Consider the following 60948-nt stretch of genomic DNA (forward strand, 5'->3'; position numbering starts at 1 on the left):
GGCGAGAGTGCGACGATTTCTCGAGTGGGTCCGCGCGTACTTACATACGCTTACGCTCGAGTAAGAAGAAGAAGAACCCGAGCCAAGAGAGGGAGTGACCCGAACCGCAGCAATGTTTGCGGGACAGTTTGGAATCGGCGCGATTTCTTGAGCCCGTTTTCGAAAAATATGTCCCATTGTCACTTTTTTTCGGACATTGTTTATCCACACCATCTTCACGTGTGTGCTCGGCTGTTGGGAAAGTTCAATTATGGGCAGAGACCGCGTGGTTCAAGTTCCGCATGCGTTAGTTGTATTTTTGATGGACAGTTACAGGTTGGCTGGAGCAACGGTGAAACTGTGGTTCCAAAACTGCTTGTGGTGTACGAGAAAATTAACTCTGCCGTCACGTACAATGTTAACACCGATGTATGGTTAAAAAAACTAATCACCAATCCGATGTACAAAGGATTCGACGATTGTATACCGTGCGTTCGAACAGATTTTTTGTTGTTAAATTATTTTTGGCGCCACCGAGTTATTGGAATTTTCTAAGGAGCTTAACAAAGGAGATACTGCAACTTCAGGACTTTGTACGTTAACGTAACATTTTTTTGCTTATTCAATCAATTTTAAATGTTCAATATCACAGCGGATAAAAGTGTTTCGTGTCGTTAAACTTATATGCGTATTCCAAAGTCTGTGTTTACAATTTTGTCACGAAAAAAGTTTTTAATTTAATCATCTGAAAAATTAAGATGGCATTGAGCGTTGAGATAGGTACTATTAACAGTCAATAGTTTTTTTTTTTTTTTTTTTTTTTTTTCAAAGCACCAGTACCCACTGTCTCATAAATTTATTCATAATTTTATGCTAATGATGCTCATATATGCAACGTACTATCCAACTTTGGCTGTTCCGACGATTATATATTATCTAGTATTTTTTTACGTTAAATAAAAGAAAAAAAAAATCATTCTGTAAAACAAAAGTAATGCACTTTTGGCTTTTCCTACCGTTACGTTGTTGAATAGACAGTTGTATGTACCGTGCAAAAGAGATCTAATGATTTCCCGTGATCGACGCACGTAAATTATGACGTCACAGGAGATCGTGACTCGAAACCCGAAAGCCAGACCTTGAGTTTCTTCGATCAACTGGTCGAGATGAGTAGTATTTTTTTTTCCCTTGCGTCTATACGCATACACGCGCAGGTGCGCACAAACACAGTTTAAAGATTTTATTTTACCGCCGAGCTGAAACTATTCCCAAGCGGTGCTCGAATTCAAAATGTATAGTTAATATGCAGCCAAAATCGTATACCTTTGACGTTATTGAATTCCAATGATGGTTACCCCGAGTTTACGCGATTGAACGCTTGCGTCACTCTGTGCAAGGTGAACTTAAATATTTCGGTCTAATGTTGAAACATTAGCTGTACCAATCATTGATATCTTCTATTTTGTATGAAGATGCTTAAATCGAGAAACAAACAATTTTACACAATCATCCAGGAGTTGTTTTTTTATTCAAAGATATTGGCTTAGCGCTATTAAATAAAAATAGTAATGGGTCTTGTTAAGATATAGATTCATTTATTAAAAATCAATCACATCTTTATCGATAAGGCGACAAGTGCAAGGCACATTTTTGCGTAAACATGTAATACACAAAAATGTAAACAAAATTTTCAAATTTGTCTTGAATAAAGAAAAGGTTTCGGAATACAGAAATCAGGGTTAATTTTACTTACGAGGAAGTACAGTTCTCACGCGCGTTAAACTTGAAAAAAAAAAAAAAAAAAGTAGCTGTTAAATGTGATTTATTAATTAATTCTAGATGACTACTTAAGAACTCGAGCTATGATGAAAATGTAAATGTATATCTGATGGCCATTGAATCGTTACAAACGACAGCTCTTAGAAAACAGTAAATCTTCAAGTATGGAGAAAACGTATACTCATCAAAAAAAGGGACCATGACCGAAAAGGCTAAAAAATAATGTTTGTTCATAGACTGAACTGAACAGTAGTACCAATAACGTTTGTCCGCTGGATCACTATAAAAGAATCGTTAGCTACGTAATGCGGTAGGTATATTATTTTTGCCGTAATCAGAATTGGTTTTAAATTATATATACAGCTATACGTGTCAGTGCTTGCAAGAAGACGTATTTTGAAGGCTCAGTTTGGCTGAACATACTATACCAGAGAGGAGATGTCCACAATGAAGTAAGTATCCGAGGCTCGATTGAATATTTGGAGAAAAAAGAGAATTTTTGATTTTCTCGAGTTCATTGGCTCCACGAATACGAACTTTTGAGTGAGAAAAAAAAAAAAAGAACGTACCTTCCTCAGCACGGCTTGCTCATTGGGTATTTTATGTGATTTACGAACTACGAAAGGCCGAAGCATACATGTAAGTACGACGAAATCTCAATCTCCGTCGATAGGATGGCTCGAGAGGCCAACAGTCCTACTTCAACCTGCTCGCGAACTGTACAAGGTATTTCAAAACGAGGCTTGTCCAGCTGTAGCACCACACGCGTCGCTATCGAAGGTCTTAATCAGCTTGTAAGTGCAAATGTCTGAGCTATTTAAAACTCAATTGTATATTTGTATAATCATTCGGTGACAAGCACTGGTGATCAGCAGTAATCGGTAATGATGGGAAAAACGTGACAAAGCGAGTGATTAGCACCGGTAAGCAAAGGTAGACGATAAACGAGTGAACTTATGATGATTGGTGATTGATGGCGATAAAGTCATTAATGAGTCACGTATATATACTACGTTCCCTCCAAATATTTGGAATTTTACGATACAGCAGTTAGCGACGCAATGATTATTTTTAATGTACAAAACGCTTATGATGACGAAGGTTTCGTTATGTGCGGAGTTCAAGGACACCGAAGAGCTCATTAGAAATACGGTGAATTCCAATAGGCTGTTTACGCATTACAAAACGCTTTGGGATGGAACGCGGATGAATATAAGAAAATTCATCCGAAACTCGAAGACAAGTGCGTTACTAAGTCGTCGTCTGAGAGTATATACATGGGTTTTCGCGTAGTCGATAATCCTAAACGCATGGACTACACCGGGTTGACCAAGTACAGGTTTCAACATATATTGTTTGCAATGGATTTTCGCAGCAAAAGTTATTATTATTATTATTATTGTCTTTCAGACGTAATCGGCATCGAAAAACTCCGATCTCCTTGAAAACAGCGAGCTTCCAGTGGCCAATGGGCATAAATCTCTGTTGGATCCATGCAAATGTGTTGGCAGGTGTTTAAACATGTATAGAGTCCAAACCTCACTCGGTCTCTATAACGACAAGCAACAAAAAGTGGTCTTGGTTGAAAAAAAAAAAAGCCCTGCGAAAAACAGATGAACCAAAGGGGAAGGAGGATATGAGTCGTTGGTGGAGACGAGATGATTGAGCGAAAAGGGGCATGAGGTGTATACAGGTAGGAGCGAGCGACAAATCGGCGGGGCCGGTTCTATTCGGGCATATTCGAGGACCGCGAATCGCTCTCTCGCCGTGGGAGCGAAGGTACGGCGGTGTGTGTACGTACGGTAATGGGCAGTCGGTTGTAATAGGCGAGCGCGAGCACACGCGCTTCTTTGCCGAAGAAAAGCGCGCTTTGGGTTTTTGAGGCGAGTCCGATGTCGAGCGAGCATCGGATTGTTGCCCTCGAGCCTATGTTGTTGATATCGGGGTGTGGCTCCGGGGGACTAATAGTGTCGCGAGTTGTCGACTTGTCCAGTTTGTGAAGCTGTTTTTTTTTTTGTTTTTTTTTTTTTTTGTTTTCTGTGCGCGTCAAAGACACATCGAGTTTCAAGCCATCGAGGACCGCTTTTGTCGTCCAGGTAAATTGGTGCTTTGTTCTCACTTTTACAGTGTTGTTGTCTTTCGCTCGCATTCTCAGCTGTTTCGTCCAAGATTTACGGCCGTTTACACATTCACTTTTACTTTTGGGTGTTTTTGTTGCAAACCATGATTTTTTTTTTTAAAGTATTTTCGTTACAAAGTAGTTTTTTTTTTTTTTTTTTTTTTTTTTTTCATGCAATTATTTGTAGTAAAATAATAATTAATTATGATTCTGAACAAATGCATGGATTAATTAAATAATTGCAGTATAGCAGTGTAACTATTTAAAAAATTGAAAATTTTAACACATATAAGTACACAATTCCGAAAATGGTCAATATTAATTAATTTATTTTAAATTCAAATGTTATAATAATACTTTTTTAATTCTATCAAATAATTTTTCGAAAAAATTATTTACAGCTTTTAATTGTTTTATCGAATATTAGGCTGCAAATTTTTTAATTTTTAAAATTATCAACACAATAAACTGTAATATTTTAGTTTTAAATTTATTAGTTATAATGTCTCATTTCAATGTTAAAAAAAAAAAAAATATGTATATAATTCTAAAAAATGCAAAAGTGTTGTAATATTTGATGAAACAAAAGTAGAATTACGCACAATTCATCGTCTCGTCACTGAGTTGTGTATTCTTCAGAGAGTAAATAAAAATTATGCTGGACCAATAAATGTTTTAGCGACTGCACGCGTATGACCAAAAGGCGCCGCAGCCACGCGCGATTTGGAAACGTCCATGATATTTGCTTTTTAATTTCACTTGGTTTCAAAAATAAATAACTTTTTTTTTATCATTTACAACTACTTTTATTGATTCCTCGGTTTTTCTAAAAACTTTCTTTTTTATTAGCAATTCCTCGCTAATTCATTTATTACTCATCAACTGCACCTCCAATAAATTTTAAATTTATAAATTAAAAAATTCAACGATCGAGTGCTAAGTAACGAGCCATCCATCAGCGATGAATACTAGCATTAAAATAAAAAATAAAAAATAATATATCCAATGCGAATCCCAAACGAAAATCGAAAAATCGGGCGAATCAGCCTTTTCCCCATATTTCCACAGAAACGTAGCTGACCCTAGCCAAAGATGCCCTCGTTTCCAGGAGCGATAGCTCTGCTTCTCCTCGGGATACTGCAGATCGGCCATACCGGTCAACCGGTCGACGTATTACGAGGCGGCCTCGCCACCAGCGGCATCATCCAGGAGGAGGAAATCCTTCGCGCGCTCAACCCGAACAAAAGCGCGCCAGGTAATTTCACCTTCGTCGAGCTGATCGACAGCGTCGCCCAGCGCTACGACTCGCTCTTTACCGATACCTCGAGAATCGGCGCTGGCCAGTCCAGCAATCCCTACTATGGTGAGTGCAACGCAACACATTAATTATAAATGAAAAAATCGCAAGTTTTTCACGCATTGGTCTTGTTTATTCATTGTTATTGCGTGTGTATGCACAAGCAAAGATCGGTTGGATTGCGATTTTGCGCGCATGTGGTAAAAGTGAGCCGCAAAGGAGGACACGCGTATATACTCACTTGTACTTTCGAGCTGTGACATAACAATGATCCGAGAGCCAACGAAATTCTAACGGAGTGATTTCGCGCGCCCGAAAAATAGATCGGCAAGAGCGAATGGTGGCAGCTCGTAAAGAACCGTAAAGCGGCGTTGGCGGCATACCGGATGCTTATTAAAAGCCGCGAGTCCGTCGAGCTCTTTTCCTTCCTCCGAACTTTTGTTTCGGTTATGTATCTTTTTGCTCATTGATACTCTGCGCGCAGCATATATAGTACTTTCCTTTTCTATATGTATATAATATATATATTTTTTTTTTACTCTTTCAAGTATAGTTAATTTTGATACTCCAACGTCGTATACGTTTAAAGCTTGTGTCTGCTTGATTGATCAATCTAAAAGCCATTTTGGATCGGCAAACAGGTGTATCAGATTTACTGCGTGTTGATTCATGGCGATTTAAGAAAATAAAACAACCATCTAGAGAATTTTACAAGCATTTGCTCATATTATGAGTATTCTATTGGCCTTCGGCAAGGCTATTCTTTTCAAACACTTTGCTTTAAAATATATTTAAAAGTTTTGAGTATTCTTTGCGCTGGAAACTTTTTTTTTTTTTTCATTACTCGTTATAAAATACTAGTGAACAAAATATTTTGCAGAAAAAATACTGCTTTGCGCTTAGAAAAAAGTTTATTTTAAAGTATTTGTGCCCAATTTAAATGTCCAGTTGTATTGCAATTAGAAATCAGCATCCATTAGAGTCAAATCACCTGGAACCGAACGCATTTATTGAAAGTGATTGTATATAGCAATAAAAAAAATTGATCTGTTGCAAGTGACCAGCTTTAATTTCAAAAACGGAAAAAGACGCGAAAAGTTTACAGTCAATTGAATAGCACACGCGCGCCAAATCTAGCATCTTCTTTGGCTTCGAGATCGAGGCTTGCGTGATCATTTACATCGATCGCCAATATTGGTTATCCCATTAACGTGACTCTTTTGTTGGAAATTTTTGCGCCTACTTGACTTGTTTTTCTATCTATGTCCATATCTATATAAACTCCGGAAATCGTAATGGCGATTGGAAATAACTATACGATGACTGGGTTTGTGTCTTTACGCGATTTCCTGGTATTTTTCCTGGCACTTTTTTTCGGTACAGTGTTAAATTTTACGCAATCGTTTTTTTACATATTCTCGTATTACTTTTTTTTTTTTAATAATGAGAGGGTTGATTTATTTGTGACTATCGACTAATCAAAGGATTGCGAAACGCCTCCTGACTCGCTGATCTTTTATTTTAATAAAATCAAGTGTGAAATGTATCTACATGACTAATCGCTTAGCGCATCGCAGTTAAGACAACAAACTTACATCCGCAAAGAATTTAAAATAATTAACTGGTTACCGCATCAAGGATAAAAGGTTTCCTGCAATTTATGTTAGACTGGGAATTTTTTTTTCATAGATTTTGTGGTAACAAATTATAAAAAATATTCAATTCAATATGTCTTTTTCTCGAAGTATGCAATAAACAGTTACCTTTTTATAGATTGCATAAAAAATAAAGGCTACAGTATATTTTTACCACAAAAAACAAACAAAAGGAAGATGAAGCATTGTTTCTCACGTAGATAAATGTATGGGTACGCTTATTTTTTTAAATACTCGGCGTTGAAATTCTTTTGGAGTAAAAAATTTTTAGTACCGAAACAAGGATTTAGTACTTAAGAAAAGTGTTTCAACATTACATTCGTACAAATTCTCCTTTTAAAGTACATACCACTATTATTGCCGGAAAATTTGTTTTTAATACTGCATCAAAAATAGTGATGAAAAACGTTTGATTATATAATAAAAAAAAATTTTGTTTTAAAATATTTGATGATGAATAAAATAATTGAGCCCAAGTTTACGTATATGGATTATTAATGTGTTAAACTTGACAAAAATTTTTTAAATTTTATTTTATTTTTATGACCCATCAGTCGTAGAAATCTCGAAAACTACCAAAAAAATCACACAGTAGTAGAGCCTGCGAATTTCAATCACCTCTGCAATCTAAAGATGAAAAATCTGTTTTAGTCATTACTTTGCAATAAATCAAATTAAGCATAAAAATTATCATTGATATACCTACTCATTTGTACATTCAGCAACTACATCCCCCTCTTACTCGAGAAATAATCAATCAACGCAACACGACTCCCCGTGACGCTCCTTGATACGCAGCGTGCAATCAAATCTCCGTAATAAAGACAAATTTACTCGTGTGTAAACGAGATTTTCACCTCCAACCGAAACCGTAGTGCTCTAAATGGAAAGTGCGACACATTAGGGCGGTACAGATATAAATAAGTGATGCATAGAGAAACGAAAAAAAAAAATAAAATAAAATAAAATAAAAAAAAGGATTGAAAGGGGATGACATTAATTTCCACGGGGGTATGTTATTAATCTTGCGTCCGGCTGAAGACGAATGGGTTGCGATGCAGCGCGGGTTATCGGGCGATCATCAATAGAGAAACTATTTTGCGACGGAGAAGCAGGAGCCTCCGTGACGGATGAAGGGGCCAGCGCTCTTTGACCTGTTTTTATCGATGGTCGAGCTCCGAAGTTGTTGGAATGATTGTATATAAAAGGCTGCATTCGTTGCGAACGATCGTAGAAGCTTATGGTTCTGTCAACGTATTAAAATTATTTTGGTACATAAAGCACCAAGGTATGATAATACTTTATTGTGTAAGTGAATTGTGCGCTTAAGTAAGGTGGAAGCATTAAAAAAATTTTTGGCAATTCCAAAAAGTGATGGATTTTTTTTTTTAAATTTAAAATGTCCTTTGGGTCATTATTGGGTTAGTAAGTCATCAACGATTGTCGAAACTTTTAAATTTCATGTAGTAAATCCCATTTTTTATTCTGATAGAGTACTTTGACAAAAAAAAAAAGATATAACGCTAGCGTGATATTTATCTATTCCTAAAATTTTTTAGTTGAAAAAAGTTTTCATTCTTTTCTTTACAATTTTGATTAACTTCTATCTAACTAAAATATTGTTCTTTTATTATGAGTCTGTTATTAAAAAAAAAAAAAAATCAAATTTCATTCTTATACCACAATGTACAATCATACTCAATGTAATGTAATCGCAAACTCAAAAAGCCTTTTTAAAAACAAGTATAATATAATATAAAATTATGAAAATACTTTTAGTAAAAGATAATACCTACGAGCGTATACGTTTATTTTTCCAAAAAAGAAGTATGACCTTTTGAAGTACGTCGACGTGGAATAAATCTTAAAAAGCATAGTTTCTCCTCGACAAAGGAGAAACGAACACAATAGCAGATTCTACGTTTGTTGCGCGTCTTGACATCATCTTTTATCCTTGCAAAAATATTCTCGGAAGACAGAGATGATACGCATATCTCAAGTTTCACGATAAAACTTTCAGCAATGCAAAAAAAATATGTGTATATTTTTTAGTTGTGCACTATAAAAATAATAAAGACAACTAGGGCTTTCCTTTGAACTTGTACAGTGAAATATTTTTATTTACTGGTGATGGATACAGTTTTTTCACACAGAAAAATTTTTTCATTACTCATTTGTCAATTTAGTTGAAAAGTGGTGGATATTTTTTCATTAATAACTAGAGTAAGTCTGTAAGTGCATGTTAGATAGTCATTTTTTTCATTCGGTAAGATTTTTAGAATTTTTAAAAATTCAATCTAACTTGTGTAACTAGTAATTATATTACATATACAATATATATTAATGTTATATATTTACTACAAATTAAAAAATTGTTTTACTTTCAACTACCATATCGTATAAAACTATCATTTTATTACATAGACTGATGTGGAATATTCACTTTTAAAACGCGTCCGTAATTGATGTTTTTGACTACAAAAAATTTGCAATTAAATAATAATATTATTCATGAATTAAAAATAATTCATGTTACTAGTTTTTTTTAAACTTAAAAATCAAACTTATCGATATCATCATACTTCAATTTTATGTAACTGTAAGTTTAGTTTTCTTAGTGACACAATTGATTACTTTTCTTAATCTACGTGAAAGTTACGTGAGCTTATAATAAACAAAAAAAGGGCGACAATGAGGAAGGTGAAAAGTCGCCTATTTAAAAGAATCGATCGATCGATATGCAGGCTTTGTCTTCCCTTTAAGCTGCAGTACAAACATTCCATGAGAAAAAACAGATTGGCATTGCAAACATTATTAGCATTGGGTAAGCACTCAAAAGCAAACATTTTATCCATTTTTGCAGAACAAGCAATACTCATCCTTGAAATCCGAAAACAAGCATAAGTGGTATTTAGAAAAAAATGGAATACTTATGCGTTGAAGGCGTTCGTTATCATTGTCCAAACATGAAAGCAAAGCCGTACTTTCTCAAAAGAACCTTTTAGAGAGTAAAAATATCGAAAGGCCATGTGTGTGACTCAAGAAAATAATTTTTTTTTTTTTTCGTAAAAACTAGTCATTTGGTTGTCATGTTCAAAAAAGCAGGCCTTTTTGGTGAGAATTTTGAATTTTCAAGTGTGTAACGTAAAGAAAAAAATGGTTATGTTGAATAAAATCAAAGACTGAGTACCTATTTGGTGTAAATCTAATTTTGTCTAATTGCCTAAGGTAAGGGTAAACGCGCCAAATCACCTTGAATCGTGCAAATGTCATTACCGAACGTGTTCGTAAGAACATCCATTAGCACAAGGCCTCATCAATCTTTATATACTCACCAAACCTTACAGATTTCTTGGTGGAATTTTGAAACTATTCGCCGTGACAATTCATTGATCTCGGCTTAAATCCGCAAAATATCGAAAAAATTTTAATTGGCTGAATTATTGTTCAATAAGCAATAGATAGTACTGAAAGTAGAAATTATGGAAAATACAATTTAAATAAATAAAGCAATTATTATAATGATACCGAATTTAAATAAAATTCGAAAAATAAATTGCATGATACGAGAGTAACCTAATGACAGAAGGGTCAACAGATTTTGGAGCACGTTTACATAAAAGTATTTCGTCGATTTTTTTGAATAATCGATTGATCGTATAAATTTAACGATTATTTGATTGTCATTTTTTTTTTTTCCTAGACATCCATAGCGAAAAGATTGATCGCGAGGCACGAAATCTTTTTCAAATCGTGCCACCTTTCGATCCGGCTGCAGGTCCAGTCAGCGCCGAATGTAAACTGCAGGCCGAGACTTACCGCAAGGAACTCAACAAGTTCACTCTGTGGGCCCTTAAAAGTGAGTAATTTTTTTTTTTTTTTCTTTGTTGTTGAACAGAATGATTTGAATTTAACAAAAAAGAGATGTCACAAGTGACGAAGCATTGATAAAAAAATAATATTCTTGTTCAAAAGATTTTTTTTTTTTTCTTTTTTAGTAACGATTTCCAGGTGAAGTTGAAAAAATATTCATTAAAACAACGATTGGCTCACGATTTTTCATTTCTAATTATGAATGGTGTATCCCAAAATACCGTCGCGCTGGAATTTCGCGCGGAAATGCATCGACGCGCTTTTGGGGCCTATACGTTGTGCAAAGGGAAAACGGCGAGGCCGCCTTCAATATTAATGATCCGCGCGGATGCATCATCGTGAAGAAAATTTTTTTTTCTTACACGCCATATCATGTACATACCAGTTTCTAACGACACTTGCGCAATCCTTCGAGCGGCTATGTGTGTGTGAATTTTCGGGAGATCGTTGTCGCACGCGCCACTCCCCAAAATGTGGCTTTGCGTATGCGTCGCGTCCTCTCGGCCGGCAGCACGTGCCCGTCGCCGACGCCGGCACATGGAATTATTCATTCCCGATTTCTCCTGTATATTGACGATTTTTTTTTTTTTTTTTTTTTTTCGATATTCTCGTGATTCTTTTTTTTTTTTTTTTTTCGGGAGACCGGTGACGAACGATCGATCGATCGGCTATTGACACATTGCGTGATTCTCTCTCTCTCTCTATTGTAAGGACACACTTTGCTGTTGCGAAACGCGTTTTATTGCGCGCATCTAAATTTCTATCGACTCGGCTGTAAAATATATGTATACCTACACGTTGTTTCATCGACACAAATTAATTTCTCATTTGAATATATATACACGCGTTGCATCACGAACGTAAAAAAGAAAAAAAAAAAAATGCATTACGACTGTCGGTGGCGTTTTATCACAATTCACACGTGTCTCCTCGAGGACGCATAAATCAAGCATTTTTTTCAAACTGGCCAATAAAAACAAATTACCCTTTTCTTTCCTCCCGAAAAAAAGTTCTGAATAGTTTTTACACGTGACAATAAAAAACAAGAGCGTTTTTTGCTACCAAAAATGAGCCGATTTTAATAATAGTAATAATAACTTCCAGTGTACGATGCAACGGCGAAGGTACCATCGGGTCTTTTGAACGGCAACGTCAACCAACTGGGCGACTTCGATGAGTGCCTGGGAGCCGAGGGTACCGACGGCATCCGCGGTCAGTACTGCCTTGCCTACCTGCAGCTGGACGTCGATCAGTCGCGTACCGATCTCAGGCACCTGCATCGATTGCTGCACTCGCACTACGCCTTTCGCAGCAACATTAGCGACGTGAGTCTTTGCTATTTTCTTCTTTTTGTGTTTCTATAATCACAATCCGCCCAAGCTTTGAAAATAATATGTACGAATCGGCTGATACTCAGGTTTGCTCGAACAGTTTGATGACTTTTTTTTTTTTTCGTTCTCAAAGAGCCTTCACTGAGTAAAATTTAATTTCTGATACAATCAACCCCCTTCGATGTACGTAAAACTTTTTGCGTCGCATAAATTCATTTCTCTTGTAAGTTTAGTTTGTTCGTACGCCGATCAACCCTTTTCTAATCGGCATCCTCGGATGTCCTCTTAGAGCTTCACATAATAAAATAAACAAAAACAGTAGTCGAACCGATCAAGGATCGTAAGAGCCTCTGGATACAAAAAAAAAAAAAAAAAAAAAAAGTATAATATTTATGAGTCAGGTACTCGCGAGCGTCATTAGCGTTTGATGCACAGCGCAATAGATGAACAATGTACGCGGTGTACATCCGATCGGTCGATTACCAATTAAAATCGCCCCGAAGAATGAGTGCGAGAGAGGGAATGATACAAGAGCTTTCGGTCGAGAACAATCCGAGCGAGCGAATCTCAAATGCAGGGTAAGTAGCAGCGTTAGCAAAGAAAAAGAAACGGCGGCGGACGAAGGTCGCGCGTCGACGTACACTTATAAACTTACGCGCGGGGATGCGCGCGGAATCGGTAATCGGTTGTGTTGGAAACAGGTACACGCGATACCGATCGTAGATCGGGATGAGAGGAGGACGCGTAAGCCGGGGAATTTTGCGAATAAATTGAGATGAACAAAGGAAGGTCTGAAAAGCTGGTGGATTTTTAGCCGAGAAAGGACCGTACAGTCGTGGTTTTGGCGATCGAGGAGGGATTTTACAACCGATTAGAGGAGATTGGATGCGGTTGCGATATGGTACGGGGCGTTTGAAAATGAAATCCGTGTGTACGATTGTTTGAGGATTTTAAATGGCAAATTGAGCGCCACTCGTTTCCGGGAAACGGTAATCGAGGTGCAAATCCGATCGAGCATTAGCATCCACGATCGACAAAAGAATCGGCGCTTACGTACAAATGAGCGAATTTCCAAATCCGGGTCATTCGGTTGCGAGAAACGAGACGCGTTAATTCGTCCTAACGAGGAATGGATAATCAGCTCTCGACTTTCACTACAAACACACGAATTTCACGCTGAACGAAGATTTTAAAAAAGACACGGGTGTACGTGGCCAAAATTTCGAAGCTGTACTCTTTTGCAAACGATCGATCGCCTTTGAAACTGAAACCTGCTTGCATCCGTGTTCATCATACATATGTTGTGAAAGAAATTAAATGTATACAAAGGCTGTAAAATCAATGTTTCATCCCCAATGCAAAGGGATAGAAAATTTTCGATTCGTGACAAGAGAAAAATAATGCGAAGATACAGTCGAAAATAGAAATACGTCAGAGCAGACGAAGCTTATGATTAAACAGGATTGAAACCCATTGGTCGGAATGTAGCTAGTTTTAACTGATGAACGTCATCAAAGATAATGAAAAAGCTAGTGGAGAATAAAAACCATACAATTGTAATCGAAAAGTGTAATCTTACCGATCGAATTAGCATTGTATGACGGTATTGCAATAGATCGCTCCAATTGCAAGCATCAAGGCTAACGGTCATCTGGTGTTCCCATTAACCACTTTTTCCCTACAAACGTATTTCCCAATCCACCGGCGCGGGAGCCCCCTTGGCAGTTCCCACGAATCGTCGATCCCATTGTTACCGCGAGCCATGCGTACACTTGTCAAACCATACCGAAGACCAAAAGGAGGAACGAGAGAAAATCGGAAATGATGAAAAAAAAAAAAAAAAGTCTCACTGACGCAGCTCTATTGAAATCCTCAGCATGCGATTATGTTCCAATGACACTAATACGAGGCCGAAATTCTTCGCAGCCGGGGCATCGGGTGCCGCGTTTCGGCACAATTAATTGGGCCGTGTGCGCGCCCTCGGCCTGCACTCCCCGAGACGTCGAGGTGTCCCTCAGGCATGTGCTGGCCGAGCACACCGAGGAGACCGGCCTCAAATTCACGGTCAAGGTCAACGCGGACATGTGCCAAGTACGGAGGACCGGTTCCCTGCCACTCGAGACCATCGTCGTTGGGTGAGTCTATGCGATTCTTTTTTTTTTTTTTTTTTTTTTTTTTTTTTTTTTTTTTTTTTTTTTTTTTTTTTTAACGACTGACCATCGTCCTACATCCAATCCATGCATTAGTTTGGATTCTTGAGCTTTCACGGGACGTTTTATGGTGTTCAAGTTTTGTCTTGACTCTTTCGTCACAGTGTCCAGGTACATCGGTAGAGCGCCTGATAATTATCTTCTAAATGAACGGGCTATCGGTAAAATTTGAAATTTTTTGTTGTTTTTTTCATCGATCGTCCTTGAGCGTGTATAATTCCAAAGAATTGTTCCCCGAATATGTATAAACAACGCGAACCGGCTCGTTGTCTACTTGGCGGTTCAGCCGCGGCATCGACACACACGAGATGAGAAAAACGATCGTATTATGAAAAAAGCGCTTTTTTGTGACGTTAAAACCGCATCGGGTGAGAATATACATCATTCGAATTTCAAGTATATCCCAAATCGGGTTTTCAGCGACACCTTTCGTGTGTGTGTGGGGAGGGGGGGAAGGAAAAAAAGAAAAAGTATATGTTCTTTACACACTATATAAGCGACTTTATGGTGATTTTACATATATAAATATGTGTACGGCGTACATGGCGGCAAAGCCATCGGAAACCGTTACTTCGTAACGGAACCGTCCAACATCAAAGGTACATACAATTAACCATGGAAGTAGAAAAAATCGATGGAAAACTCGAATTCTATACCCAACGTTTCGCAATCCAACGACGATGAACCAAAAAAAAAACATTTCTCGCACAGGCTGTTCTTCGTGGGTATAGCAGCGCTATCGGTAATCTCGGGGTTGTGCGACCACTACGGAGTGCCGATCGGCCAAGCCGCGCTGGCCTTTTCCCTGAAGCGCAACGTTTTGAAGCTCGTGTCGCTCGACAGGGGCGAAAGTGACATCGCCACCTTGCACGGCATACGCGCCCTCAACGCGTTCATGCTCGTGCTGGCTCACAAGAGCTTGGCGATATTTTTCAATCCCTACGTCAACCGTACCGATATGACCGAGGTACGTATTCGGTGGAGTTTGGGGACTTTGCGGGGCGCTCCGAGTCGGTCGTTATTTGTCGGGTCTACTTTAATTTCCAGTACATCGGCAAGCCGTGGACGGTGATCGGCCGAGCTGCCAGTCTGTATACCGATCCCTTCATCATGCTCTCGGGACTACTCACTGCTTACTCGTTCGTTGGAAAGCTCAACAGGACCGGCAAGTTGGACGTGACCAACGAGTATCTCAGCAGACTGTTCAGGTAAAGTGTGTACATATATATGCACATCGCGCTGCACGTTTGATATATATATATACCTTGTCCTTCAACAGGATAGTGCCGACACTGGGGGCTCTCGTTTTGTTTTGCACCTTCGTGATGCCGTACATCGGCTCCGGGCCCCAGTGGAACCTCGTGGTCACGCATCACGCGGACATCTGCAAAAAAACGTGGTGGCGAAACTTTTTGTTCATCCACAACTACTTTGGATTTGAGAAAATGGTAACGAGCCTTTTCTCCTCTCCTTATTTATTTTTTTTTTTTTTCATCCATCAATTTATTTTTCAGTGCCTCACGCATACGCACCACGTGGGCATCGACACGCAGCTGTTTTTCCTGTCGCCGCTGCTGGTGCTCGCGATCTACAAGAGGCCCAAGATCGGTATCCCCCTGCTGGCTATCCTCGCCGTTGCCTCGACCGCGCTCAGGTTCTACGTCACCTATCATTACCGCCTCAACAATTACATATTCTTCGGCACTTCGTGAGTAACTAAAACGTCGCGTTGTTATCTTTATACAATAGTTTAGCAGCAAAAACAATAAAAAAAATTGTGCTTTTGTTCCGTACAGGATACGCCAGCTTTTCGACACCGCCAACTTGTCGTACATTTTGCCGAGTCACAGGCTGACGGTGTACATAATAGGTGTCCTTGCGGGCTACGTGTTGAGAAAGTGGCCGAAAAATGAAAAAATCAACGATGTGAGTATCATTTAGTCTGTGATCGGTATCGAATGGGCATGACGAAAATTCTCTTTTTTGTTGGTGCAGAAAATACTGAAGGTGGGATGGTTCCTTTGTATAATGATGTCGATCGGTGCCTTCTTTGGACCCGCTCGTATGGGCTCGATGGATTACGTGTACAATCCGGTGCACGCGGCGACGTACAACGCTTTCGCGCCGATCGGCTGGTGCGGCATTTTCGTTTGGGTGACATTTCTGGCGCACACCGGCAACACCGACGGTAACGACATTATTTTCTCTTTTTCCTTGATTCACTCAACTCCGCATCGGAATGACAGTTCAAAATTCGGGGTCACAGGCTGGCTGAGCAAGGCGTTTGCCTGGCGGGGATTCCTCGTCACGACGAGACTGAGCTACGCCGTTTACCTCACGCAGTTTCCCGTGTTTTTCTTCAACGTCGGGGCAACTAGGTGCGCCGAACACATCGGCTTCCTCACGACGATGGTGCGCGACTTTTGACCTTTTTTTGGCGATTTTCTCGGTTGGAGAAATTAAATTAATTTTTCGTTTTTTCTTTTCCCCAGTTCAACGTGAAGGAGTTCATTTGGATCATACTGACAGCGGTCGTCCTGACGCTCCTGTTCGAGACGCCCTTCCAAAATCTCAGGAACTACTATTTGAAGCGACAGCGAGCCTTGGTTTCGCAAAGCACGACGACGACGAGACGGACTGTGGAGGGGAAAAAAATCGACTAGGGTGTAACGATGACTGAAATGGCGACGGTGTGATCGAACTACTTTTACATACGTTAATGTTGTGAAATCATGTTTCAATGCAAGACTGCCTGGTATACGGTGGTTCGTGAAGTTTAAAGGGACTGTGGAGATGATCAATGTATTTTCAATTTAGGTCTGCGTGCGCTTTTGGATCACGACAGTCGGTCATGTAAATAAATTCGAACCATTGCGAGGTTTTTGGTAAAAATTGAGTATATTTTTTATAAGCTGAGAAACGCAAGGTTGAAACACATTTTCTTAACTGAGCATTGATTTTTGCTCCTCAATCGTGACAAACAAAGTTAAAATAGAATTTGATGTGATTGCACGTGATTATTGCACCGTCTTCTATATTTTTACCAAAAGTGAAAGCTCGACAATTGCGGTTGCTTGCCCTCGTATACAATGTATACGAAAGTCATAAGCATATTTATAAATTTTAAAGGGTCAGTAAGCTATAGGTATCTTAAATTTTTACTGTAAATAATTGTATTTCTTATCAATTTACATTTTTATAAACACATTGTATGAAAATCTCACAATGCTGTCAAGATTCCCCCCCCCCTACCCCAAGTACATTATATTTATCTTATTAAGTTATATTATTAAGTATTTTAAGTATGTTAAGAAATAAAGTTAGTTACGAGAAAGAACAAAAAAGAAAAAGTTAGTGTTGCAATTTTTTTATCATTTTTATTTTCCAATAATAAACGTTACAGGGTCATGACAAGAATCAAACAAACACTCACTATTTACTTTTTTTTTTTTCGCTTATATCACATAGACGAGGAAGAATTGCAGCTCTCGAATCTTTGCAAAGACGTGTTCTTTATTGTACAGTTGTGTTAACTTTGCAAAGACAAACAACAAATGTTTACTTAAAACATATTATATAATATTCATCAGATACTCTCTGACTACACTGTTTTTACAAAATGGTAATCCTCAATTTAATTATACATAAAATATTCCAATTTTTTATGTCTATCATTTATTTGTTACATCTACTATCTGAATATAATTTGAGATCAATGAACTGTTAAATTAATCAAGATAAAGAAAAACAAAAAAAAATCATATGAAGTTTAGTTCAAAATGATGTTGTGACAGAAAAAACTCAAGTTTATTTTTACAACAGTATTGTAAATAAAAAAAATTCAAATACACATTTTACATGTTATTTTAGTTGGGTTGCTTGTAAAAGCTTCTACTAGAAAGTATGGAAATTACATTTATGACTAACATCTGAATCCAAGGCTCGATCTGTTAAACGTTCTTTAATGTATATATATTACGTAGACACTTATTATACAAAACTTTTTTCACTGATGACAATCTATTGTTTTTATAAGCGTTTAATACACCAATAACGTCAAAGCCAGTGGTGCATAAGGAGCAAAGAATAATATGGCTTTGACATCTACTTTTAAATGCATTCCAGTGAACTTTTTTTCCAGATTTTATTTAAAATCGGCCATCAATCAATGGCCTTCTGTCAGTTTCGAATCATTTATTTTGACCGACATTTCAAGTCTAACATATATTATATATAAGAGCAACGCTATTAGACAAATACATATGCCTGTTATGCTGCATATGATACGCTAATATTTTTATACTTAAATGAAAGAGTATCGAGCATAAAAGAGTCATTGTTATTTATAGTGATTTCAGTAAAGAATAAAGGTAACGAAAAAAAACTTGTTTTTTTTTCTTTTCTTTTTTTTTTTTTTTTATATGAAAAACAGAAAGTTTAAGGTAACTTTACGCGATAAGAACAAATGTTTAGAAATATACCAAAAAAAAGGGTAGTAAAAAAATTATTAATTTACGAAAAATCACGATTAGTCAAAACAGCTGGTGCAATTAATGACCAAATGTACAGTCCTATACATGTCCATGCCGAAATGGCTTTAACCCACATTGAGGCAGTGTTAGCATTGATAGACTTCCATGTGGTGTCCTCATTTGGCCTGCAGAAAAAAGTTTAATAAAAATTCGAAAGAATAAATCTAATTAATAAATGAAAATAGCCCTCCATTCATTTTAATTTTAAAAATGAAGTGTAACAAGTCACGAACCACGTATTATCTTCTACTGTTAACCGTTTCAATTCTGAAGCTCTCTTAACGAAAAATAAATATTCTTTGAATTAAACCTAAACTTAGTCTTGTAGAATGATTTTGTCTATGCAATACAATTTTTTTTTCAACTCACATATAATCTACCTTGAAATCAATACTCCGATATCTTCCCATTTTTTAAGAAATCAAATAAAAAATATAGCAAATGGTAGCAACAAAAAAATTAAGTACTTACTGGTACCAATTGGTGAGCGTCATCATGACATACATAGTGGCAAGAGCAAACATGAAGTGGAAGAAACTCCAGTTGTAGGCGAGTGATTCTTCTTCATTATCCCAGACTTTGGAGCCGCCGTCTTCAACGTCACCACTACGGCCTTCTACTGAAACATAATCTAAGTATGTTCGGCAAAAAGAAAACTACACATCCAAAAAAGGGGATGCAGTGAAATGAACATCGCCCTCCAGTGGGAAGAAATTTTTTCGTGAGGGCGATCACGTAGCAAAAGTATGCTTAGAAACGAAAACAAAATCAACAGAAGCAGGCACACACTAAACTCTAAGCGTAAAATGATTAAAATGACTTGGCTGTTTACTTAAGTAATTAGGATTAACTAAACTAATGGCATATGCAATAGTTCTTTAGCTAACAAATCTAATGTTAATGTGATGATGCGATCAATAATAAGGTACGAAAAAAAATAAAGGAACAAAATAGGGGACAACAATTTGTGGAGATTTTTCATCAAGTAGGTGTAATGTGTGCCTACCTTCGTTGTAGATAAGAGACTGGTCATTTATGTTGCGCACTGTACGAAAAAAGCAGTGTCCATTAGTGTTAGAAAAATTATTAGAACGGTATGTAAAAACTGACAGGAAATAATGATGCATTCCAAAATTGTGCAATTGGATAAATATGCTATGTTTCAAGATAATAAACATTTGGAGTATTACAATATTTACTACTTTAGGGAGGAACGCATTAAAAAGATGTTATGTAAAACAAATATCACATATTATGTATACATTTCCTTCTGAAGAGCTTATGACATTAAAAAATGCAAAATCTTCATGTTTTTATGTTTCAACACTATTAATTATTAGGTAGAGAATTCGGTATCAAACTGAAGAACCAAAAAAACGACTTACAAACAAAAAGTATATCTGTTTAGGTTTGATCAAATAAAATGTTTAAGCATGCAATTTGAAAAATGTTTAAAGGAGTAATTATTTACCAGCTCCGTTGTCTTTGACAAGTACTTGTTCCGTCATTGTGATTCTATTTGACTTTGAGGCAGTACGGAGGGAGCTGTATAAAACGCAACTGAACCAAATAATTAGACCAATGATACTCTCTTTATCAAAGACGGCTTCATTCTTTGAATCAGGGACAGTGGTATCAGACGCATTTGACCAGGGCCCAGAGACACATTCTTTGTCTGCATTGATTTTTAAAGATGAATTATTAACATGTTTTTGATATAGGGATTTCAATGAAAACTGAAGTCATATTTACGTGGACTGTTTGAGATGGAACTCCATGTCAGGTAAATAATGTAAAGAGTCAAAACAGAAGATTGCAGCAAGCCACTGCGAGGTTGATGTTCTTGAATTTTTGGTAAAATTGACACTGAACTCATGAGAATGCACAAAAGGAAATTGAAGATGATAAAGAACTTGTTTAATCCACAATCACCAGACTGATAAGAGTATAAAAAATAAATATTCATTATTATGACTGTATTTGCGCAGACTATGTGTAAGAAAAACATTAATGTACTTACTGCTGTGAAGTAAGTATACAAAAGAACCACTCCAATAATGGACAAGATGTAATTGAAGAAAGTAGCACCAAGCAGAGCTGCATACCATCCTCTAGATTCTGTTTCTTCGTAATTTTCAACCCATGAATCAGCCCAATTGTGAGCAAAGTCAATGATGAGTATAAGCTGAATCAGTATGAACAAAAAGCCACCAATCATCCCAAAGTACATCCAGACTGAACCAAACGATCCACCTGGGATGAAGAAGGCTCCAATGATCCCAACAAAGAGTATAAGGTACTTGATGGCCCAAAAACTGTAATTATAAAATGCGTGATAAAATTTGTGTGTTTTGATGTATACAATACGCACTATAAGTAAAAAACTTACCCATTTTGTATACCAGCTCTTGCATCCTTTGAAGATTTCACACCTATCATAATAGCAGACATAAGGAAAAAGAAAGCTGCTGTGGCAAAGCATATTCTGTATACAGCCAAATATCCTGCAGCAGCATCACACTCCAATGTAACTTGAGACGGTATCAAAGCATTTGCAGTGCTATTTGTACAAAATGGTAGCTGAAAATGTTTGTTTCAATCAATTGTGCAATCAATAAACGTTATGATTTAATCAATATTTATTAAGATTGTAAAATAATGAAATTATTCTCTTACCTTTTTGAATAGATCTTTAAGACCAGGCGCCAATGCGATGCAGGCAAGAATCGTGCTCATCATCAGCATCAGGGCATATGCTATACGAGTGCTCGTACTGTTGCGACATGAGGGGCATTGAGTACAGCAAAAACTGCATGCTGCACTGCCACAAAGGCATGCAGTCTAAAAATAAAACATGTCAATTTATTAATGCTTTTGTTAGAAATTCAGAAATAATAACTTTTACATTTCAATTTATATTCATACGAGAGAAATTTATGACTCACAAAGGTGCATGTAAGTTACTGATACATAGTAAATCGTAATTTCAAAGCTTAACAAATTTCATATAAAAGAAATTGTTACAAAAGAATGTACATGTGACGAGAATTTTCTTTTTAACTAACTTTTGTGTATTGAAGTCAAAAATAAAGGGATATGGATGTATAAGCAACTAAAAGTAATCAATACTCGTAAGTCAATCACCTACGTACGAGAACAAAGAAGTAAAAGTCGCAAAAGTGCGAATCGCGACAGTTGGCAACTCTCGTGCAATATAAATAAATTAATTGTTACAAATGTGCGAATTGTAATATTAACGGTTATTTATTTGCATATGTTGAAAACAAATAAATTGGATATCGACAATTCCGAGCAATAGAAGCAACAAAGGAACGATTTGTCTGTAAAAAAAGTATCTAAAAAGAAACGAGTCATCCATGGCAGTGTAATCTTTAGCTCGAGTAAATCCACTTAGACGTAAACAATTAGCTTTCTCGATGGATATATGATATCTGAATCTGACATGTCAGACATTTTCTCTCGAAGGAGACGTAGGCGACCCGATTGTAAATATAACCCCAGATTCGTTAAAATCAACAAGACACAAGACATCTAACTCACCTGTGCCGTCGAGCAAATCAAACCCATGGCGATGCTTCGACGCTCAGCTGTACTTGGTTATTTTCAATATCGTCTTGTACACAAGTATTACTTATCGAGCGACAATAATTATCCACTTGGAAAACAAACGTATAAAATTCCGCACCTCTGTGGGTGTATTCCGCAAATGCTGCCAGCAGTTAAGTTACGTAGGTCGTGGTAACGCCGCATGGTCGGGCAGCGCTAGCGTCAACCTGTACTAACTGTCGGTGGGTTCCGCATGTCAACAAACTCCGAAATATCAGATGGCATGGGCCATCCGCAACTCTTGAAATAGATACAAAATAATTAATTAACGATGTTTGTGCTACTTGCGGCAAGTTTGCAGTGTATGTTTTATACGAATATTGACCTCCTATATATTTATACTTTCGAGTAATAGATAAATTGTAAACTTGCCGCAAACAGCACAGAAAATGTTGAATTTTCATTGTGTATCTGTCAAATAAGTTGCGGCTGGTTTATAATTGATGAAATGGCTCTACTATAAATAGTTATAATCATTAGGATCAGCGCCATCTAGCGGTCGTGATTTTTTTGGCCAAAAATTGCTTCTGAAATTCTGAAGGAGAGCTTTAGGCAGCTTAGCCCTAGAGCCATTTAGTCACTTATAAACCAGCCGCAACTATTGAAATAGATACAAAATAAATAATTAACGATGTTTGTGCTGTTTGCGGCAAGTTTACAATTTATCTATTACCCGAAAGTGTAAATATAAGGGAGGTCGATATTGGTGTAAAACATACACTGCAAACTTGCCGCAAGTAGCTCAAACATCGTTAATTATTTATTTTGTATCTATTTCAAAAGTTGCGGCTGGTTTATAAGTGATTAAACGGCTCTAAGGCTAAGCTGCCTAAAGCTCTCCATCAGAATTTCAGAAGCAATTTTTGGCCAAAAAAATCACTACCGCTAGATGGCGCTGATCCAAATGATTATTACTATACTTATACTAGAGCCATTTAATTATTTATAAACCAGCCGCAACTAATTTCATAAATACAAAATAAAAAGTGAACATTGTTTGCACTATTGGCGGCAAGTTTACAATTTATCTTTCACCCGAAAGTATAAATATATAGGAAGTCAATATTCGTGAAAAAAATGCATTGTAAACTTGCCGCAAACAGCACAAACATCGTTAATTATTTATTTTGTATCTATTTCAATAGTTGCGGCTGGTTTATAATTAATCAAATGGCTCTACTACAAGTAGTAATAATCATTTGGATCAGCGCCATCTAGCGGTAGTGATTTTTTTGGCCAAAAATTGCTTCTGAAATTCTGAAAGAGAGCTTTAGGCAGCTTAGCCCTAGAGCCAATTTATTACTTATAAACCAGCCGCAACTCTTGAAATAGATACAAAATAAATAATTAACGATGTTTGTGCTACTTGCGGCAAGTTTGCAGTGTATGTTTTATACGAATATTGACCTCCTATATATTTATACTTTCGAGTAATAGATAAATTGTAAACTTGCCGCAAACAGCACAGAAAATGTTGAATTTTCATTGTGTATCTGTCAAATAAGTTGCGGCTGGTTTATAATTGATTAAATGGCTCTACTATAAATAGTTATAATCATTAGGATCAGCGCCATCTAGCGGTCGTGATTTTTTTGGCCAAAAATTGCTTCTGAAATTCTGAAGGAGAGCTTTAGGCAGCTTAGCCCTAGAGCCATTTAGTCACTTATAAACCAGCCGCAACTATTGAAATAGATACAAAATAAATAATTAACGATGTTTGTGCTACTTGCGGCAAGTTTGCAGTGTATGTTTTATACGAATATTGACCTCCTATATATTTATACTTTCGAGTAATAGTTAAATTGTAAACTTGCCGCAAACAGCACAGAAAATGTTGAATTTTCATTTTGTATCTGTCAAATAAGTTGCGGCTGGTTTATAATTGACAACATGGCTCTATGGCCTAAAATATCTAAAGCTTTCCTTCAGAATTTTAGGGCCACTTTTTAGTTTAGAAATCTGAAACGCTAAAACCAGCCGCAACTAGTTGTGTAGATAGAAAATAAAAAGTTGACATTGGCTGTGCTGTTTACGGCAAGTTAACAAATAATCTTTTTCCTGAAAATCGACCTCCTATAAGAATATTAATACTTTTGTATGAATAATAATTTATCAATTGCATTGTAAAATTACGTGTGAAATGAAGAGTTAAAAGTAAAGTTTGAAATTATGTCATTGTTTACTGTCATTGAACATTTCGCATGTGTGCAATAAATTGATACAGGATTATACAGATACCTATTATTTTGATGGGTGAGAAAGACGGATATTTGGTTTTGTTAGCATATTCCAGCGGTAATAATGCATATTTGGAATCTATGTTATATATTTATACAGCTTAAAATGTTTAAATATTAATCATGTGTGCCTATATTTACCAACTTATTTGTATAAATTGAACTTTATACAAAAACTCATGATACAATCATTGATTGTCTCAATCATTATTCTAAACGTTAGTGAAAAAGGCGGTTAAGGACGTATACTTAGCCTGTATTCCGCAAATGCTGCCAGCAGTTAAGTTACGTAGGTCGTGGTAACGCCGCATGGTCGGGTAGCGCTAGCGTCAACCTGTACTAACTGTCGGTGGGTTCCGCATGTCAACAAACTCCGAAATATCAGATGGCATGGGAGCGAAAACAGTAAAAAATATCAAAGTTTGTTGACATATGCGGAACCCTGCACCGACAGTTAGTACAGGTTGACGCTAGCGCTGCCCGACCATGCGGCGTTACCACGACCTACGTAACTTAACGGCTGGCAGCATTTGCGGAATACACCCTGTAGCTCCGCAGTTATCAGCGACTGCGTGAACTAAAAATGATTGGATTGGACTGCAGCAGTGTGACTGCACTGCACAGTTTAGAGTCTCGCGGGGGAGAGAGAGAGGATCGAGATATACGTCATATACATATGTGATCACTGACGTCAGAAAAATGAGTCATAGTGACGGTAAATTTTGTTTCACAACTGGTTAGCGCAATCTAGCGGTTTTTCTTGACTACAAAAAATAATTATGTATTTTTCTTCAATGACGCGTTGTCAATGTAATTTTACACATATTTACTTTAACTTTACACTTTTGTACATATAAGATACACATAATCGATAAATAAAAGTACTTACTGATCTACGTACAACTAAAAAAAGTGTGACACGTAGTATTTTGGACAATCACAATGTCTAGATAATACTTGTGACTTTGAAACTTTTACCACGTTTTACATTTTTATTTGGTAAAGTCAAGAATTTTCCTAATTAGAAATGCAGAATGTGACGCGGTATTGACCTACATTTATATGCTGTTTTTTAAATATACTTATAAAGTTTCGACAAAAGTTAAACGATTTTTCATCACCGATACGAGTATATCTATATCTCTATTGATATGCGCATTGACGTGTGCAATGGAAAATAATATTTTTCGCCATCTATTATTTTTAACAACTTGAATAAATTTACAGATAAATGGGTATGGGGTAATATAGTCTTTACAGATTTCAACTTTAAATCTTTTTGTTGTGCATTAATATTAGTGAGCCGATTCTTGGTACGCGAAGTATGAATGAACTTCAGGGAAAATTGTCTCTTATTCATGAATAAATTAATCAATTTCGTCAATTTCACTGGTTTTGCAGTCAAACGCATCGCGTTCACTGACCAAAGTAGTGGTGGGATTATCTTCACTTATTCATATTGAAAAAAAAGTAGGTATTACGTTGTTCGTTTCGTAAGTAATCTATTACATGTACAAAAATAATGATAAAATACTATTAACCATAAATTTGCAAAAGATGTAGCGTGAAAATTCCACCACTATTTTACTTTTACATGTGTAAAGTACGCGAGTTCAATTTATCGTAAAGGAACAGTAAATTATTTTTAAAAATCCATCGTTACCATCACCGATGCGACACCTTCTATATTCGCATAGTACCAGAAAAAAAGTAATAAACAAAGTAAGAAATTAAAAGTGGGAAAGGGAAGACGATCTTATGTATACATTATTGCACGTCTGCGTCTATACGCGATATTATATACGTCGAAATCTCCGAAAAACGGGAGATTGAGTAAATTATTAACATGGATGTATAACGAAATAAAAAGTATTTGCGCAATACACGCGGCAGATTGTCTTGGGCTTCGTCCGACCAATTTGGTTCCCTCTCCGAGACATTATTTTTGTTTTTATTTTTTTTTTTTATACTACCGGAGTAAAGATACACTGTAGGAAGAAGAGAAAAAAAAAACTATTTTATATTATGAAATAACGGTTTTATCAGGTTGAATTTCAACTTGGCGTGAGATTATTTGCGCCATGGAATTGCGACACGTGGTAGCAAATAAAAAATGATGGACATAGGAGGTTTTGCTTGTAAATTTCCAATGTTATACTCAGTGATTGGTAAAATTAATCTCAAGTAGCGCGCCCCTTTTTTTTTCTTCGAATATTAAAATGTTGCAAAGCTCCCACTAAAGCTCATTCGAAACACCTTCAATGGCTTCTTGTACATTGCCAACTCGTTAGTCTCGCGTTGAGTGGGTAATAAATAATCTTCAAGCAAAACCGAGTGATTTTTCGTGCCAACGTATTTCTTGTGCAGTCGTAACTTTTTCCAGAATGAAAATCCATAATTATACCTAAAAGGTGTGCTGTTGATCGGTAAGTAATTTACATACACGAAACCCCGTCACCGATTTAAAAATCGTTCCGATAACTGACACTTATATTTTTCGTAGATTTCAACGTATGCGATTAACGATCCCACCCATTCGTCGCTATATATATGCCCGGCGCGCAGCCAAGTACATATAGCAGCTGAGCAGGGCAGTCGTTCCGGAACATCATCAGCTGACGCACAAGCTCACCGATCCCCCTACACTGTACTTACTCACATACTCAGTATAAGTGAAAAATCGAAAAGGTGCGATAGTCGCGTGGCTCGCGTACAACTATTAGGGGAAAATCTTGGGCTGTGGTCTTTTTTGCGAGTCGAAGCTTTTTTCAAGCTCCCTCGGCTGCGTTGGCTATATGCGGACCACGGAAAAATAGGAACATATCTAATACATATATATATGCCTCTGTGCGTGCATGGACTCTTGTATATATATACACGCACACGCGCGCGCGCCTTTTGAGTGATTTTGTAGTCCCTCGAGTATAAGTGTAGCCAAAATAAGTACAGACACCGGTCAAGCTGTTTGATTGGTAAGTATTTTTGCTGTCCTTCTGAATTGCTTGTGCGTAAAAACACGTACACTCGACTCCATCGATTTATTAGATTCGTCTATTGGATTGATATTAAATATAGGTGTGAACATCACGGATACATTATATTGCACTTAAAAGCTCGTTAAGCTCAACCACTGGTATTTTTACGTCGTCAATACAAAAAAACTCGAGCTTTATTTTTGTGGCATATCGAATTAAGTATTTTTTTTATTTTAATTATGTACACTTGATGATCGCGATATCAAGGTCTCCACATACCTACTGTAAGGCGCATTCCTTTTTAGCGCCGTCACAGAATCATTTGTATTATTACGAAGTATGCGAAATTACAACTCTTTTTTTCTTTTTCTTTTTTTTTTTTTCTCCACTTTCTATTTTTACTTCATCGCGAAACACCAACAACGAATACCGGCTTTATCGTAAAATGCATGGGTATATAATTATGTATATACCCGCTCGTAAAGTGCGAAGATAAAAATTCGTCATTCCACGTGTTTTGTACACATTTGCATAGGTGTGTACCACGTATGCGTATATCCTGCAACAATAATAATTTTCGCCAAGCTTGCGCATCTCGATGTTGTAACATATATTATATATGCCTCGCATGATACAACGCAAGGTTCCTATATGGGGAATACATTACACATAAGTATAAGTACAGGATGACGTCACGGTGAAAACTAACATAAAGCATATGTGTGTGGTGGAAACATAGCATACGCTAGAGAACAACAGTGTACTTATACCTTTTTAATCTCGTTCTCTTGTCGCGTCATTGGTGTATTTTTACTCATTGTCTTATTACTACTGTTATTTCTTACCTATCGGTATGGTGAGCTTAAAAAAAAAGATGCTTTAACACATAATTCGGAGGCTTGTGTCATTCTCAAATAGATCAGAGAGTAATTTCAAACTATTTATCACAAGTGCACCCTCGTATGGAAATTTCGATTAATTTAACGCGCTTTCGATTAATTTAATTTCGATTAATAGCTTCCTTCATGTAGATAAATTGTTTACATCATTTTTCAAATATTACGAAATATATTTATGTATACACTGGTTTAAGGCTTCCAGTTGCGTTAAATTATTTATTTATTGTTTTTTTTTTTCATCTTTTTAATCTTGCATTAATGTGTATGAAAAAATGAAAGTCAATACTTTAATTCAAGCTGTTGGATAGTCTGTCTCGATTCTGCATAATATATATATATATAAATGTATATACTTTTCTTTACACTGCACAGTATATTTAATTTACGCTTTTAAATATTATAATACACGTACGTTTGTCATTAGTGAATATTCGTGTCACGCCTAGTAATATACATGATTAATATTTAACGTAAAATAAAGAATGATACATAACATTTTTAAGAACTTTCAGAAAGTGGGTGATTTTCATAACTAACATGTTTATCATACGTGTAGGTGATGGTGCAACGGAACTTCCGAAATTTTAAACTTTTGGGCCTGTTTTCAAAAAATTCAATTTTCAATCAAAAAGAAAGCTTTAATAACATGACAAAATGCAGTATACTAAAAAAGGCAATTCCAAAGTCCGACAGAAGAATATAACATTGATATTGACTTTCCAACATACAGGAGGGTCTTGCCATTTACACCACGAAAAGTGACATTTTTAAAAATTCAATGCATTTCACCTGAAGCAATACAATTCTTCGATTTCACCTCGGAATAAGTAGATACATACTTGGAAGAAAAGAAAACAATTTAAAACACGTGAAATAATTAATGTGGCGTTTCAAAACGGCTCAAACGTGGAGTAACTATCAGTTCTCACGAAGTGACCCATATACGCGCGCTATATTCCAGAAATCTCCTAGTTTTGACCCCACGGGCATGATGATGCGTATGCAATATGCCATTGCTTCATCAATTGTACCGCAAGCGCCTTCCTCGCCGGTGACCGGCAGACAAGTCTTCCTCGTCATCGGCTCCTACTCCTTCGGGGAAGTGGGATAATCATTAATTTTGACATAAGCTAAAGTTAAACATGATGCGTGTAACTTCACCAGCATACGCTTACGTGTCTCTACTCCCTATGTATATTATACATACTCGTTGCCATACCTTCGGTACAAAGTACACGCATTTCTTATCGCGTTTTGAAAGAGTATATACATGTCTCTAGCCATCGACTAACGATTTCTCTCATATCACGGCCCCGCCAGTAACGACTGGTTATTCCCAATTTCTAATGTCATTCGAACAAAGAAATTTGTTTTTTGTTATCCACGCTCCATTAATTCGATTTTAATTGGGACAATTTTTCAAACGACAAACCCGTTGTTTCTCAATTGGAATCACTTAGTTTGTAAACCGTCTTCTCCAAGCGAGTATACTTATAAGTTAGTTTGAAAAGAAAAAAAGGTGTGACTTACCGATACATTCGTTGGAAAAGGAATTTCATTTGCAGGAGTGATTGCACCCGGAAAATAGAGGCAACATGGGTGATTCCAACACCGAGGCTGCAGGTGCAAAGGCAAAAGCCTGGCCTGCCGGCGCGTGCATGATGTCACTGGCTTCGGGACTCGTGGAAACCGATCCCAGTGCCGGGGAAAAGATCGAGGCGCCGAAAACTTGGCCGTACATGACTTACGGCTCGATAGCCAAGTCGGTCGCCCTGAAACTAGCCACAGTCAGCCTCATATGGGGCATGGGCTACATGAACTGGAGTTTGGCTTGGCTGGTGGCCCCGATCGCGTACGTCGTGCTCAAGGGTGAAAGGAAAAAGGATGGGGAGTTGAAGAGACTGACGGCCCAAGCTACCGCGTTGTCGAAAGAAAAACTCATCATCGAAAGTAGAATCGACGAGTTGCCCACTTGGGTCTACTTTCCGGATTACGATAGAGCCGAGTGGCTGAACCAAGTGAGTACTTGTATGTATACCGATCGTCCGATCATTTGCCGATTTTTTTTTTTTTTTTTTTCCTCCCCAGATGCTTTACAAAATGTGGCCGAGTGTCAACCACTACGCCCGGGATCTGTGCAAAACTGTTATCCAGCAGAAAATCACCGAATGTCTGGCCGATTACGAGGTCAAGTTCCCCGGAATGGGGAAAGAATTTTGCTTCGACCGGATTGTCTTGGGTAGAATTGTGAGTCGATTGGCTACGCATGCACAAGTGTGCGAGCGATTACTCATAAGTAACGTACAGTTTGGAGCTTTCTGAACTTTAAATCCATGCCCCATACGTATAGCTTACGATGAAATTACCGATAATTGAGGTTTCCTCTCGAGAAATCGGTAAAAAAAAAAAAATCCATGCTTCAAGTAGATTATTTTATGGGGAATCGCTCGTACGCGCAATGAAATATTTTGAAAAATCCATGGAAATTGGTTAACGCTCGTTTCTTGCAGCCCCCAAAAATCAATGGTGTCAAAGCTTACGACAAGAATACGTCCAGAAACGAAGTGGTGCTTGATATGGATGTGATGTAAGTGTTTTTGAATGTTAAAGAAAAATTAACCGATTCGATTCTCACGTGTATTTGCTTGCCAACTGTTTAGGTACGCTGGAGATTGCGATGTTACATTTACGATGGGTACCTACAAGGCAGGAATTAAAGATTTTCAGGTATTTCAATACTGAACTTTCGTATGATACGCACAGATTTTCAATACAAAGACTTTTATTTGACATTAGTTGAGAGGTATGCTGCGCGTGACCTTAAAACCACTTATACCAGTCGTGCCAATCGTGGGAGGCGTGCAGGTGTTCTTTTTGAACTGCCCAACAGTAGATTTTAATCTGGTCGGCATTGCCGATGTGCTCGATCTCCCCGGATTCAGGTATTATATAGCATGTATATGGTTTGTTGTGTGAAAATAACGTAAAATTCGTGTAATGTGATTAATTTTGATAAATTAATTTGTAGCGATGTGCTGAGAAAAATAATTTGCCAACAAATAGCCGCACTCGCCGTTCTGCCGAATAAATTTAGTGTGCCATTAGCTGCCGAAGTCTCTGCCGAATCACTGAAAACCCCGGAACCAGAGGTAAGAGGATGTATTTTTGTAGTGAAAAAATCCATTTGTCACGTTGGATATTTTATTGAAACGTATACGTCGCGTTGGTTCTCGATTTCAGGGTGTCCTGAGAATTCACGTTGTACAAGCGAAGCATCTCATGAAAAAAGACATTGGTATGCTGGGTAAGGGAAAATCCGATCCCTATGCCGTGGTCACGGTGGGGGCTCAAGAATTCAGAACCAAAACCATAGACAATTCCGTAGATCCCAAATGGGACTTTTGGTGCGAGGTATGTTTTTTATCATCATCCAAATGACCCCAGCAAGTTTTTCTGCATGTGCTTTTTTTTTTTTTTTTTCTTGATGAGGTTCAATTTTTGAACTATTCTTCGTACCGATTTGATTTTAAAAATGTGGTAAGATTTATTATCCGTGCAATCGAAGGTTACCGGCTTGATTATACAAAAATAATCACACACAGGAAATCAAAATATATGACAGGGAACAATACACTTTCAAACTGTTTTTAAATTTCATTTTGGTTTTTTCATACGACTTTTCATCTTAATAAAAATCACTGAGGTATAATCATCGTACGATTTGACAAAGCGTTCTATTGTTTTCGGAAAAAATTCTCATAAATCACCCTAAAACTTGGTATGTATGAATGTACCGTGTTGTTGTTACTTGTGTTGTGCGTTGATACAGTGTGTCGTCTCGTCGGCCATCGCTCAACAGCTTGCGGTCGATGTCTGGGACTTTGACGATACTAAGCAAAATGAAAGCCTTGGCAGGTATGATATACTATCATCGCTTCGTTCAACATCTTCATTCATAACTCAGAGTACACTCGTAATTTTTCTTTTTTTTTTTTTTTTTCCTTAAAACCATACAGTCAGTAAACAAAAATTACACTTTTTATTATTATTTTTTTTATTTTTTTAATGTACAGTTATATTTGAAACACGTTATTCTTATCACAAAACATACAATCGTACATATATCCAACAAAATATCAAACATTGTATATTGTTTGTACATTTTACAATCGATTTTTACTGTTTGCTTAGCATGCCTGTGATCTGTTAACAGTATTTTACATGAATCTTCTAGCATATTGGTTGCTGCTTTTTGGTGTACAGTTTTTTTTTTTTTTTTTTTTACCAATTAAGATTGTTTTGACTGATAAAATTTTTTCCAGTACGTGAGAAAAATGAGGATTTACATTTTCATCATGTAAATTCTGCATTCAAGACTCGAAACTAGATAAATTGGTTGTAACTTGTTTATTTATTTTTTTCTCTCACTATACTACCACGTAGACTCTGATATGTAGCGTCATTAAGCAAGAAGTCGAGTTAACTATTTGGGATTGGGATCCGAACGTTCCCGGGGTGCACGTTGACGACTTTCTCGGAAGGTAGTAACAATTAACATAAGACAATAGCTGTGTGTGACTCTTGGCATGCGTTTGGCAAAGTTTCATTATTTTACATTACATATTTGAGGCATGTTGATTATAAAAAATTTACACGTATACCAATGTTGTTCACTAATAACGTTGTTGCGATTTTGGTGCGTGCTCACATTGAATAATCTTTTTCTAACAACCGGCGTGATAATCATCATTTTCAATGTAAGTTAATACTATATCTCATACATTTTTTCTTTGTCATATACATGTATACACTCGGTATTAATTTTCCTAACTTACGTACTTTATGTGGAAGGTGAAGTCATCCCATGAAAAGTAAAAAAGTAACAAAGAAAATCTAAATTGGTCTCGCTACCGTTGTATTTTCAACCCATCTTTTTTATCCTCTCGAATGATGGAGGTTTTCTTTGTTACCTGAACTATATCCTTTTATCATTGTAATCTTCACAATGTCATTAACACTGCTGTTTTATTGTTTTTATTTTTCGTTGGAAATGTATTGTAACACTCGAAATTGTTATTCAAAACCTTGACTTGAATTGTGTTTTTAACTTGAAACGGAAAAAAAAAAAAAACAGGATTCCAAAGAATGTACGTAACCCACGATGTAACAACGTAACAATATATATATATATACCCGCAAGTGATATTTACTTGGTTGCAAATAATACAAATAATGTGAATGAAAACTCGATCCACGCTCGTGGCGAGCACTAACTAAAAAAAGCCTGTTAATATGTGTGTGGTGGCAGTGCGTAATGGAAACAAACTCGGATCCCGGCAACATGTTAGAAGCCCATCTTTTTGACCAAGACGCCACCGGATCCGACGACTCCCTTGGCAGGTACACAATCCTCATAAAATTACGTTTACTCGATCCAAGTTACAATATGACATATCCATCATTATATACTCTTCTACGATTACTTTGATGACTATTGGACCATTAATCAACTTTGTTATCCAATAATTATAGATTTTTCTAGCAGTACGAGCATATATTGTGTATAGCCTGACAAAATTAGTGACGCATTCAACCGGAATGTTTATATCTGTCTGCATGGCAGTGATTAACGCATGAAATAATATTTTTATCTTGCAGAGTTCAACCAATTTTTTTTTTTTTTTTTTTTTTTTTTTTTCGTATGATATTATAGTTTGTGTAGTAATAGTACACGTATTTTCACAATAACGTAGCTACAGCTTTTTCTTTTGCATAATAGACATAAATACCTTGTGTTGAGCTTACATTGAAATTAGTTGAATTGCTTGTATTACTGTAGCGTAGCTTCCGGTATCGGTGCATCGTAAAACTGTATACCATATAATTATGTATTACTTGCGAATCGCTAAAATTGTAATAAGTTGGTTAAAGGCTTTTAAAGTTTCTTTCAATATACTTTCGGCATGCAGCTTTGATATTAAAAGCAGACTCACGCGCACATCATTACCATCAGCTGAAATTTCTCTAATTTGTGAAAATGCTAATGTTAAATTTTTCCCAATCAAGGGCAACTATCGAAGTTAGCCGTGTTAAGAGGAAGGGAACAATCGACAAGGTAAGTTGAATTTTCTACGATTGGAGGGTTTTTTTTTTTTTTTTTCTTTTCTCAAACTCACTCGTTTTTGCCTTTTTTCCAGTGGATATCGTTGGAATTGGCGAAACACGGAATGGTTCATCTTCACCTTGTCTGGCTTCAACTATCCAAAAGCGCCAATGATCTAAAAGCCGTAAGTTCTATCGGCTCTACATATTTTGCATTCCAGCTTTTGTAAAAGTAATTGTATTACAAGCAAAGTTAAATTGTCTCAGGCTCTAAAAGAAACCCAAGAATTGCGCGTAACTTCGATGAGCACTGCCGTGCTGATTCTCTACGTCGACTCTGCCAAAAACTTACCCGTAAGATGATCACCCAAAGCGTAACTTTTAATTGCCAAGTGATTAAAAATATTGGCTCGTATAAAAAAAAATGATTATTTTTCCGTACAAGTGTTTGAAAGGTAACAAACAACCCGATGTCTACTTGGAGGCCAGCGTCGGCGGCAAGGTAGAGAGAACGGGCACGATCTTCAGATCTAGCAATCCCGTGTGGGAGCAAGGCTTCACTATGCTCGTAGGTAACCCCGAGACCGGAATTTTGCACGTCAAGGTAATTTTAAAGTCCCCTTGGCCAGAAAAGTGACTACGAATACCTTTCACAATAAAACCACCCAACACCTGCGAGATTTTTACCGAAGCGGTTTTTCGTAGTCAATTTTCCTGGGAATTTTTCCTCGCATCGTTTATGTCTTGAATTTGTTGCTATCGCGCAGATCGTCGACTTTAAATCCGCAACCCAAATTGGAACGTTCAACTACAATCTGTCGAATCTCTTGGCAATGGCTGACTTGGAAATGAAACTGCAACCGTTTGACTTGCAAAAAAGCGGCTCCGAGAGCAAAGTCTCCCTGTCGATGAAACTAAGGGTGCGTGTAAAAACACATTTGTTTCCTCCCTTTAAGCCGATGCTGACTAAAATATGTTATTGACGCGTTCAGGTCTTAAAGTACGAAGAGCCGGAATTTACGTCTGACAATGAAGAGGACGAGGACATTCAGAGTCTCAATAAGAAGATCGAGCGGCAAGAATCGAGTGTGTCCAGCATTGGTAAGACCTTGTGCATACCCCTATTCCCTCTGGTTTTACACGCCATTGTCACCATATTTCCCAAAGACCCGCATTATTGACGTGACCCGTTTTTCAGTATCGGACGTTTCCCTAAAACGCCAAGCATCGAAAGACTCAATGCGGAGTAACGTGAGCAACGTTACCAACCCCAAGTTAATAGCCGAGCATGATGATGCCGAGGAGCAAAAAAACGGCACCGTGGCTCCCACGTCCGCGATTCCTCAATATTCGTCAATCCGCGAGGACTCGCCAGGACTCATTCGCAGAAACCCGAGCGTGACATCCTACTCGGGCAGCAGTAAGCTCGGCCGCATCCAACTGACCCTAAAATACAGCGTTCAAAGACAGAAGCTCATCGTTGTCGTACACAAAGTGGCGTGAGTACATATACTTACTTGTTTTGGTATTTTAATAATGATGATAATAATAATAATAATAATAATAATCGCTCGCGCGTCGCAGTAATCTCCCACTGCCGGCGAATGACTCGTCAAACATCCCCGATCCGTACGTCAAGCTCTACCTACTTCCCGACAAGCACAAGGAGACCAAACGCAAGACCGCAGTTATGAAGGACAACTGCAACCCGATCTTTGACGAGGAGTTTGAGTACTTGGTCTCGCAGGGCGACGTCAATTCTCGTGTCCTCGAGCTCGCGGTGTGCACGCAAAAAGGCTGGCTGTCGACCGGCAGCAATTGCATGGGCCAGGTGCTCATCAAATTGTCCGAGATCGACTTCAGCCAGTCCCTTACCAGCTGGTACGACCTACAACCCGAGTCCAAAGACTAGAAGAGGCTGAAACTCAAGAGGAGATACTATCGGCGATTGTTTGGTTCGTGCCTGCCCAGGTGACAGAGGCCCTTGGATTGGGGCTGATGTGGCTTACTCGAGGGTATGATTGTATAGGCAAGAATCACCGGGTGGTGTACATTGCAACCAAACTCTCGACTGTTTTTACACGAGTATATTCTTTTCTTTTTTTTTCATTATACTATGGTTATGATGTAACAGAGTTTTCTATGCGTATCTCTATGTACGTTTTTTTTGTACGCCAACTTTGGTCAAAGTGTATTGTGAGCGATTTTTTATTCGATACTGCCATCTAAAGATAATTTACTTAAACAAAAGTGAAATTCTTTTTTTCTTTTTTTTTTAACGCTGCAGTGATTCAGTATTCGCAGCTTTACATTTCTGTACAGCGGTCTAATCATGTGTTAAACCGTTTTTTAAGATTTTCTTTCTTTTTTCTCGGTCGCTTGGTCCTCTGTTGTCATTTGAAAAAAAAATTCTTACATTGATTGAGATTTTCTTGTTAAAATTCATGGCTGCTAAATTAATGTTACATACAAAGTGATATAGTTCATATGTACAGCCTGAGCTGTGTGATAATAATAACAATAATAATCCCCAATGCCATACGAAAAATGTTAGCCAAGCAAAGTCGTCACAATTATTTTTTTTTTTTAGTACAACATACTTTTGAATCACACTTTATCCGTATGTTAATCTTTACACATTAGAAACCTTTAAACTCGCTTATTTTTATTTTAATATCTAGATGTTAACTTCTTTCAATTTTCATTATTACTAATATTATTATAATCTTATGGTCCACTGGACGTTCAACCATCATATTTTAACATAAGAAAAAAAAAATTAATCACAGATGTCAAAGTCTCACGGACAGACGCATAATCCCTAAAATGTGTGATAACGTATAAAGGCAAAGGTTGTACTTTTTTTGAAAGCCTTGTTGAATACACGAGAAAATAATCAATAATCAATATTTCACTGGTGCAAAATATTAAATTTGATTTTTTTTCTTTTTTTTTGTAAAGTAAATCTTGAATATTATTTCTTTTAATATTTAAATCAAATAAGCAAAAAATTTTTTTCTAATATGATATCGTTTAAAAATGAATTTTGAACAATCGAAAACAAAATTGTTATAAAAAATCAATATATTTTAGAATAACTCAAATAAGAAAAAAAGAGAAAAAAAATTACCTTAACAAATTTCTCATTTGCGCCATTGAACGCTGATGATTTTAAGTGAATTTTAAAATAAATCATAAACTTTATTGTATTTCATAGTATGTAAGTGAAAATAAATATTACCAATTAAAAAAACGCTGAGCGTTTTATACAAAATATATATAATATAGCACAAGCCATAATAATACAGCTATGAAATATATTTACAAAATATTAAAAATATATACATCAACTGTTATCGTTGAAGTTAGTCATTGAATATGATAATGAATAAAAAAAAGAGTTCGTTTTAGCAGTTATCTACAGAGAGAAGTGTTAATTTTCTCTAAAATACCTCAATGATTTTACATAAAATAATGTGCTATGCAACTACATAGGGTGTAAGTTTTTTCCCTAGACTAATGCTATTTGACGAGACTAACAGAAGTGCATTATTACATTTATACAAAATTTTTGCTACATTATGTCTACGTACAAAAATAAAGGCTAAGTGAAAATAAAAAATAAAAAAAAATTACTTCAGGAAAAATACACACGAAGACTCATTTTTTGCATCCCTTTTTCCAATCTCCCAAATGTATGGTTATCGATCATACACGCTACTCCTTGGTTATACTCATCGCCAAGGAAACCCCGATAAATAGATACTCTTTTGGAATCCGGAACTCACATCGCGTAACACTCCGTCGTCCATTTTTATCGACAAGTGCTTGACGGATTTGTTTTAAAATTTAATGTCACGGTGGTGGAGGTTTCACTTTCAAAGATGAACCAAGTCCAGCAGTTGCCTTGTCTCCCGGGATATAACTTCAATACCAATGTGAGTTTATAGTTACCTTAATTGGTTGATCATCAAACAAATTTCATCCAAATACATAATTTTGCGACTCGGTAAAGTCAACAACGTACGATACTTTTGCGTCTGGATAAAGGCGTTTATTCCATTTATTGTGGTTAATCGTCAGCAATACGATATATACATACATCATTGTCCTCCCGTTTGATCAACAATGAGCCATCGGGCATCTGTGTACTATGAAAGTAAAAATATTATTCTGACGATGAAAAAAAAAAAAAAAATCGTTACTTTCTCCCGCGTTGAAAGCGGCTCAAATAAAAATCTGCTGACATTGAAGGTGGGCCGTACGCGGTTCAACAGGTCGATGGAATTCGACAAGTTGCACGATGGCGTGTACTACCTGGCCGACAAGTCCAAGAGATCGCCCCACGACCGCTACCCGGCTTTGTACGCCTGGGGGGAGCTGCCCCCGAGACCCCCTTGGCTATCCCTCGACGGTCAGGTTTGTGTTTGATTCAAAAAGTCACGACTAACTTGTAACATCCATGCGATGTATACTTGGTGATTCGTAAAGCTAGTGTGTTTTAACAATGCATCGCCAAACCCCAAATAAATTCAGGACTAAAAAAAAAAGAGAAAAAAAGTAATCCATTCGAGTAGCTATTCCCTTTTCTTTCGAGTCACGTATATGTATGTGTGTATGATGTAAGGACTTTACGAGCAATTACTTACCCTCATGTTTCAAACTTGGTGAGCAGCGGCTCATGTTCAATGCCTACTTCCAAGAGAGCATCCACGAGGGCCGTTTCCCATACAGGATTCGCCTAGTCAACATAAGCTTCTTTCTCGAGGACGGAACGATGAAAGTTTCCGAGCCGTCCGTGGACAATAGCGGCCTCGAGCAAGGTACGTGTGTGCATACGTATATATATGTTTGCTCTTGTGTCGTCCCCTGCCATTACGCGCGATATCAGCTGCCACTTCACCGAGAGTCGAGATTTCCTCGTATCGTATGTAAAAAAAAAAAAAAAAAAAAATATTAATAAAATAAACTGTATGATCTTCTATGCGTGCTGGTAGGTGTCCTGGTGCGCCGCCAAAGGATTCCACTGCCGGATCCGGTGAAGTACCGTTACTTTGACATCCTCGACCTTAACGTTGGCAGGGAGCCCCGGATCTTCGGCCGCGTGTACAAGATCTACAACTGCGACAAGTTCACCCGGCACTTTTTGAACCGAATGGGAATCCCCGTGCCGGATCCCCTCGAGCCGCCCGCCAACCCCAAACACAAAAGAGTGCGATCAACTTTCAGCCGAAACCTCGGAGCTATTCACATAGACGTTTTTTGCTTATTTTATTGTGAACGTTCATATTGAAAAGGGGGTTCCACTGTTCCGCTAAACTCAAAGTGAGTGAACAGACTGAACAGACCTATGCTGTGTTCTCTGTCAGTCAACATAGTTGCGACCATAGGCTTTGTTGCCTGATGGAAAAAGAGGTATAGGTCTGTTCAGTCTGTTCACTCACTTTGAGTTTAGCGGAACAGTGGAACCTGTGGAACCCCCTTTTCAATATGAACGTTCACAATGAAATAAGCAAAAAATGTCTATGTGAATAGCTCCCTAAACTTATTACATCCTCGACTGTGAATTTTCGTCTCTTGTTTTTTTTTTTTTTTTTTTTTTTTTTCATCCAGGCCGGGCCGGTTTTGCGGCAGAGGAACAAAGAGGAGTGCAATTTGGGCAACTTTTTTAAATACGACGGCATGGTGCTCCGGTTCTTTGGCACTTGGGACGATTCCGACGTGCCCTACGGCTACGTCCACAATCTGGAGGTGCTCTACTACCTGGTGGACGGTAGCATGGAGGTCATCGAGAGACTGCCCAATTCCGGCAGCCCGGCCAAGAGATCCTTGATCGTCAAACGATTGAAACTACCCAAAGTAATGCCCAAGCGTTTTTCTTTAAAAAAAAAATTGTACCCTATGTGTTGTTTGTACATCTCGCAAAACGAGTTCCTCAAAGTTTGAGCAATTGTTGGTAAACAGGATCGGCTGTTACTTGTCCTCATACAGATCGGCAAATCGTGGTCTTTTTAGTTTTTCGCGGAAATAGAGCCGATCGGGAGCAGCGATCCTCTGACGCTGCTAAACGTCCTCGGGGAGAACGTCGAGCGCAGTTACTACGTGACCGACAAGTCGTACAATGACGGCCGATCGGCTGGTGGGCGCTACTACAGGGACTGCGATCTCGCGATCGGCGCCCAACTGAACGTTTTCGGGCGCAAGGTCGTACTCGCCGACATGGACGATTTTACAAAGGAGTACTACAGGTGAGCGTAAATTTAGGGAAACAAAAAAATGTGACGTTATGCTTAACATTTGTAACCGGTTCAAGGACAAAGTACGGCCTGGACGATTTCACGCCGTTGAAAGCCGACGATCAGCAAAGCGACCGAGCCGAGCATAGGTTCCAGGTGCCGCCGTACAATGGCTTCGGCTCGTACGAGGATTCCTTGGTCAACTGCTTCTCGATGGTGCCCAAGCGACCGAAAATGCTTACCGATCGATTCTTTCGCTACGAAAAGTAAGGACGAAAAATCGGTAAGGGACGACGATGTGTTTTTTTCTAACGTTGCTCCCTCCTAACGTTCCAGCCAAAAAAACGATAACCGCGTCCTGAGGTTCGCGGCGAAAATGATATCCGACGTACCCGCGAACGCTGACCGGTGCTTCGTCGTCAACGTCCGGCTGTTCGACAACACCGTGTCGATCCCCGAGATCGTCTGCGAGAAAAAAGGTTGGGCCATCGAATCGACAAAATTGAAAAAACAAAATGCCATCGCTCGTTTCAACTCTCGGTTCGCCAGGTCGAAACAAGAGTATGTTCCAGCAGTACGCGCGAGCCCGGCTGCCAGGACAGAACGTGTTCGCGAGCGAGGAGCCGCGGTACTACGAGCCCCAGCACTTTTACGTCGGTGCCACGGTCACCCTCTACGGCTTCAAATTCCAACTCGTTGGCGCGGACGAGTACACCTTCAACTACATGGAGCGTCACCACACAGAGGTATATATACGTATACTATTGGGTGACGCCTCGTCTTTACGTATATGTATTTTTATAGTTTCCCATGTCCAACGTTCGAGCGATAATGGGGAAGCTCCGGGAGGCCCTGAGACCCGTGTACCGGGAGTTTGTCGGCGCGTACTCGCCCCCCGAGTCAGACGGCTCACCGGTGATCTTGACTCTGTCTCGTCTCAGGTAAACCACGTGCTTGTACGTGGGATCACGATGGAGGTGCTTGTACTTTGTGCTCGTTTGTTCATTTTCCAGGGAAGCGTTGGTGGAGCACTTGGGAGACAACGTGACCGAGCACGAAGTTTTGGCCCTTGCGCGCCGCTACGCGCTATGCGAGCGCAGGGAAACTTATCCGCGGGAGTACGTGAGGTACGTGGGTTTTTTTTTCTTAACCTACGGCGATAATCTTCACTCGGGAGGGGGTAGAAAAAAAAAGACGAATTTTTTTGATCGCAGAGCACTGGTGCACACGGAATTGAATCGTCACGTGTGGCAAGAGTTGGATAGGCTCGAGGAGGACATCCGAGACCGGGACAGGGAGAAAAAGGGCCACCTCGGCAAGGACGAACTTTACACGATACTGCGCGCCAACCGAGTACCTCTCGAGCTCGAACTGATCGATCTCATGCTGGATCGGTAAGTCTACAGGGTGTAAAAATTCCATCAGAGTTGTTGGTAATATATATTGGTTTTTTTTTATCGTTTACTTTGTGAAACCATGTATAGGCTTGGGAAAAACGAGCAAGGACACGTCGACTGCTCGGATCTTATTTGTTTTCTCAACGTGAGGATCAATCCCACGCCACCGACACTGCCGATCAACTTGAAGGTTGGTATATCGTGGGGTGAATTTGTTTTTCGATCGCCCGTGATCGTAACATTATTTTGCCAACAGGGTATCCGCTGGACGGCTGCGGAAGAGCCCAAGGATTGCAACAAAATCGACTGGTGCTCATTTTTAAGGGACCTCGGCTTGGAGGAGAGACTTTCCGTAGAAAAACCGAGCGACGCATAAAATATCGGTACAAAACCCTGAGCTCGGAAAATTTGAGAGCAACGCAAAAACATGTACATCACTCCGATTCTCCTGTTTTAGCTTATGGGGATAGAGAAATTAAATTTTGCACATGGATATATATACATACGGTAATTTTTTTTGTGGTTGCGTTTTGATGCGTTTATTACGGTACAATGACATTCGAATACAATGCGTCGTTGACATTGAAAGTTCGAGCTGTTCTCGCTCCCTACGTGTATTTACATGGCGATTGCTCTTTCTCGTTTTGTCTCTGCAACGCCTACGGTCGTAGGTGTGGACAAATAATATTCAAAGTTATACAAGGCTATCGATATAGTACGAGAAAAGTACATTTACGTAGATACACATTCATATGTCGGTACATGCGATAAATAATAGAAACCGATCATTCGACAAACGCGAGACGAAAAACAATTTACCCCGGGGTATATGATTTACGACGAGTTATCACTCGGATACCGCGAAAGGTGCACCTCGTATTTTCTTTTGTCAGATACGTGCGATGGAAAAAAAAAAAAAAAAAAAAATTATACATCTCGACTTCACTTGGCTCGCTAATAAGAATATTCATGTCGCATACATATGTATACATGTTGTGCGAGAGCAAACCGCGTAAATCCATTATTGGTATCGTATAATCCCGTGACGCGAAAATTCAACCATTAAACCGATACGGTGTACGTATCTCGTCGAGACGTTTAAAAAGCTTTTTAAAGCGACCCACGTGGACAATTAACGCGTTCGTTGTCACATTTCCAAGGGATTTTCACCTCGCGCTTGATTCTTTTTTTTTTTTTTTTTTTTTTTTTTTGTAACTTGTATCGATATAAACACACACCCACACACGTATACACATATAGTTCACGGACACCTACTTGGGAGAAAAAAACACACACACAAGATCCGAAGTAAGTAAATAAGTATACAATATATTACGTAGTAGTCATGTGCAACAACGACAGATAACAATTGGCTGTATATGATTATAATGCGCTATATATGAGATATACATGCTCTTACGATATCGGAGCATTAGCGTGACTATATATATATTACGTATGCACTGAATCATCTATTTAATGTATGTATGTAATATTCTAGACACGATTTACATTCATATAAATTTTTCGTACTGCTCTCCGTGCTATTGTTACCTCATTATTATATATATATTACTCCTCTCTACTCCTCGTCCATTAGACTGTATAACTATAGATAAGTATATGTATATGTTGTAAAATTAAGTCGAACGAATTGGAATTTTTTTTTTTTTTTCTTCAAGTATACCGTAGCTTTTCACGCATCGAGATGGTACATACTTTGTTGTATCACATTTAGAAACAACGAGATAATGGAATATGGCACAAAGAAAGCAATACAAGATACGTAACTTAAATTGACTATCCGTACGATATATTACGCACGTTGGGTGAAAAGTGTCAGTGTACTTCGCAAACCTCTCCATTTGTCGCTAACTCCGTGTTTAACGTCGTAATAATAAATTAATGCCTCAACTGTACATAGACGTATGAAGCGACGCAAAAAAAAAAAAAAAAAAAAAAAACTGTCATACACACAATCACCACAAGACCGAATAAAAAATTCTCATAGATCTCGATAAGTATAAAAAAGAACCTCTTTCGACGTGTGCCACAAGAAAATGGGAAAAAAAAAGAAATGCACCCACAAGGGGTCATTCCGGTTCTTTTCAATTGCACTCGTGGGTGACGATGACGTTCCGGCAGGTCTTGCACTTGACGTAGCAGCAATTGTGATACTTGCACTCGCATCTCTCGAGTATCTCCTCGGCCCTGGTCACGTGGCCCCTGCCGCAGCACAGATACTCGCACCCGTCGTAGCCAGCGCTGCTCCCGTTGCATTGCCTGTCGACCGCATACCAATTATAAATATTCTGTTTTTTTTTTTTTTTTTTTTTTTTAGTCCGCGCCTTGTGCAAATACGACACAAATCATTCGCACCACGCGGTCTCCCCATCGTGACTGGGCATGGACCCGCATCCAATCATTATTTCGATCCGGGAGTTGATTTTTGCTTTTCGACGGCGAATCGATAATATTTGCACAGCGAGATCGGAAAATCACAAGGAGGCTCGGCTGGATACACGTCGAGGCGACGGCTCAAAAAGGGAGTGACTTTTTCGGCTTATTGAAAAAACATTATATACCCTCGCGTTTGCATTCCAAAAGTCGAAAGTTGATCCGCGAGATACGCTGTGTTATTCCTTCCTCGGGAGGAGTAAGAAAAAAAGAAAAGAGAAAGAAAGGAAAAAGAAACTCGTGCCGTATTATATATCGCGAAACGTACCGAAATCGATACTAATTCGCGCTCTCGATTCCCGGGCCGATCGTATGTGATGAGCGAACCGATACGCGGTGGAGAAAAGCCGAGAAAGACGGCACCGTAAACTCGAAAATCAGGCGAGTCTTTTCGCCACGCTTCCTTCGATTATCGTTACCTCGGGCGGATTACGACGGATATATATACCTCTCGCGGTGGGGCCAGCCTTTTGCTCGTCCGCTTTACTTCGTTTATTCGACGCGTAAGTATACATACATCATTTGAGCCTTATTTTTGCTCTAAATGCTGAGCCGGATACGCGCCCGTGCAATGCGGTGCGAGAAAATATTTGTACACACACACCACGCGCATTAAAGGAATCGCTCGAGGAGAAAGGAAATCACTCGCAGGCGGTATGACGTGTAGCGAACCGATCGCGTGGACGAGAAATCTCATACGTGTATACACAATATACATGTGCGCCGATTTTATCTGATGTGGCGCTCAAGTTTGACGATAGCCGTTATCAAGTTCGTCGTACCCGTAATGGCCTACGTGTGTATATGCACAGTAGGTATATATACCGATCAAGTCCGGATCGGTGCTTCAAGTTACGATTACCGCATTGCGTGTTACACATTATTATATTATTACCTACATCGCGAGCCACGTGTGTGTGCCAGGACTCTGTTAGAAACAGGTTACCGATGCCGTTCGGGTTTCTCGTTTGTAATTAACGCGCGCAAAACTCGATCGTTAATTCAAAGAGGGGAAGGGTTTCACGTATACGTATAGAGAGAGAAAGAGAGATATGCACGCCCGTTTACAATATACTGCAATGCCTTTGGAAATGTGATACAAAATTTCGTATTTTTCATCAAAAGTTCGGACTATATGGTTTTTCTACCGTTTATTAACTAACGACAATAAAGATTAAACGAGAACATGATATTTATGAGCAAAGTGTTTCGAGGCGTGTAAATAAGGGTACATTTGCATCGATCGAAGATTAAACCCGCAATACGCGATAAGAACAAAAAGAAAAAAACCAACAGCCCCGAGGGGTATTTTCTCTCGATTCGATTGCCTTCCCCTCCTTTCAATAGTCCTGAAGGAGCTCGTTAGCGAGCCACGTTCCTTGTGTATGGCCGCGGCGATAAATCGAGCGTTGTTCGATCAAAAGCGAAACAGATCGCCCGGCGTGGAAAAAGATAAAAAAAAAAAAAAAAAAAATGCCTCACCTGCCAGTCGTGCCGAGGCTGCCGCGTCTCTTGTCCTCGATGCAGTAGTCCGGGCTCTTGGTCGTGTAGAGCAGGTTGTTGTGGTGGTAGAGCGGCGGTAGCCGGCCGCTCGAGGATGCCCGGACCTCGGCGGCCGTGGCGTAACGGCGCAAAAGTCTGGCACCCGCGGCTACCGGGCTACTCGAGCCCAGGCCGCGCCAGCACGTGCGCACGCTACACGAGCCCGACACACCGTGGCACTTGCACTCCAGGACCAACGATTGCTCCACCGCCTGCCATCGGTTGTATATAAAATATATTATTATTACATACGAACATTAATTTTACACTCATCTGTATACCTGTACCATCGTACACGCATCACATGTATTATTTACATAATAACGTATACCTATAAACTGTGTATATAAAATCCAAGTGTGTGTTTAAGGACACGTGTAATGGAAATTTCTCTTTTTTTTTAAAAATGCATTATAATAGACGTTTCAAGGACAACCAAATCGATACTTTGTTAACTATTCTATAAAACTAAACAATTGTTCTTCACACTCCACAGCCTTCCTACATTGGGTTTTCCCTTTCAAATGGGTCCAATTTAACGAACCACGCGGTTCACCATTGATTTGCTTGTTCTTAAAATTATCCCCACAATGTGTTTAAAAAAAAAAAAAAAAAAAAAAAATTGCAACCACACACTTCAAACGTGTTCTTTAACATGCTTGGGTTTACAGTAAAATGTTGTGTTTTCCAAAGACTCGGTGGACAAAAAGCTTTCGACTCTTTGGAGGGAGATAGGTATTTTACGTAATTGTGACTATCCCTGAGAGAAAAATATAATAAAAATTATGTTGTGCTGGAATGGTAATGGTAATCTGGGAGTCACTCCGCCGTCTAGGGACATTTTACTTTGGCCAACCTAACTTTTATCACTCCGGACAGCAATTTCTATTGTATACAAGCAGTAAAAATCACTATACTTGCAACAAAAATAACCGTTGTGAGAAAAAAAAAAAAAAAAAAAAAAAAAAATTGTTCCAGAGGTTATACAGATAATGTATAACCTACCCTGCGTCCGGCCCGGTTGTTGTGCATGTTGACAGAGTGCAGGAACTTGGCTAGGGCCCCAGCCCCGGGAGCCGGACTCGAGCCCTGGAGAAAGCGCTTGGCGATCCTAGAGGCCGAGCGCACGTCGTCGCCACAGCCGCCCCACTTGAACGAGCTCCGGGCGGCCGAGCCCCCCACGCCGATGAAACCCATGGCAGCGGCTGCCGCAGAGAACGACGGCTGGACGAGGGCCGACGGCACGGGTGGCTCGCGCCTCGGTGGGGTCGCGCACGAGCACGCGGCCAGGCTGCCCAGGGCACAGCCGCGCGCCAACCGCCACACCGCCGCGGCCGCCGACATCGCGTACACGAAGGCCTGCTCCTTCGTCCCTTGTTTAACAATGCAACCAGCCGATACGATTACGATATACCTATATGGGTTGATTTTTTTTTTTTTTTTTTTTTTTTTTTTTTTTTCATAAGTACATGTGTAAACCTACCCGAGAGCAATTCGGAGGTGAAATCGGGTGCCCTTTCGATGCTGCTGCAGTTCCAGCGTTGGTGCCTGAAGGCCTGTTGGCAGACGGCTGAGGTGTCCCTGGCCGCTTGCACGAGGCCGCGCATCACGTCTGGACTCGTGCGGCAGACCCGGGCTTGTTTGCGCTCGAGTAGACCGGAGGTCCTTGCGCCGTTGCACGCCTCCCTCGACCACTCGAAGCCATCGATGGCTCGGCCCAGGGCTCTGGTGCGGAAAGGTGGAAACAAACAAAAATTCAAGGAAAATATCAATCTTTTTTTTTTTTTTTTTTTTTTTTTTTTTTTTTTTTTTCATAAGCCTCGAATGCCCTCCACCCGCTTGAAATTATCACAAACGCATGAAGATGATGCAAACCCTTCCTGTCATCCCAAAACATCTCATTGGACAACTCGAGTTTATTGGAAAACTGTTCTATTTCAACTAGTTAAAAAAAAAAAAAGCACGTTTTAACGCTATACCTATACCATTGGGTGTCATCTCATATGATAACTGAAGCTACGAAAAACAAAACCTGCAACTGTGATGGGATGTGACTATCTTATACGACTCATATGAGCTTTGAAGCTTCCAACTCCGTGTTGGGATTTAGTGAAGTTTAATTATTTTTGATAAACCACGTCAAAACGCACAATTTTACTCTTTACTTTAAATTTGCAGCGTAATATAGAATAACCACTTTATGGCCAATAAAAACATAAATCCTTGCCAATCGGCGTATAGCATTAAAGAAAATAACATTTTTTTTTTTTTTTTCAATACGTACGTAACTCGGAGCACATACTCGCTTTAACACCTCAAAGTTTCCTTTGTCATTCACACATGTGTGCGCGCGCGAGAGAGCGCGTTTTTAATGCCAGCACAGCCGGTCCTTCCCCCTTTTGTTCCCTTTTCGTCATTACCCGTCGTGAAATCCAAAAGTCACAAATGATCCGCTTTCTCCCTCTCGTGCATCTCAGGCCATTCGACTGGCTTGATTTACGAGTATCCGTCACTTACTACTCACGCGAGCGTTAACGCGAGCGCCTGTACCCAGCTCGACCCCCCTTTCTCTCTCCGTACCTAATACCGTGTATACCGACGGCTCCTACGAAGAATCGTACTCCACAAAATATCCAACGAAGAATCGTACGCGCAGATATATTCCAGCGAAGAATCGTACAGGCCACTTCTTTCCGACGAAGAATCGTACAGGCCACTTCTTTCCGACGAAGAATCGTACAGGCCACTTCTTTCCGACGAAGAATCATACAGGCCACTTCTTTCCGACGAAGAATCGTACAGGCCACTTCTTTCCGACGAAGAATCGTACACGCAGATATATTCCGACGAAGAATCGTACGCGCAGATATATTCCGACGAAGAATCGTACGCGCAGATATATTCCGACGAAGAATCGTACGCGCAGATATATTCCGACGAAGAATCGTACAGGCCACTTCATTCCGACGATGAATCGTACGTGCACCAATATACTGACGAATAATCGTACAGGCCGCTACAATAACATTTACATAAAAAAAACAATAAGAATAACTACGGTACCATTATCGTTATTTAGACACATATTACCCAATTATATCACCCAATAACACAAGCGCCAATCCCCACACACCTAAGTGCGCTTCCTGGTCTCTTTATTTATTTAACATATATTAAATAACACAAGCGCCAATCCCCACACAATCCGGACCGTTTACTGGTCCATTTAATTATTTAAAACAAATTAAATAACACAATTACCAATCTCCACACAACCCAGATCGCTTATTGGTCCCTTTATTTATTTAACATAAATTAAATAACACAAGCGCCAATCCCTACACAACCCGGGGCATTTACTGGTCCATTCATTTATTTAAAATAAATTAAATAACACAAGCGCCAATCCACACACAACTAAGTGCGCTTACTGGTCCCTTTATTTATTTAACATGAATTAAATAACACAAGCGCCAATCCCCACACAACCCGGGGCATTTACTGGTCCCTTTATTTATTTAAAATAAATTAAATAACACAAGTGCCAATCCCCACACAATCCGGACCGTTTACTGGTCCATTCATTTATTTAAAACAAATAAAATAACACAAGAGCCAATCCCCACACAACCCAGAGCGCTTATTGGTCCCTTTATTTATTTAACATAAATTAAATAACACAAGCGCCAATCCCCACACAACCCGGGGCATAAACTGGTCCCTTTATTTATTTAAAATAAATTAAATAACACAAGTGCCAATCCCCACATAACCCAGAGCGCTTATTGGTCCCTTTATTTATTTAACATAAATTAAATAACACAAGCACCAATCCCCACACAACTCAGTGCGCTTAATAGTCCCTTTATTACTTAATATAAATCAAATAACACAAGCGCCGAATCCCACACAACCCGGAGCGCTTACTGGTCCCTTTTTTTATGGAAAATAAATATAATGATAGGACAAGCGCCAATCTCCACACAACCCGGAGCATTCACTGGTCCATTCATTTATTTAAAACCAATTAAATAACACAATCGCCAATCCCCACACAACCCGGAGCATTCACTGGTCCATTAATTTTTTTAAAATAAATTAAATTACACAAGTGCCAATCACCACACAACCTAGAGTGCTTACGTGTCGCATACTTATTTTACAATCAATAAAGTAATAAGGCAAGCGATAATCACTATATAAGCCAGGGCGCTTACTAGAAGCATTAATTATTATTAAAAAGCATTGAATAATAATTCTGGATAGTTAGGTGATAAGCACTCGCGTTGTTCTTTAATAAATTTGATCGATTATTACAGTGACCAGTAAATGCCCCGGGTTGTGTAAGGTTTGGCACATGTGTTATTTAATTTATGTTAAATAAATAAAGGGACTGCTAAGCGCACTGAGTTGTGTAGGGATTGGCGCTTGTGTTATTTAATTCATGTTAAATGAATAAAGGGACCAGTAAGCGATCTGGGTTGTGTGGGGATTGGTGATTGTGTTATTAAATTTATTTTAAATAAATAAATGGACCAGTAAATGCCCCAGGTTGTGTGGGGATTGGCGCTTGTGTTATTTAATTTATGTTAAATGAATAAAGGGACTGTTAAGCGAACTGAGTTGTGTGGCGATTAGCGCTTGTGTTATTTTATTTATCATTTTAATTATCAAAGCGGCCAGTAAGTGCTCCGGGTTGTGTGGGGATTGGCGCTTGTGTTATTTTATTTATTCAATTAATAAACATAGCGACCAGTAAGCGCCCTGGGTTGTGTGGTAATTGGCGCTTGTGTTATTTTATTTATTCAATTGATAAACAAAGCGGCCAGTAAGCGCCCCAGGTTGTGTGGGAATTGGCGCTTGTGTTATTTTATTTATTCAATTAATAAACAAAGCGGCCAGTAAGCGCCCCGGGTTGTGTGGTGATTGGCGTTTGTGTTATTTAATTTATGTTAAATAAATAAAGGGACTGTTAAGCGAACTGAGTTGTGTGGCGATTAGCGCTTGTGTTATTTTATTTATCATTTTAATTATCAAAGCGGCCAGTAAGTGCTCCGGGTTGTGTGGGGATTGGCGCTTGTGTTATTTTATTTATTCAATTAATAAACATAGCGACCAGTAAGCGCCCTGGGTTGTGTGGTAATTGGCGCTTGTGTTATTTTATTTATTCAATTGATAAACAAAGCGGCCAGTAAGCGCCCCAGGTTGTGTGGGAATTGGCGCTTGTGTTATTTTATTTATTCAATTAATAAACAAAGCGGCCAGTAAGCGCCCCGGGTTGTGTGGTGATTGGCGTTTGTGTTATTTAATTTATGTTAAATAAATAAAGGGACTGTTAAGCGAACTGAGTTGTGTGGCGATTAGCGCTTGTGTTATTTTATTTATCATTTTAATTATCAAAGCGGCCAGTAAGTGCTCCGGGTTGTGTGGGGATTGGCGCTTGTGTTATTTTATTTATTCAATTAATAAACATAGCGACCAGTAAGCGCCCTGGGTTGTGTGATAATTGGCGCTTGTGTTATTTTATTTATTCAATTGATAAACAAAGCGGCCAGTAAGCGCCCCGGGTTGTGTGGGAATTGCCGCTTGTGTTATTTTATTTATTCAATTAATAAACAAAGCGGCCAGTAAGCGCCCCGGGTTGTGTGGTGATTGGCGTTTGTGTTATTTAATTTATGTTAAATAAGTAAAGGGACTGTTAAGCGCACTGAGTTGTGTGGGGATTGGCGCTTGTGTTATTTAATTCATGTTAAATAAATAAAGGGACCAGTAAGCGCACTTAGTTGTGTGGGGATTGGCGCTTGTGTTATTTAATTTATGTTAAATAAGTAAAGGGACTGTTAAGCGCACTGAGTTGTGTGGGGATTGGCGCTTGTGTTATTTAATTTATGTTAAATAAATAAAGGGACCAATAAGCGCTCTGGGTTGTGTGGGGATTGGCTCTTGTGTTATTTAATTTGTTTTAAATAAATGAATGGACCAGTAAACGGTCCGGATTGTGTGGGGATTGGCACTTGTGTTATTTAATTTATTTTAAATAAATAAAGGGACCAGTAAATGCCCCGGGTTGTGTGGGGATTAGCGCTTGTGTTATTTAATTCATGTTAAATAAATAAAGGGACCAGTAAGCGATCTGGGTTGTGTGGGGATTGGTGATTGTGTTATTTATTTTGTTTTAAATAATTGAACGATCCAGTAAACGGTCCGGATTGTGTGGGGATTGGCGCTTGTGTTATTTCATTTATTTAATTAATAAACAAAGCGGCCAGTAAGCGTCCCGGGTTGTGTGGGGATTGGCGCTTGTGTTATTTTATTTATTCAATTAATAAACAAAGCGGCCAGTAAGCGCCCCAGGTTGTGTGGGGATTGGCGCTTGCGTTATTTAATTTATGTTAAATAAATAAAGGGACTGTTAAGCGCACTGAGTTGTGTGGGGATTGGCGCTTGCGTTTTTTAATTTATGTTAAATAAATAAAGGGACTGTTAAGCGCACTGAGTTGTGTGGGGGTTGGCGCTTGTGTTATTTAATTTATGTTAAATAAATAAAGGGACTGTTAAGCGCACTGAGTTGTGTGGGGATTATCGCTTGTGTTATTGGGTGATATAATTGGGTAATATGTGACTAAATAACGATAATGGTACCATAGTTATTTTTATTGTATTTTTTATGTAAATGTTATTGTAGCGGCCTGTACGATTATTCGTCAGTATATTGGTGCACGTACGATTCTTCGTCGGAAAGAAGTGGCCTGTACGTTTTTTCGTCGGAATATATCAGAGCGTACGATTTTTCGTCGGAAAATATCTGCGCGTACGATTCTTCGTCGGAAAATATCTGCGCGTACGATTCTTCGTCGGAAAATATCTGCGCGTACGATTCTTCGTCGGAAAATATCTGCGCGTACTATTCTTTGTCGAAAAATATTTGCGCGTACGATTCTTCGTCGGAAAATATCTGCGCGTACGATTCTTCGTCGGAATATATTTGCGCGTACGATTCTTCGTCGGAATATATCTGCGCGTACGATTCTTCGTTGGAATATATCGACGTAGGCTATTCTTCGTTCAAAGGCTCGGGGAGTACGTTTCTTCGTAGGAACCTCTGGAGTACGATTCTTCGTAGGAGCCGTCGATACGCTGTACACGCCAAAAACGCGATTCGTCGCGGTCCTAAAAACTCTCTGTCGTCCCTTGTTTTTTTCTTTTCTTTTCGTTTTTTTTTTCTTTTTTTTTCTTCAACAACTGCTTCGAGATTTTTTGCGCTGTCCGAAACGATTTTTCGCGCTTCCCCCCTCGACTTCTTTTGCCCGTGTCTTTTTGTTGTGAGCGGCTTTTGACGTGCCCTCGTCCCCGCTGACTGATACCGGTCGATGCGCCACTGTTGTCAAGGACGAAGGTAAATATTAAAAACAAAAAATCATAAGGGGAGGACTGTGTTTGCACCTTCGGCTCGTCGTCATTATCATCCTCATAGACGCTCCTTTTCCATCCCTTGCCGCGTTAACAGTCCGAATAGCTTCTTACCCGCGTTTTTGCTGGGTAATTTACAAGCTCTAAAAAAACGCCACTTGCGCGGTACATGATAAATTTCTCTTGAATATCTAATCTCTCTTGTAAATGTTTATCACTAATTTATGTATAGAAAATATCTTGACGTTGTACTATAATTTAACATTCGTAAGTTTAACTCACTGGTGAAATATTGATACACAATTTTTTTTTCTTCAACAAGTAATGTAAACTCGCTTCCACACGTACTATTACTTTCTTTTGGTCCTTGTTATTTCATTTTATATTATTTATTTTCTTTTTTTTTTTTTTTTTTACATCGCCAAAATTGTAATTATTTCAATCGTTACGCATCGATTAAAAAAATTTTTTAAAATGTCCTCGTACACAGCTCCAAACATTTACGTCGTCTCGGGGTATAGGTATACTTTTGCGCTCAAATGACCATTGCTTGTCCAACTTAATACACATGTATAATTATATTCGAGAGACAATAGCATTTTTTCGCTTTTACCCTCCAATAGGTTTACATATACAACTGTACGTACCCATGTAATACACCACCCGCGCTTCTTACATGCAACGAAACCTTCATATACGGTGACGCGTAGCTCTATGCGAGGGCGGCATTGCCAAGAAAATCTGCTCTCCCTTTGGCAAACGAGTGTTGGTATATATATCATTTTGGAAGTGATTTATTCGCGGCGGCCGAGCAAAAGAGAGACGACGAGGCCGCGACCGAGAAACCCGAGTGCCTTGCGGTTTTGGTGTCTCGTCTTGTTGCGCGTACCCTTTGCGCGAAAACATTGTGCTTTTTATTAATTTAATGCCTCGTATGCGACGAGCTTTTTTTTCTTTTCACCGTTTTATATAAGCACATCGAGTCGTGTTGATAAAACTTGTCACTTAACATACATACATATGTATGTATATTCTTACGTTGTAACATTAAGTTTACATATACGAGCCATCGCATGCACCCAACAATAAGGCGCAATTATACTGTACTTACAAAGTGTGTACGTGGTAAGCATCCAAGAGGCGTTTTTGAAGAAAGTAAAGCGAAAAGATGGGTGGCGATCGACCGGGAGATTTTCGAGGGATTGAAATTTATTATCCGTGCAAGCATCACGTAACGAGCGGGTATAACCGATGCGTGCGTGGCGTGTGCAAGCATCGTTTGTTCCTTATCTCGCCGTAATCACAGGATTGCACGCGGCTGGGTATATATACGGGGTACAATGTGTGTGTATATATACACCTGGTTATAATCTTCCCGACGCCCACGAGTTTTCGGGACCCCGAGAACAATATACTATACGTACACGTTGAAGCGAGAGTGTGGCGAACAAGCTGTAATTTCATTGTCCGTTTGTCTGCACATGGTTGAGAGAGTGTTACCCCTTGGGTGTGACGCGTATGTTTTGCCGCGTGGAAAACTTTTACGGTGAAACTGCTAAGATTTAATTGCTCCTCGATGATACGCGTGTAGGCGTATACGCGATTAAATTTTCACGGGGTACCATCGTCCGGAGTTAAATTTCCAGACCAGGCGTTCACGGATAAAACACTTTCTTTTTTACCATATATTGCGTATATATGCATACAATAACGTGCGAGATTATACGCTTGATTACCCTACATACCAATCATCGTCGTCGTTTCGTAACAGCGTCGCTGTATATTATGGTCTTGGGGTTAAAGCGTGCGAGGAAGGAGGAGAGGGTATAATCAAAGACAGCGTTTGGGCCGCTTTGAGCGAATTTATCGGAGGGCCCCTTTGGCGCGTGAATTTCGTTGTATATATATACGGTCTTGACATAACTATTGCTTTGCGCCAGGCCTGTCGCTCGTAAATGTCTTAACGCGGAAGATGCGATAAGTGGCAGTGTACGAGGACGTCTAACTCTTTTTGGGCCTTGTGTTTATTGTTGGGCGAGAACAAGAGAGGGAGGGAGAAATTATGATTTGCCGATATTGTTATTATTCCGGTGGATCACGGCATTATGAAGTAATGACGGCTGAGACCGTGATTTGGGACACGGGTGCGAATCGCTGGGGAGTTTTTTTTTTTCTTAGGGGCTCGGAACATTGCGATTCACGTTTCATTTTTTGCGCGAATGGAATATACTTGCAATGGTAACTTTGTCAGGTTGGCTTTGAAAAAGTGGTCCAAGTAATCGCGATGAATGTACATCAATTTACCATTTGTAACAATATTGCGTCGACGACATAAGTATATTTTATGCTGGATGAACTTTACAAATCGAGTGTTTTACAAACAGATGGATACGGCCTCGCCGAGCCGAGGAAAAGGGAAAAATTCGACCTTTTCGCACTTCCAACTTGCAAAAAGCTCCCTCCTCCCTTTCCCTTTGTTGTCGACGCTTCGAGGTAAAACAAGCGGGTGTACATGATTCGGGGCGCCGTGCAAGATTTTCATTTTTCACGCTTACGGGGCGATCAGTTGTTCCTGCATGGTGTAATCGACAAATTCCTCGTTACTCGCGCTACCGCCGGGAAGGGACGTGTCACTGTTCGTCGCGCCAAAACGATCAAACGTTATACGCTCGCCGGCGATGAGTTTCGTAAATTAAAAATGACTATCGCTTTTTGCGGTTCCTTTTATAATATGCGATACCACGCGTATACGCGTAAAAAACATCGTCACGTCCAACGTCAACTCGACGCGGGGCATAATTATTCGCTTTCGGGAGTGGAAAAATATGAAATAAAAAAAAAATCCGAGCAAAGCCAAAGTATATAGCAGATCGGTAGGTATAGGTGTACGGGAACCTCGTGCAATGACTTACGACACACACGAGCGAAGCGAAAAGGCTCGGAGGCAGTTTTTTGGGTGCTGGGGTGTACGGGTCAAGGAGGGGCGAGGGGGGGGGCCCGGTGCACGCCCCCTCTCCTCTGCGGCCGCTCTAATTACCCCTAAGAAGAGCCTCTCGCTTCTCGACGCGGTATTTTTTATCCCGAGACGCTTGGCCTGCCGGCTTATAAATCGGATATTAAATACAGGACTTTGCCGCTGATGCTCCCCCGTATCTCCCGACGTCTCCAAGTGTAGTTAATACGCCGAGATGCCGAAATACAGTGTTTAAGTCTTGAAATTTATTTCTCTATCCACCCCCTCCCTCCCTCCCTCCCTCTCTCTCTATGCTGTTGTTGGGGTATACATTTTTTCGATCTCGACTAAGATACCAGGTTTTTTTTTGCAAATTTCCTTGATACTCAACGATGCAGTTGAGGGTTTGGTATTGTTTTATTATTATTATTTTTTTTTTTTTTTTTTCGTGACTGTAAGTACACAAGGACTTTTTTGTTTCACGTGAATGAAAGTTAGAAGCCGTACTTGCTTAATTACCATGTGCACGAAAACCAAAAGAGCGACACGCCTAAGTGTCTGTACGTAGGTATATGAAAAGGAGATACGAGAAAAAAATAAGAAACCCACTTCTGGATTGTTCACAAAAAAATATAGGATTCCAAAGTACTTAGTCGAGCTGATTAGAGCAGTAGCGAAAAAACTAGAGTCACGACATGCAGATCACTGGAAATTATTAAAAAAAAAAAAAAAAAAAAAAAAAAAAAAAAATACATTTTTGCACAGACAGCGGAAACAAGTCCTGAAACTTAAAGCGACTCCCCAACGCTCGTTTCCTCTTAGATTTTGTAATGTATAATGTACACACCAACAAGAAACGACTGCCCACGCGCTCAAAGAGGATAATCACTACCTTCGCGGTGTATACGTTATATATAGCGTGCCATGCGCGTATACATGTGTGCTTATGGTTACGCTTGTATATTACCTACCTCTAATGGGTGTACCCCACCTTTTTAAAATCTTTCCTCCTTTCTTTTCTTCTTTGTATACACCACAGTCGTGTCTTTTTCCTATATACATGTTATATATTTCTCGTTGTACCTCAATGGTGTAAGTATAAATATAAGTTGGTTAATCGATTCGGTTGAAACACCTTCGTGGGTCAATTATTACTTTTAATACCGTTTAACTGTGTGGCTTTTCGTAGACGTGGAATCAGATCTTTTTTTTTTTTTTCGGTAATAACAAAACGTAAAAAGAACAAGTGTTTGTTGATGGCTATAGGTGCTTCTTGTCATTTCAATAGAACAAATAAATGAGTTACACGAGTAGTGGATCGTCCGTTAATAGTAATCAATTTTTTGGCAACTCGCGTGAAAACACTGATTACTGGTTACAGCTATGGTGATGAAGCTTCCGAAACCGCACTGCGCTTGTATACGATGTATATATTCCCATAGAAGTGGAATGCACCGATTGTGCTTGTATTTGCCGTGACCCCACGACCAAAAAAGCCAAATCGTGCGATTCGCTCGACCAACAAACCTTTTTATTTTCTTCGCCGATTCCCCGCACCGTCAGCAAAATAACAAAAAATCGTTTAGCCGTCAAAAACGCTGCAAGGCGGGTAAAAAAAAAAAATAACGCGATCCCAAGTGAGCGTATTCTCCACAGGAGAGTTCCTAAGCAGCCTCCCGGTGGTGCACCGTTCCCTGCAATCATCTTGCCGACTCCCAAGACCCCCCTTTTTTTTCCAAGACAACGCTGATCAAGGGCGCACCGCTAAATCTCGAGCGCGTAGCCTTGCCCATTGCGTACCGTAAATTTTTACCTAATCAACGAAGAAAAAAAAATAGTGTTTGACTTTTTTTGACGACCTAACTCGCGACCATACCGATCATTGGCACGCGCGAAAAACAATCAGCCAAAATATCCGTGCGTGAGCTTTTGTCGTTGCATCCACTCGAGAAGCATTTGCTACAACGGAACAGAGAGAGGGTACATGAAAAAAAAAAAAAAAAAAAAAAAAAAAAAAAAAAAAAAAAAAAAAAAAAAAAACAAACGAGTTCACATAAGTAGCTGGGCCCTTTGTGGGCTACCGGTTTTTACAAACGGAGAGACTCACGCAGTATGGTAGATATTGTACACTTATTACGGGCTGCGTATGTTCATACACATAAAACAACCGTACCGGCCATCATCAGCACCGCGGTAAGCTTACATACATGCATATACATATATATATACCCCCGAGAGCAGAGAAGAGCGAAAGAAAGATCGCGCTATTCATCATCGGCTCGCCCATCCCTACCCTCCCACCCTCTTCTCTGTTTCCGGTCTCATTGTCTCTCGGGCGCGCTCTCTCCTTCTTCTTTTCTCCCTTCCTTCCCCGGCTGTATGTATATATATTTTTTTTTTTCCCCATCACTCAGCCTCCCCGCGAGCGATAATAATATATACACAATTGGGCCCCACTCGACGTCCATTCTCTTTTCCACAAACGAGCGACGGGCTCTCTCTCTCTGCTAATTTTCGAGCTTTCGTTACGTTACGATGGCGCGCTTCTCTCCCTCGACCCCCTTACCCAATATGTCTGCTGCTCATCGGACGTCTCTGTGTACATTTATATTCATACATTATATATATGCGCTCGCGTGTAATTGAAATTTCGCGCGCCGATGACGGATGAGCTTTTTCCGCGTTTTTCTCCACGGTTGGCTCGATACCGATCGCGCATATAGGTACAGTATATGGGTCCGGCCCAAGTGGAGGAAAACCGATCGCTTGATATTCACGCGTGCGCTTGTGCAGATATCGCGTGCGAGAGAAGGGCCCTTCTTCCTTCCACTGCCGCGCCGTATATTTGCCTCTCATTAACGAGGCCCGCATTAATCATCCTCTCCTCGCCCTCTTCTGGGTTATTGATACATCGTATGATATTATAGAGAACGATACCGATGATTTATCCCGCCGATCTTCCCTCCCTTGTACGCGCGCGCACACGTATGGCCGATTTTTTTTTTTTTTTTTTTTTTTTTTTTTTTTGTTCCAACGCGGTGGTGCTTTGCGAGCGCGTTTAAATTGAAATCGCCGCGATCTCTCGCGAGCCCCGCGCGTTTTTTGCCGCTACTCTCGTGTAATCATTTGTATCGACGGGCTAATACGTGCGTGTTTTACCGATCGATGGGATTTATCGGGGACATGGTGGTTTTTACGCGCCGGCATCGGTACATCGAATGATACGCGCTTAGATCGACCCTGTGGGTTTGTACTGCTCTTGGAAAATTTACTCTCGTACGTGCCCCGCGACCGGTGTTTTCTTTTGCTCCCCGCAGATGTTAACCGATCGTTGACCCGATTCGAGATCTCGACTCTTGACGGAATCTTTGAACCATCGGTACCGATTTTATCGATGACCAGCTATTGAATTAACAACGAAATACCAAAAGATCGGTCGTTGGTTTAATTTAGAATCATGGGAAGCTTAAAAAAAGAAAAAATAAAACTTTTGTTGTTGATATCGTGACTGCACTCGTAACAAAAGTATGAAAGGGAAAGGGGGATAAAAAAAGAGCATCGGCATCGCAAGTAAGGAGAACGAGAGGAGTAAGGGCCGTTGGAAAAATAGCACTTGCAATTAAATCTTGATTCGTTAATGAACAGACGCGCGTCTTGGAGTGAATTTGGTACCCTTCGTGGATGACTACGTGTATAACGTACACGTACAATTTAGAATACGTTCGAGGGCTTGTATGTATACGCGAGTTTGGAGTAGGTATATCCAGAGGGCATACTTACAGCCACTTTATGCACGTGCCCTCGTCGCAGCGCAGTAGAAGCAACAGTAGGAGCGGTAACAACGAAACGAGAACAAAAGTCCTCCTCCCCGGATTCCGCTGCATTTCTCCCATGTACTTGATGCCGTTCCGCCAATCACATTATAACTGCTGCTGCTGTGCCACCCTATTCTTTTGTTTCGTTAGCCCTCCCTTTTTTTTTTTTTTTTTTTTTTTAATTTCAATTGTAGTTTTTTTTTTAATTTTCTTTTCTCCTACCACTCGGATGCTGCGCTTTTGCTTGCTTATCTCGTTTAGGGCACTGGTGTCCTCAGATCCTCGTTGGGCTGATTGCGAGAGACTTTTTTCGCTTGGTACATTTTGCGATTTTCATTTTTCTTTTCTTTTTTTTCGGCAAACTTCGTCCGAGGTGCACTTTTACGAAGGTAACACAACGTCGCACTTCCGATACGATTTTGAGCGAAAGAGTTTAGTTTGGGGAGTAAATTGTTTGTTTTTTCAAAAGTAAACACATGAAACGTATGCGTTGGAAAAAGGAAAATTCGCAAGCGCCAAAAAT

The 60948-nt window shown here is 39.3% G+C and overlaps 5 protein-coding genes across 12 annotated transcripts; 3 read left to right on the forward strand and 2 right to left on the reverse strand.

The window, feature by feature from the left end:
• Positions 1-4941: 4941 nt before the first annotated feature.
• LOC106643638 (nose resistant to fluoxetine protein 6) lies at positions 4942-17568 on the forward strand. The gene is made up of 12 exons (XM_014358854.2): positions 4942-5240; positions 10533-10688; positions 11807-12027; positions 13960-14168; positions 14955-15210; positions 15291-15451; positions 15523-15691; positions 15758-15951; positions 16040-16169; positions 16239-16431; positions 16510-16655; positions 16736-17568. Exons 1-12 carry the CDS (start codon positions 4970-4972, stop codon positions 16904-16906), a joined length of 2277 nt encoding a protein of 758 aa, XP_014214340.2. The 5' UTR covers positions 4942-4969; the 3' UTR covers positions 16907-17568.
• A 26-nt stretch (positions 17569-17594) lies between these two features.
• Positions 17595-22546, reverse strand: TMS1 (serine incorporator TMS1). Of its 6 annotated transcripts, none has more exons than XM_023390481.2 (9): positions 22337-22546; positions 21452-21616; positions 21165-21355; positions 20796-21090; positions 20528-20711; positions 20247-20450; positions 19782-19820; positions 19247-19406; positions 17595-18900 (listed from the first exon to the last, which is right to left on the reverse strand). In XM_023390481.2, exons 1-9 carry the CDS (start codon positions 22361-22363, stop codon positions 18756-18758), a joined length of 1410 nt encoding a protein of 469 aa, XP_023246249.2. In that variant the 5' UTR covers positions 22364-22546; the 3' UTR covers positions 17595-18755. The 6 variants fall into 6 exon arrangements, with proteins under 6 accessions (XP_023246249.2, XP_023246248.2, XP_014213525.2 ...); XM_023390480.2 differs by having other exon boundaries at positions 19247-19391; positions 22337-22545; XM_014358039.3 differs by having other exon boundaries at positions 19247-19394; positions 22337-22545.
• A 4701-nt stretch (positions 22547-27247) lies between these two features.
• Positions 27248-37564, forward strand: Esyt2 (extended synaptotagmin-like protein 2). Of its 3 annotated transcripts, none has more exons than XM_089592871.1 (17): positions 27248-27611; positions 30064-30531; positions 30602-30760; positions 31024-31100; positions 31174-31240; positions 31310-31455; positions 31542-31662; positions 31754-31924; positions 32343-32428; positions 34580-34628; positions 34711-34800; positions 34883-34969; positions 35061-35219; positions 35383-35535; positions 35608-35716; positions 35814-36114; positions 36200-37564. In XM_089592871.1, the coding sequence occupies exons 2-17, from the start codon at positions 30109-30111 to the stop codon at positions 36525-36527; spliced, it is 2526 nt and encodes an 841-aa protein (XP_089448997.1). In that variant the 5' UTR covers positions 27248-27611; positions 30064-30108; the 3' UTR covers positions 36528-37564. The 3 variants fall into 3 exon arrangements, with proteins under 3 accessions (XP_089448997.1, XP_089448995.1, XP_089448996.1); XM_089592869.1 differs by lacking the exon at positions 32343-32428 and adding an exon at positions 33822-33913; XM_089592870.1 differs by lacking the exon at positions 32343-32428 and adding an exon at positions 33822-33913 and having other exon boundaries at positions 30079-30531.
• A 935-nt stretch (positions 37565-38499) lies between these two features.
• On the forward strand, positions 38500-42624 carry LOC106642477 (EF-hand domain-containing family member C2). Its single transcript, XM_014357265.2, has 14 exons — positions 38500-38553; positions 38870-39034; positions 39291-39438; positions 39613-39857; positions 40250-40474; positions 40631-40863; positions 40929-41117; positions 41188-41330; positions 41401-41597; positions 41656-41792; positions 41865-41978; positions 42066-42245; positions 42336-42438; positions 42505-42624. Exons 1-14 carry the CDS (start codon positions 38500-38502, stop codon positions 42622-42624), a joined length of 2253 nt encoding a protein of 750 aa, XP_014212751.2.
• A 1732-nt stretch (positions 42625-44356) lies between these two features.
• On the reverse strand, positions 44357-60494 carry LOC106642470 (protein Wnt-11b-1). Its single transcript, XM_014357252.2, has 5 exons — positions 60391-60494; positions 47731-47972; positions 47253-47620; positions 46188-46459; positions 44357-44531 (listed from the first exon to the last, which is right to left on the reverse strand). The coding sequence occupies exons 1-5, from the start codon at positions 60492-60494 to the stop codon at positions 44357-44359; spliced, it is 1161 nt and encodes a 386-aa protein (XP_014212738.2).
• Positions 60495-60948: the final 454 nt, after the last annotated feature.

This window comes from Copidosoma floridanum, unplaced genomic scaffold, assembly GCF_036245765.1.
Source record: "Copidosoma floridanum isolate Cflo_tuat_1 unplaced genomic scaffold, Cflo_Japanese_pri ptg000019l, whole genome shotgun sequence".
Classification (NCBI taxonomy): domain Eukaryota; kingdom Metazoa; phylum Arthropoda; class Insecta; order Hymenoptera; family Encyrtidae; genus Copidosoma; species Copidosoma floridanum.

Coding starts and splice junctions, on each gene's coding strand:
- Esyt2 (XM_089592869.1), top strand. CDS start 30,109: ATGGGTGATTCCAACACCGAGGCTGCAGGTGCAAAGGCAAAAGCCTGG. Junction 30,532..30,601: donor GAGCCGAGTGGCTGAACCAA/GTGAGTACTTGT, acceptor TTTCCTCCCCAG/ATGCTTTACAAAATGTGGCC. Junction 35,717..35,813: donor ATCGAGTGTGTCCAGCATTG/GTAAGACCTTGT, acceptor CCCGTTTTTCAG/TATCGGACGTTTCCCTAAAA.
- LOC106642470 (XM_014357252.2), bottom strand. CDS start 60,494: ATGCAGCGGAATCCGGGGAGGAGGACTTTTGTTCTCGTTTCGTTGTTA. Junction 47,621..47,730: donor CACCTCCGAATTGCTCTCGG/GTAGGTTTACAC, acceptor TTGTTAAACAAG/GGACGAAGGAGCAGGCCTTC. Junction 44,532..46,187: donor AGCCTCGGCACGACTGGCAG/GTGAGGCATTTT, acceptor TGCGGTCGACAG/GCAATGCAACGGGAGCAGCG.
- LOC106643638 (XM_014358854.2), top strand. CDS start 4,970: ATGCCCTCGTTTCCAGGAGCGATAGCTCTGCTTCTCCTCGGGATACTG. Junction 5,241..10,532: donor GTCCAGCAATCCCTACTATG/GTGAGTGCAACG, acceptor TTTTTTTCCTAG/ACATCCATAGCGAAAAGATT. Junction 15,452..15,522: donor TATCTCAGCAGACTGTTCAG/GTAAAGTGTGTA, acceptor GTCCTTCAACAG/GATAGTGCCGACACTGGGGG.
- LOC106642477 (XM_014357265.2), top strand. CDS start 38,500: ATGAACCAAGTCCAGCAGTTGCCTTGTCTCCCGGGATATAACTTCAAT. Junction 38,554..38,869: donor GATATAACTTCAATACCAAT/GTGAGTTTATAG, acceptor CTGACATTGAAG/GTGGGCCGTACGCGGTTCAA. Junction 41,979..42,065: donor TATCCGCGGGAGTACGTGAG/GTACGTGGGTTT, acceptor TTTTGATCGCAG/AGCACTGGTGCACACGGAAT.
- TMS1 (XM_023390481.2), bottom strand. CDS start 22,363: ATGGGTTTGATTTGCTCGACGGCACAG. Junction 21,091..21,164: donor AGAGCTGGTATACAAAATGG/GTAAGTTTTTTA, acceptor TTATAATTACAG/TTTTTGGGCCATCAAGTACC. Junction 20,451..20,527: donor TTCCATCTCAAACAGTCCAC/GTAAATATGACT, acceptor AAATCAATGCAG/ACAAAGAATGTGTCTCTGGG.